This window comes from Pelophylax lessonae (genome assembly GCF_965119305.1).
Source record: "Pelophylax lessonae genome assembly, chromosome: 12".
Taxonomy (NCBI): Eukaryota; Metazoa; Chordata; class Amphibia; order Anura; family Ranidae; genus Pelophylax; species Pelophylax lessonae.
The window spans coordinates 29,645,086-29,706,033 of record NC_138779.1 but is presented as its reverse complement, the minus strand read 5'-3'; the positions used below and the strand labels follow the sequence as shown (position 1 = coordinate 29,706,033).

At 45.7% G+C, this 60,948-nt stretch overlaps 2 protein-coding genes across 3 annotated transcripts; both read left to right on the top strand.

Annotated features, from left to right (window-relative positions):
- The first annotated feature begins 2,823 nt into the window (after positions 1-2,823).
- Positions 2,824-32,180, top strand: THYN1 (thymocyte nuclear protein 1). Its single transcript, XM_082273136.1, has 7 exons — positions 2,824-2,877; positions 6,712-6,890; positions 16,856-16,924; positions 17,172-17,264; positions 19,755-19,850; positions 21,911-22,061; positions 32,089-32,180. Exons 1-7 carry the CDS (start codon positions 2,835-2,837, stop codon positions 32,130-32,132), a joined length of 675 nt encoding a protein of 224 aa, XP_082129262.1. The 5' UTR covers positions 2,824-2,834; the 3' UTR covers positions 32,133-32,180.
- A 4,566-nt stretch (positions 32,181-36,746) lies between these two features.
- TARDBP (TAR DNA binding protein) lies at positions 36,747-54,162 on the top strand. 2 transcript variants are annotated; one of them, XM_082273169.1, is made up of 7 exons: positions 36,747-36,886; positions 39,648-39,897; positions 45,358-45,521; positions 45,614-45,754; positions 47,201-47,260; positions 51,329-51,499; positions 52,524-54,162. In XM_082273169.1, exons 2-7 carry the CDS (start codon positions 39,657-39,659, stop codon positions 53,046-53,048), a joined length of 1,302 nt encoding a protein of 433 aa, XP_082129295.1. In that variant the 5' UTR covers positions 36,747-36,886; positions 39,648-39,656; the 3' UTR covers positions 53,049-54,162. The 2 variants fall into 2 exon arrangements, with proteins under 2 accessions (XP_082129295.1, XP_082129296.1); XM_082273170.1 differs by lacking the exon at positions 47,201-47,260.
- The last annotated feature ends 6,786 nt before the right edge of the window (positions 54,163-60,948 follow it).

Below are 60,948 nucleotides of genomic sequence, written 5' to 3'. Positions count from 1 at the left end.
CATTGGCGTCATTGACCGCAATAATAACCCCCATCATTGGTGTCAGTGACCACAATAATAACCCCCATCATTGGTGTCAGTGACCACAATAACAACCCCCATCATTGGCACCAGTGACCGCAATAATAACCCCCATCATTGGCGTCAGTGACCGCAGTAACAACCCCCATCATTGGCATCAATGACCGTAATATTAACCGCCATCATTGGTGTCAGTGACTGCAATAACAACCCCCATCATTGGTGTCAGTGTCCGCAATAACAACCCCCATCATTGGTGTCAGTGACCGCAATAACAACCCCCATCATTGGCGTCAGTGACCGCAATAACAACCCCCATCATTGGTGTCAGTGACCGCAATAATAACCCCCATCGTTGGCGTCATTGACCGCAATAATAACCCCCCATCATTGGTGTCATTGACCGCAATAATAACCCCCATCATTGGCGTCAGTGACCGCAATAATAACCCCCATGATTGGCGTCAGTGACCGCAATAACAACCCCCATCATTGGTGTCAGTGACCACAATAATAACCCTCATCATTGGCGTCAGTGACCGCAATAACAACCCCCATCATTGGTGTCATTGACCGCAATAATAACCCCCATCATTGGCGTCAGTGACCGCAATAATAACCCCCATCATTGGTGTCAGTGACCGCAATAATAACCCCCATCATTGGCGTCAGTGACCGCAATAACAACCCCCATCATTTGTGTCATTGACCGCAATAATAACCCCCATGATTGGCGTCAGTGACCGCAATAACAACCCCCATCATTGGTGTCAGTGACCACAATAATAACCCTCATCATTGGCGTCAGTGACCGCAATAACAACCCCCATCATTGGCGTCAGTGACCGCAATAACAACCCCCATCATTGGCGTCAGTGACCGTAATAACAGCCCCCATCATTGGTGTCATTGACCGCAATAACAACCCCCATCATTGGTGTCAGTGACTGCAATAATAACCCCCATGATTGGCGTCAGTGACCGCAATAGCAACCCCCATCATTGGCGTCAGTGACCGCAATAACAACCCCCATCATTGGCGTCAGTGACCGCAATAATAACCCCCATCATTTGTGTCATTGACCGCAATAATAACCCCCATGATTGGCGTCAGTGACCGCAATAACAACCCCCATCATTGGTGTCAGTGACCACAATAATAACCCTCATCATTGGCGTCAGTGACCGCAATAACAACCCCCATCATTGGCGTCAGTGACCGCAATAACAACCCCCATCATTGGCGTCAGTGACCGTAATAACAGCCCCCATCATTGGTGTCATTGACCGCAATAATAACCCCCATGATTGGCGTCAGTGACTGCAATAATAACCCCCATGATTGGCGTCAGTGACCGCAATAGCAACCCCCATCATTGGCGTCAGTGACCGCAATAACAACCCCCATCATTGGCGTCAGTGACCGCAATAATAACCCCCATCATTGGCGTCAGTGACCGCAATAATAACCCCCATGATTGGCGTCAGTGACCACAATAATAACCCCCATGATTGGCGTCAGTGACCGAAGAAATAACCCCCATCATTGGTGTCAGTGACCACAACAATAACCCCTATCATTGGTGTCAGTGACCGCAATATCAACCCCCATCATTGGCGTTAGTGACCGCAATAATAACCCCCATCACTGGTGTCAGTGACCACAACAATAACCCCCATCATTGGTGTCAGTGACCACAACAATAACCCCCATCATTGGCATCAGTGACCGCAATAATAACCCCCATCATTGGTGTCAGTGAATGCAATAATAACCCCATCATTGGCGCCAGTGACCGCAATAATAACCCCCATCATTGGCGCCAGTGACCGCAATAATAACCCCCATCATTGGCGTCAGTGACCGCAATAATAACCCCCATCGTTGGCTTCAGTGACTGCAATAATAACCCCCATCATTGGTGTCATTGACCACAATAACAACCCCCATCATTGGCGTCATTGACCGCAATAACAACCCCCATCATTGGCGTCAGTGACCGCAATAATAACCCCCATCGTTGGCATCAGTGACCGCAATAATAACCTCCATCATTGGCGTCAGTGACCGCAATAACACCCCCCATCATTGGCGTCATTGACCGCAATAACAACCCCCATCATTGGCGTCAGTGACCGCAATAATAACCCCCATCGTTGGCATCAGTGACCGCAATAATAACCTCCATCATTGGCGTCAGTGACCGCAATAATAACCCCCCATCATTGGCGTCATTGACCGCAGAAATAACCCTCATCATTGGTGTCAGTGACCACAACAATAACCCCCATCATTGGCGTCAGTGACCGCAACAACACCCCCATCATTGGCGTCAATGACCGCAATATCAATCCCCATCATTGGCGTCAGTGACCGCAACAACACCCCCATCATTGGCGTCAATGACCGCAATATCAATCCCCATTATTGGCGTTAGTAACTGCAATAATAGCCCCCATCATTGGCGTCAGTGACCGCCATAAGGACCCCCAGCATTAGTGCAAGTGACTGCCCTATTAACCTCCATCATTGGTGTCAGGGACCGGAGTAATAGCCCCCAGCACTGCTGTCAGTACCATTACCCCCACCCACAGACACACACGGTCACTGACAGTGAAATGTAATCCCCGTACCCCCCCCCCCCCCTGCATGATCAGTGGTAGTGCACAGTAAGCCCCATCCCCCCTCTACATTGGTGGCTATGGCAGTGACGGTCACACTGGCCCTGGATGGGATTCCTCTGTATATTCGTAGTCACAGCCTGGATTGTACTCTGATCATTCCATGTTTCTATATTTCAGGGGGGTGAACCATGCCGCCGGCTAAGAGGAAGCGGAGAGCCTCACCAGACAAAGGTAAGACCTGAACCCTCCTCTACATGGAAGTTTCTGAATGAGGGTCTCGGTGCCCCTGTGAACGCGGTGTTCTCTGGACACTGCTGATCAGTCGTGGTAAAGAGCCACTGATTTGTCCAATCACAGCTGATCACAATGTAAACACATTTGCAGGTTATTGCCATTCCTTTCCTCACGCTGTCACAGCGTCAGTGAGAGGAGAGAGCCGGTAACCAGCTAGTGTGAAAGGGGACATCTGCACTGATCAGGGCACTGCTCACCAGTGTGCTGATGATTAGTGCAGCCCCAACAGTGCCCATCAATGCCCATCATTTCCGCCTATTAGTGCTCATCAGTGCCCATCATTGCAGCCCCAACAGTGCCTATCAATGCCGCCTATCAGTACCCATCAGCTCCGCCTATTAGTGCTCATCAGTGCCCATCAATGCCTCATCAGTGCAGTCTCATCAGTGCCCATCAGTTCCACCTATTAGTGCTCATCAGTGCCGTCTCATGAATGCCTCATCAGTGCCCACGAGTGCCACCTCATCAGTGCCCATAAATGCCTCCTATCAGGGCTCATCAGTGCAGTCTCATCAGTGCCCATGAGTGCCTGCTATCAGTGCTCATCAGTGCAGTCTCATCAGTGCCCATCAGTTCCGCCTATTAGTGCTCATCAGTGCCACCTCATCAGTGCCCATAAATGCCTATCAGTGCCCATCAATGCCTCCTATCAGTGCTGCCTCATCAGTGCCCATCAGTTCCGCCTATTAGTGCTCATCAGTGCCGCCTCATCAGTGTCCACGAGTGCCGCCTCATCAGTGCCCATAAATGCCTCCTATCAGGGCTCATCAGTGCAGTCTAATCAGTGCCCATGAGTGCCTGCTATCAGTGCTCATCAGTGCAGTCTCATCAGTGCCCATCAGTTCGGCCTATTAGTGCTCATCAGTGCCCATAAATGCCTCCTATCAGTGCCCATCAGTGCAGCCTCATCAATGCCCAACAATGCCTCCTATCAGTGCCGCCTCATCAGTGCCCATCAGTTCCGCCTATTAGTGCTCATCAGTGCCGCCTCATCAATGCCTCATTAGTGGTCATCAGTGCCCACGAGTGCCGCATCATTAGTGCCCATCAATGCCTCCTATCAGTGCCCATCAGTGCAGCCTCATCAATGCCCAACAATGCCTCCTATCAGTGCTGCCTCATCAGTACCCATCAATGCCTCCCCTCAGTGCCCATTAGTGCAGCCTCATCAGTGCAGCCTCATCGGCGCACATCAGTGAAGGAGAAAAATTACCTGTTTGAAAAATGTTATAACCCAAACTAAGAAAAACATTTTTTTCTTCAAAATTTTTGGTCTTTTTTTGTTTGTTTAGGAAAAAAATAAAATTACAGAGGTGATTTAATACCACCAAAAGAAAGCTCTATTTGTGTGAAAAAAAAATGATAAAAAATGTAATTTGGTTACAGTGTAATTGTCATTCAAAGTGGGACAGCGCTGAAAATTGGCCTGGGCAGGAAGGGGGAAAAGTGCCGGTAGGTAAGTGGGTAATCTATACTATACTGTACAGTAAGTCACAAGTGTGTGAGCCCGTACAGCGCACAGGAGCCATTGGTTTTTGCATGTGGAGCTGAGTGTAGGCAGCCTTTGTTAGTCAGTGCAGGCGGAGCGGCTGCACCAACTCACACTGTCTGCAAACAAAACAGCTGTACGGCCTCCGCCCCCCCCCCCCCCCCCATGTGAGTGAACCCCAACAGACGCTTTCCAAAAATTCTGTATGTAGTGTTTTTGGAGATGCGCCATTAAAGAGGTCCGTGTCTGATACTCTGCACTGAAACTCACCTGTTCAGGTACTCTAGCTCTATATATGCTAAGGGTGAAACCTCTGGCCGGAGATGCAAGTCCCCGCCCATTATTAATGGCTGGGACCAGCTAATTGGCTGTATACAATCACAGCCCAGAGCTCTGTGTTGGTAAACAACACAGATCTCTGTACAGAGGGAGCGCTTTATCAGTTTCTCATCCCATCTTATTTGTTAACCCCTTCCCAGCCAGTGTCATTAGTACAGTGCTAGTGTATAGTATTTGGAAAAGAAGGTCCAAGCGCTTATGGATTTTAAATAAATAAATTAAATAAATAAAGCAAATCAAAAGTGTATTGTCACTGTATTAGTGTCACTGGTGATGTCAGTTAGTCAGTTCCCATCAGCATCAGTTAGTGTCAGATTGTTTGCCACACTATCACAGTCCCATTATAAGTCGCTGATCACCACCATTAGTAGTCTAAAAAAAAGTATATACATCATAGTTCTGGTTAGTTAATGGTGACCCTATTCTAAAGATCTTCACTGGACTCACTATTGATCATCTTTTTGTAATTTTTTAATTTTTCATGTGGATATTTTATAATTCACACATTATTATATTTGTTTGTGTTGATTAATATTTTTTCACATAATATGATATATTGATGATATTGGAATCACTATTCCTTCTTTATTAGTGGTGCATTGCGCTTCTGGTGTTGCACATATTATGATAGGTTTCACTTTGTTTTTTAATATATCATAGTGTGTAGATGCTATAACTGTAACGCAAACCAATCAATATATACTTATTGTTATTTTTTTTTTTTTTAAAATGTAGCAGAATCCATTTTGGCCAAAATTTACGAAGAAACTTGATTTTTTTATATTTTGTTTTATTGGATATGTTTTATTGCCAAAAGTAGAAAATTTCGTTTTTTTTTTTTTTTCAACATTTTTGGTCTTTTTTTTCATTTATTTCGGAAAAAAAAACAAAAAACCCAGTGGTGATCAAATCCCTAAACAAAAGCCAAAAGAAAGCTCTATTTGTGTGAAAAAAAAAATAATATAAATTTTGTTTGGGTGTTGTATGACCGCACAATTACCAGGTAAAGTAGCGCAGCGCCGAACAGCAAAAAAAAATGGCCTGTCATGAAGGAGGTAAAACATTCTGGAGCTGAAGTGGGATAAGGCCCCTTTCACACTTATGTGACCTAAAAGTCGCACAATTTTACCGCGATTTGACTGGACTTGAAGCAATGCCTATTAGTGATTGACTGATATCGTTTTTTGTTGCCGATACCGATATTTTGGTTATCGCGTATTGATATCGGCCAATATTTTCGTACATTTAAAACATTTTTTTTTTTTTATTTACAGGTACTCTTGTGGAGGGATCTGGGGGTCTAAAAGACATCTGCATCCCTCATCTGCACTTAAAAGCATTCAAAACGCCAAGTTAGGCTGTTTTGAATGCTGTCATTTTCTTTAATCTGGCGCCGAGTACCCGGAAGTGATGTCGTCCCCTCCCGCTGCTTGTAATGACAGGCGAGCGGCTTCTCAGTCGCATCGGTTCTCATTACAAGACAGCCGACCGTCGGCTATGGACGCCGATACCGGGGTGATGCCTCTAGCTGCAGGCATCACTCCAGTACAAGCACTTTACCGAAATATCGGCAATATCGGTAACCTCAGGGGCCGATTCCAATGTATAGGGGAAAGTGCATATCGGCCCTCGATATATCAGCTTTGCCAATAATCTGTCGATCCTTATACGCTATGTCTCTGGACCTCAAAACACATTAAAATCAGCCCAAAGTAATGCAGGAACTACTTTGAAGTCGTTGTGACTTGAAGTCGCACAGAAATGAACGGTACTCATTGGAAATCATGGAGTACGATTTGTCATGCGACTTTGCAGTCCCAAATCTCAGGACAAGTCGCATAAGTGTGAAAGGGGCCTAAGCTGCATAATTCTGCATTTTTTTCATTGAAGGTTGTCCAGAAATTCCTGCTTTTTACCAAGCCCCCCCTTCTGTGTTCTGATAGATTCCAAGGAGCTGAATGATGAAAAGAAAGATTCAGGTGCAGAGCAAAAGGTGAAAGGGCGAAGGAAGGCGGCAGCGTCTGGGGGCTCCGCCTCTAAAGAGAAGCAGAAAGAAGAATATTGTTGTTGGTTGATGAAATCTGAGCCAGAGAGTCGGATAGAGAAAGGTATGGACATGAAGGTAGGTGATGGAGGAAGGGCTTGTGCACGTGACTGTATGTAAATGTATTAGAACTATTTATTGCACATGAGAATTAAATAGGACCCCAACAATATCCGGCTAAAAAATGCATAATTTCACTATGTTCAAATACCTTTTTTTGCCTCTTTATTTTGCGGTCACCTGATGTAGCCCTGCATGGCTCAGGGTCTGATAGTGGGCAGAGATTTGTTTCAGCATGTGACCAAGCTCTGAACCCAAGCGTTTAATGAAAGAACCTGTCCCCGCCATACCTTTAGAAGTGCATGCTCTGCTCTGCTCACCACTGAGTGGTACAGAACTTCGCTCTGCAATCTGCTGATCAATTGCTTGATTACATGCTATCCGGAACAGATTGCACAGCTAATGTCTACAACAGAGGTCTTCAAACTATGGCCCTCCAGTTGTTCAGGAACTACAATTCCCATCATGCCTCGTCATGTCTGTGGTTGTCAGAGTTTTACAATGCCTCATGGGATGTGTAGTTCCGCAACAGCTGGAGGACCGTAGTTTGAGGATCCCTGGTCTACAACATCCAGTGGGCAGCAGGAATTGACATGCACATGTAAAGGGATGCTGGGTATCCCTCTTTTATAAAATGCTTGGGCTCAGAGCAGAGCAGGGCTCCCTCCGAGGGGCAAACTGGAGCGTTCCCAGTGAGAGTGGCAGCTCTGATCAAGAGGACCGAATGGAGTTACCACTCTGAATAAGGAGGCAGAGACAAATGACCAGGTCAACCAAATATTTTTAGGTATATAGTTATAGAGATTTTGGTTTTAGAGCCCAAAATGTTTACTTTTAGGTAATAGAATTTACTTTAGTAGATGAAATTTACTGGAATTCTTTTGACACCCCCCCCCCCCACCCCCGGTTAAAAAAAAATGATCACTCACACGCTGCAGTTCTGCTTGCAGTACTCTGTCACATTGTGCTGACCTTGGCTCACAGTATTGGAGTCATCACATGGCATTACGTGTAGTATTTTAGTTTTACAGGAAGGACCACCCACCGCTGCTGAAAATGGACCCGTAACATCATAGCACTGACCAGAAGACTGAGCACAAAAATAATTGCTACATAAATAGTTAAAAATTATTTCTCTGTCGCTCATTGACAGACGTAGTCTTCTTGATTCACAAGAACTGGGTTATGTTGTCTCCGCAGGAGTAGGACTAGGCAGAAAAGAAAAAACGTTCTGGCTCCACCCTAGGGGCAGTCCCAGAGGGTATATCCTCCCTCTCTCTGCTACAAGGCATCAGTTTTTTTCTGTCTAGTCAGGAGTAAGGACCTAAGTTCCTTGCTGGGATCTCTGGTCCTGGCAAGATTTTTTTTTTTTAGAAAAAATATTTTTTAGGTAGTTTTTTCCTGTGAGATCTTCAAGCAAATACGCCGGACTGGGCGACACTAGTGGTCACCCCAGCCGGCCTACGAGCGCGCGCAGACCATTGCATTGCGCTTGGTCGGCCGCGACACATTCAAGTAAGTATGCGGGGCCGGGCGACGGGCTGGATGTTGAGATCCAGTGGTCACCCTGGTTTCTGCCTACGAGCGCATGCAGACCAGAGCTCCGCGCTGGGTCGGCCGCGACGGAGTCCCATTGGAGGGACTGACCTTGCGAGTTAAAAGTCTCGCTTGGACGCCAGGAACCAGAGAGTCGAGGCATCCGGAGTGGTCCACAACCCCCCACCCCGGTGGAGAGGGTATTGTGAAGAGAGGGTGCCTGTCGGTTCGGTATGGTGAGTAAACGTTCCCTTTTTTCCTCGTTATGAGGCAGTATGAATTATGGGCCCCTCCATACATGGTCAGTATCTGTCTGACACTAAAAGTCCCCCTTGTAAATACAGCATGTGTTTGGTGGGAAGTGGACTTGGTTTGAGAGCTAACACTCTACCCAGCAGACTGTAGTATTACAGCAGACATAGGAGGTATAATCCTACCTTAATTGTAGTGTACCTCCTGCAGATCGATAAACCGCCATGTAGCAGAGATGCAGGTGGATGTGCTGGGAAAAACGATTTCGGCAGTCCGTTGCCATTTTGCCGTAGACCGGGTGCATGAATGTCCTCAGGTCACGCCGGCCGCCATGTTTTTGGAGTCTATTGTCTCCTGTATGGGGGCGGCCATGTTTGATGAGCCCAGCTACCTCGTGGAGAGCTGGGAACGCAGGAAGGCGTACACAGGGGGCGGAGCCACGTCCTTCTACCCGGGAAAACTAACACAGCTCTTTCCAGTCTGTAAAAGACAAACGCTGACTGCAGTTGGTTGGAAACTTCTCTGCATCGGGTGGTGAGCCTTGAGGGTCCCTCTCTCTCTCTCTCTCTCTCTCTCTCTCTCTCTCTCTCTCTCTCTCTCTGTGGGGATCAAGAAGCAGGTACTCTGAGGGGCGCTATTGCGCTAGGGGGATACACATAAAAAAAAAAAAAGAGGTATTTTTTATTTAAAAAAAAAAAAAAAAAAGTTTTTTGTTTTTTCTGGCAGAGGTGTTCTGAATTAACATGGACCCTGCCACTCATGTATCTCCACCAGATCCCCTCGAGGTGTCTGCAGGATCCTCCAGCACCCCACTGACGGTTGAATCATTGTCAGCTATTATGGAAACTTTTGTGTCCCGGGTGGAAGTGGCTTGTCAGGGACAGGGCGCAAGAAAGCGACCCCCGCCTAACCCCTTATTATCTGAAACTTCGGATTCAGAATCTGAGCCTATTTCTGCAGTTGCAGGTACTTCATCTGGGATTGGTGTCTCGTGTACTGTCTCTTCAGACAGTGAGGAGGATGTTTCGGCATCAGCCATAGCCCGAGAGGAAGCGTTGGTAAACGCACTCATTGTATCTGTTCAAGAAACCTTAAGATTACAGGGTATTCCGTCGGAAATAGCTGAAACTGAAATCCCCTTTGGGACTAAAAAAACGCATCAAAGTAGCGAAGGTTTTTCCATTGCCCAAATGTTTTGGCAATCCAATCAAAGAAGAATGGAGTCTGCCAAAACGCACTTCTGCTATTTCTAAACGCATTAACAGGCGTTATCCGTTTGAGGAAACCCTCATTAAGAAATGGACAGAACCACCTGTGGTGGATTCACCAATTGCTAGATTGAATAAAGCCACGGTTATTCCTTTAGAAGACGCTCCGTCTTTTAAAGATCCAGTGGATCGCAAGATAGAAGCTATGTCTCGCACCATGTTTTCCTTGATTGGATCAGCTTTCAGACCAATAATTGCTATTGGACTGGTTTCGCAGACTGTAACTGAATGGACCAAGTGGTTGCGCCGGGACTTAGAAGAAGTCCCTCAGGCGGTATCAGATTTATTGGAAGTGCGTCCAATTCTGGACTTAAGGGCACTCAATTCCTTTCTCAACATAAGAAAATTCAAGATGGAATCCATTCGCACAGTAGCAGCCTTCCTGCATCCAGGGGATGTCCTAGCGTCCATAGACATCAAGGACGCCTATCTTCACATTCCCATTTTCGCAGGACATCAGCGGTTTCTACGCTTTTCCGTAGAAGAGAACCACTATCAGTTTGTGGCGTTACCTTTCGGTCTCGCCACGGCTCCTCGGGTCTTCACGAAGGTGTTGGCACTACTGCGCCAAAGAGGCATATCGATTCTAGGTTACCTAGACGATCTCCTGCTTCATGCAGAGTCTCCTCAGACCCTGCTACAAAACATAGAAATTACTATAATTTCTTTACAGGAATTCGGGTGGCTGGTGAACCAGCAAAAGTCATTTCTGGTTCCCACCCAGAGGCTCGAATATCTGGGTCTAATTCTAGACACAGTCAGGACAAGAGTTTTCCTTCCGGTAGGGAAACTCCGAAAGATTCAATCAGCAGTCCAGTTGTTACTATCCAACAGCTGGTCTTCTCTTCGAACTTGCATGAGGGTTCTGGGGTTGATGGTGGCTTCCTTCGAAGCAGTCCCATTTGCCCAGTCCCATACCCGAATTCTTCAGCAAGAGATTCTTCTCAGATGGAATCGGAATCCGGAATCCCTGGACAATCGGATCCGATTGAGCAAACAGACCAGAGAGTCTCTGGTCTGGTGGCTTCGGTCTCCGATGCTCAGCCAGGGAAAGTCATTTCTGTCAATATATTGGATGATAGTGACCACGGATGCCAGTCTATCCGGATGGGGAGGAATTTTCGGTCAGTTATCTGTCCAGGGACTTTGGTCCCCGGAAGAATCCAGGTTGCCGATAAATGTATTGGAACTGAGAGCGATCAGACTTTGTCTGATTCACTGGACCGAGCAGCTCCAGGGCAGCCCGGTTCGGATCCAGTCGGACAACGCCACGGCCGTGGCTTATGTCAATCACCAGGGGGGCACCAAGAGTGTCTGAGCGGCCAAGGAAGTGGGGCTTGCATTCTTCGCTGGGCGGAACTATTTGTTCCAGCGATCTCTGCGGTGTTCATTCCGGGGGTGGAAAATTGGCAGGCAGATTATCTCAGCCGTCAGACTCTGGATCAGGGGGAATGGTCCCTCCATCCAGAAGTTTTCCACCAGTTGTGCCTACGTTGGGGCACCCCGGATGTGGATCTGTTGGCATCACGATTCAACAGGAAAGTACAGAGATTCGTGGCTCGCTCCCGCGATCCTCTAGCAGAGACCGCAGACGCACTGATCGCCCCGTGGGGGCAATACCAGCTAATGTATGCCTTCCCTCCTCTCGGGTTACTGCCAAGACTTCTTCGCAGGATAGAGGAGGAAGGAATTCCAGTAATCCTGGTAGCTCTGGACTGGCCTCGCCGAGCTTGGTACGCCGACTTGGTCAGACTGGTGGCGGACGTCCCGTGGAGACTTCCTCTCAGGGAGGACCTACTGTCTCAGGGACCGATCTTCCATCCTGCTTTACGATCGCTGGCTTTAACGGCCTGGCTATTGAGACCCAGGTGCTGAAGGACAAGGGATTGTCAGCTTCAGTTATTTCTACTCTAGTTAAAGCAAGGAAAGCGACTTCCAGAAAGATTTATCATCGCACATGGAAGTCCTACATTGCATGGTGTGAACCTCTGGGGTTCCGTCCATGGTCTTATTCGGTTAGTCGAATATTAGCTTTTCTGCAACAAGGGGTTGAGCAGAAACTGGACTTGAGTACTATCAAGGGTCAGGTCTCAGCATTAGCTATCTTCTTTCAGAAGCCTTTGGCTACTCATTCCTTGGTGCGGAATTTCATCCAGGGGGTGCGACATCTGGCTCCGCCAGTGCGCGCGCCGTTACCACCCTGGGATCTTAATTTAGTATTGTCGGTTCTTCAGAAACCTCCCTTTGAAGATATTAGGGAGATTCCTCTACCTACGTTGTCCCAGAAGGTGGCCTTCTTGGTGGCTATTACTTCTGCACGCAGGGTGTCAGAACTGGCCGCATTATCTTGTCGTTCACCATATCTGGTGGTTCATAGAGATAAGGTGGTTCTTCGTCCGAATCCATCCTTCCTACCAAAAGTGGTTTCAGAATTTCATCTGAATGAAGAAATTGTATTACCTTCCCTGTGTCCTAAGCCCAGTCATCCTCGGGAGTTTGCTTTACACTCCTTGGATGTGGTCCGGGCGATCAGGGTATACTTGAAAACGACAGACTCGTTTCGCAAGACGGATTCACTTTTTGTGATCCCGGATGGACCCAAAAAGGGGTTGCCTGCATCTGCCGCGACCATTTCCAGATGGATCAGACAGACGGTAGTACAGGCTTATTCTATTAAGGGTCGGGAGCCCCCGTTCCCTGTTAAGGCGCACTCCACTCGGGCACTTAGTGCGTCATGGGCCTTTCGCCATCAGGCGTCAGTGGTTCAGGTGTGCAAGGTGGCTACCTGGTCGTCGGTGCATACCTTTACAAAACATTATAAAGTTGATGTAATGGCATCGTCTGATGCCTCGTTTGGCCGCAAGGTTTTGCAGGCCGCCATTTGAGGAGACCAGTGGTCTACCTCGAGGGTTTTTTTCCGTTGGAATTTTTATTTGAGTCTCATTCTTTGTTTATAATGAGCCTTTAAAACTTCTAGTTTGGCACCGGTTGGGCCTTCTAGATTGGATTTTGATTTCTGTCAATCCCACCCCTCATTTGTGGCACTGCTTCTGGATGTCCCAGTTCTTGTGAATCAAGAGGACTACGTCTGTCAATGAGCGACAGAGAAATCGGATTTTTGTAAGATCTTACCGTAAAATCCTTTTCTCTTAGCTCATTGACAGACGTAGTACCCGCCCCTCTATCATTGAGTTGGGTTGGGTTAAATTCTCTGTTGCTGCTTTGTGACAGAACTGATGCCTTGTAGCAGAGAGAGGGAGGATATACCCTCTGGGACTGCCCCTAGGGTGGAGCCAGAACGTTTTTTCTTTTCTGCCTAGTCCTACTCCTGCGGAGACAACATAACCCAGTTCTTGTGAATCAAGAAGACTACGTCTGTCAATGAGCTAAGAGAAAAGGATTTTACGGTAAGATCTTACAAAAATCCGATTTTTTTATGTTTGTAAAAGAGCTACATATTTATAAAAAAGGGGGACTCTTACAACCCCCAAAACATGGTTGATTTTCTTTGGCGATTATTACCCCCCAAAAAAAATGATGCCTCCTAAGGTACAAGCTTTAGCATAGTGCTTTTGCTTTTTCAGTGTCCCCTTTCTATCTTTTACAGTACCTGGTTAATCCTGTCCGGCCCTGACTTCCCCTCTCAGAGCTGACCACATTGATCATGTCTGCTGATCTATAAAAGTGTGGTCAGTTTGTGTGCCTCTGTCATCCCGCTGCCTCTCCTCTCTCCCCCTGCCTGTCAGCTCAGTCTGTGTGTCAGCCATCTCCTCTCCGCCCCTCCCCTCTTACTGCTATAGCCATATTCTTACTAGTGTGAAAATATGTAATCCTCTCTCTTACATAAAGATTTAATGTGCAGTATTTGTAGTTTTTAAAAAAATTATTCTGCAAAATTACTTCTTTACAGTGCAGCTGGGCGCTCGCGTGCCCTCCCGCCGCTCTCTTCCTGGCTTACATCAGAAGGGAAACACAGCCCCTCTCACTGTAGTGCTCCGATCGAGGAGGTAGAGCGCTGGCAAGTCATGTGAGCGCCCAAGGGCGATGTAAAATCAGGTATTTTGCTTAATCATTTTTTTAAAACTACAGATACTGCACATTAAATCTTCATGTAAGAGAGGGGATTACATGTTTTTATCATGAGTGACTTTACAACCACTCTAAATACTATTCTGGACTTGTATGTGGACTGGTGCATCTATTCCTTCTCCTATATAACTTTATAAATAATGTGCCAGTTTACTGTCCTTCAAACTTTAGGGTTTAATAGGGGAGAAGGTGTGGTTGAAAGAAGGTGGGACATAATTCCTGGATAGGCAGAAATGAGAAAAGAACCCCCCAAAAGCATAGGCTTTTTTGTTACATTCTTTGCATACTTTGGGCCCACATAATCCCATTCATTTTTGGGGGTTCTTTTCTCATTCCTTCAAACTTTAGAGGTGCCGGACTGTGGCCAGAGGGAGAAGAAAATGTCCTGGCTTCAGTGGGAAAAATAGCGCCCCATCATTTGTGTCAATGAGAGGAATTGTGCCTGGTCATTGGTGTCAGTGGAAGGAATAATGCCCCATCATTGGCGTAAATGGGAGGAATAGTGCCCCATCATTGGTGTAAATGGGAGGAATAGTGCCCCATCATTGGTGTAAATGGGAGGAATAGTGCCCCATCATTGGTATCAGTGGCAGGAATAGTTTCCCATCATTAGTATCAGTGGATAGCCCTATCATTGGTGTCACTGGGAGAAATAGAGCCCCTTCATTGGTGTCCTCTGGAGGAATTGGTAGGAAGAGGAATGTTGTCCCATTGTTGGTGTCAATGGGAGGAATAGTGCCCCACTGTTGGTGTCAGTGGCAGGAATTATGTCCCACTGTTGGTGTCAGTGGGGGTAATAACGACCAAAGTGCTGGATAAAAGCAAGTAATGAGCTGAATCCTGGGCCGCAGTTTTTCATTTCAGCACCATTCTCCCACTGACACCAATGATGGGGGCACCATTCCTCCCCACTGACACCAATGATGAGGGCACCATTCCTCCCCACTGACACCAATGATGAGGGCACCATTCCTCCCCACTGACACCAATGATGGGGGCACCATTCCTCCCCACTGACACCAATGATGGGGGGCACCATTCCTCCCCACTGACACAAATGATGGGGGGCACCATTCCTCCCCACTGACACCAATGATGGGGGGGCACCATTCCTCCCCACTGACACCAATGATGGGGGGGCACCATTCCTCCCCACTGACACCAATGATGGGGGGGCACCATTCCTCCCCACTGACACCAATGATGGGGGGCACCATTCCTCCCCACTGACACCAATGATGGGGGGCACCATTCCTCCCCACTGACACCAATGATGGGGGGGCACCATTCCTCCCCACTGACACCAATGATGGGGGCACCATTCCTCCCCACTGACACCAATGATGGGGGGCACCATTCCTCCCCACTGACACCAATGATGGGGGGCACCATTCCTCCCCACTGACACCAATGATGGGGCACTATTCCTCCCACTGACACCAATGATGGGGGGCACCATTCCTCCCCACTGACACCAATGACGGGGGCACCATTGCTCCCCACTGACACCAATGATGGGGGGCACCATTGCTCCCCACTGACACCAATGATGGGGGGCACCATTGCTCCCCACTGACACCAATGATGGGGGGCACCATTGCTCCCCACTGACACCAATGATGGGGGGCACCATTGCTCCCCACTGACACCAATGATGGGGGGCACCATTGCTCCCCACTGACACCAATGATGAGGGCACCATTCCTCCCCACTGACACCCATGATGGGGGGCACCATTGCTCCCCACTGACACCAATGACGGGGGCACCATTGCTCCCCACTGACACCAATGACGGGGGCACCATTGCTCCCCACTGACACCAATGACGGGGGCACCATTGCTCCCCACTGACACCAATGACGGGGGCACCATTGCTCCCCACTGACACCAATGACGGGGGCACCATTGCTCCCCACTGACACCAATGATGGGGGCACCATTGCTCCCCACTGACACCAATGATGGGGGGCACCATTGCTCCCCACTGACACCAATGATGAGGGCACCATTCCTCCCCACTGACACCCATGATGGGGGGCACCATTCCTCCCCACTGACACCAATGACGGGGGCACCATTGCTCCCCACTGACACCAATGATGAGGGCACCATTCCTCCCCACTGACACCCATGATGGGGGGGCACCATTCCTCCCCACTGACACCAATGACGGGGGCACCATTGCTCCCCACTGACACCAATGATGGGGGGCACCATTGCTCCCCACTGACACCAATGATGGGGGGCACCATTGCTCCCCACTGACACCAATGATGGGGGGCACCATTGCTCCCCACTGACACCAATGATGGGGGGCACCATTGCTCCCCACTGACACCAATGATGGGGGCACCATTCCTCCCCACTGACACCAATGATGGGGGCACCATTCCTCCCCACTGACACCAATGATGGGGGCACCATTCCTCCCCACTGACACCAATGATGGGGGCACCATTGCTCCCCACTGACGCCAATGATGGGGGCACCATTCCTCCCCACTGACACCAATGATGGGGGCACCATTCCTCCCCACTGACACCCATGATGGGGGGCACCATTCCTCCCCACTGACACCCATGATGGGGGGCACCATTCCTCCCACTGATACCAATGATGGGACACGGTTTACTCCCACTAATGCCAGGATATTTTTTTTTCTCCTACTGGCCACAGTCTGGCCCCCCCCCCCCTTAAAGTTTAAAGGACAGTAAACTGACCCTTTGTTTAAACAGTTTGGAGATCCCTGATCTAATATATCTAGTGCTGGAATAATGGTATAGATCTGTTCCTCCATACTGGGTCATGACTGATAAAACCTTTTTATTGTCTTTCAGTTTGGAATAGAAGATTTGAAGGCCCAACCTGACCAAAGAGCATGCTGGGACGGAGTGCGAAATTATCAGGTCAGAATAAACATGTCAACATTGAGTCTTTTATTACAAGTTCCTAGGGGGAGGGGTCTGTGTTCCTGGGATGAGCGGGTCAGTATGTGCCTCCTGTATAATTATTTGTCTTAGAAAAGTGTCAGATGGACTTTTTGTTGTTGGTAACGCACACTTTTTACGTGAGGCCTAATGGTCGTTCAGAAATAACACAATGGATCTTGCTCATAATTATGAGTACGTCTCTAACAAATTGGTGTCTGCCTAGGCTCGGAATTTCCTGAGACAAATGAAGGTCGGTCAGGAGGCGTTTTTCTATCACAGTAACTGTAAGGAGCCCGGAATCGCTGGGGTTGTGAAGGTGAGGATAAGAAATGACAACACTGCTGTGTTCTGATAACCGATGTACAAGGCCTTGTGTAATATCTGCAGGAATGGGAAGATAGAGGGGATCCCATTGGTGATCAGAGAATAAAATGGTGGCTGTTGCAATTTAATAATGTTGCACACTATTTGTGCAGCCATTGATCAAACACAAATTTTCATGAAAAAATGCATTAAAATGAGTCTTGGTGCACACAAACATAATATAAAAAAAATTTTTTTGGTAAAATATAAAAGATGTTACATCGAGTACCTAGATACCAAATATGTCAAGGTTGTGTGAAAAGGCAACAAACTGCGCTACCTAAAAGTTTTAATTTGTGATGCTTTAAAGTATTTACCTCTCCCCTTGTAAAACAACCCATTCAGTTTAAAATAGAAATGAAAGGCAAAACATGTGTGCGGCAGGTATAAAAAAAATCCCTGTTTTTTTTTTTTTTTGAGTTTAACCAATTCTTGACTGGAAGGATTTGCCTCCTTAATGACTAGGCCATTTTTTGCGATTCAGCACTGCGTTATTTTAACGGGCAATTGTGCAGCGATGTAACTAAATAAATTTGTTGTCCTTTTTTTCCCTACAAATAGATTTGTTTTGGTGGTATTTGATCACCTGTGCGATTTTCTATTTTTTTTTTTTTGCGCTTTAAACAAAAAACAGCATCCGTTCTGGAAAAAACAAACAATATTTTTCACATTCTGCTATATAACATTCCCCCCAAAAAAATGTCAAAATCAAATTTTTTCATCCTTTTAGGCCAATTTGTATTCTGCTACATATTTTTGGTAAAAAAAATCGCAATAAGCGTATTTTGATTGGTTTGCACAAAAGTTATCGCGTCTAAAAACTAGAGGAAAGAGTTATGTCCTTTTTGTTTATTTTATTAGTAATGGCAGCTATTTTTTTTTTTTTTTTTTTTTTTTTTTTGCGGTGGACAGATCGGACTCCTAACTGACATTTTTGACACTTTTGGGTGGACCAGTGACATTACTACAGTAATCAGTGCTAAAAATATGCACTGTTACTGTTCTAATGCCATTGGCAGGGAAGGGGTTAACCTAGGGGTGATCAAAGGGGTAAGTGTGAGTCTAGGGGAGTGTTTTCTAATTGTGGTTGGAGGGACTTGTGAAATGATCAGAGACCTGTGTTCCTATATAGAAGGATCACAGGCGCTTTGTGATCATTTTAGAGAACAACGGTCAGCTGACCGGGGAGTTCTCTCTGTGGGGAGCGATGAAGGGAATCTGTGCCGCTGGTCTTGTGCATCAGCATCCCCGCTGCCTAGTGGGGGTGGCCGCGCGCTCGCCCCGGGATCGCTCCCCGCGGTCCCGACGTACCCCTATGTCTGTTTGCGCAGCCAAGCCAGCCTGCCACTGTAAATCTGCGGTGGGCAGTCGGCCAGCGGTTAAAAAGATGTAAGCTCAAAAAAAAAAATGGAAAAATTAAAAACCTGTAAGCCAAAGGCATAATGGGCTATTATGCATCGCATACTAGCTCATTATGAAATACTTGCCTTAGAATGAAGCCCCCACAGTGCCGCCCACTAAGCAGTGACACAGCCGTCCTGATTTCTGATTGGCCGGAAGTGCGATGACATCACTTCACGGCACAGGGCTCTGAAGGAACAGCACAGGTGGCCGCTCCTTCAGAGCGCATGCCCTGATGACGTCATCGGCTGCATGAAATGCAAATATCTCCTAAATAGTGCAAGTTTAGGAGATATTTACAGTACCTATAGGTAAGCCTTATTATAGGCTTACCTATAGGTACAACTTACAGAGGGGGTTTACAACCTCTTTAATAAATTGAGCTGAAATGTATTTACACACAGCTGAATGACTCTTTTCCCTTTCCTGCCTGCTCTGTTCAGAGGCTTATGGAGTGTCAGAGAGACAGTCTGAAGGTAAACTGCTTCTGCTCTGCTGTGTCTTTTAGAAAACCAACATTTCCCTTTCAATCTAATCTCACAGGCTGACCATTAATAAAGATTTTACTTGCTGAACAGAGATTTTCTATAAATAATAGTTTTGGTAATCCTGTGCTTGCTGTTGATTCGTTTTCCTGTTTTGGATAGTAGAAGAGGCACCCAGTGTGGTATTCTACTCTGCAGATGTGTTGTGTGTTCAGAGATGTCCCTCTCATACTGCTGACCACAGAGGGTTCATTGCTTGGGCTTTTGGCACTAATGATCTAGTGCAGGGATCTTCACACGACGGCCCTCCAGCTGTTGCGGAACTACATATCCCATGAGGCATTGTAAAACTCTGACATTCACAGACATGACTGGGCATGATGGGAATTGTAGTTCCTGAACAACTGGAGGGCCATAGTTTGAAGACCCCTGATCTAGTGTACCTAATAAAGAGGCCTCTGAGTATATTTCTCTATAAATGTGGAGCTACTTTTACATAAACCTGCTTGGGATTTGTGTTCGGCTGAACTTCTAAGAAATGTTCTTCCTAACCGTAGATTGTGAAGGAGGCATACACGGACCACACTCAGTTTGATCCGAAGAATCCTCATTATGATGCTTCTAGCAGCCGGGAAAATCCAAAATGGTCCATGGTGAGTGCAGAGGCGAGGGACATCTTAAAGGGTAACTCCACTTTTGTGGGGAAAAAACAATATAGCGTATACAAATGTTTTGGATCGGACCAGAACCGTCCGAAATTATATCTGTCCCATGCGACACAAATCATATTGTAATTGAATGTTATTAAAAATGCCCTTTCCCTTTCAATCTGCAGCTGTTGTAATTTTCTGAAAATGCAATATGGCCACCTGGAGCTGTTCTGTACACAGAATGTATACTGACCACACCCCAGAAATATAATTTCCTGCTTGTGATTGGCTCGCTGATTTCCCCAGAAGTCTGCACTAAGATACAAGTCAGATTTCTGGCATCCCCTGCAACAAAAATGTCATTTTTGGTGAGATTCTCCCAATAGGAACACGTCTAAAGGGAGGCAGACCCAGCAGATTTCCTCATTAGAGCCCTGCAGTTGCCACATATGATATATAATTATGAAACCACTCCCATTAGATCCACTCAGCACAGAGGAACAAACAATGATTTCTTCAGAATAACAAAAGATAGGAATCTGCAACAAAGTTTGTTAAAATCCCTGCAATGTACAGAGATCACCCAGAGGGGAATGTTTTTTTTTTTTCCTCCACAAAGGTGGAGTTACACTTTAATAGCATCATGGGCCCCTGGGCAAAGTGATGCACTGGGGTCCCCAGCAGCCTGCCCCAATTGACGCACCTACTCTGAAGAATTAAAGTATAAATAGTTGATAGAATTAAACATGTATATAGTAGTGCTTTCAGTAAAATCAATTTGAAAGTATTAGAAAACCTGCCATAAATCAAAGACTAATCAACCTAATAATCCAATATAAAGAATCAGTAGAGCAGAGGACATGGCATCAGAAGGGCAAAGAACAGGTGTCAGTGGGGCAAAGTGTGTGTGTGTGTGTGTGTGGGGGGCAAGAGGGTACAGTACAGTGGGCAGAAAGGTACAGGAGGGCACAGTACAGCAGTCAGGAGGGTGCAGTAATGTATGATTAAGAGATGTCTCCTCAGGCAGAGCAGCACAGGGAAGCTGCTGTCAGATCTTACCTATTCTGCCACTCTGTCACTGGAATGACGTCTCCCCCCTCTACCTAATTTGAAACAATTCGAAAACATGCCATAAATCAAAGACTAATTATTATTATATTATACAGGATTTATATAGCACCAACAGTTTGCGCAGCACTTTACAATGTGAGGGAAGACAATCCAGTTACGATACAATTCAATACAGGAGGAACTAGAGGGCCCTGCTTTTTAGAGCTTACAATCTAGACTAATCAACAAGGCATCAGAAGGGCAGAGTACAGGTGTCAGTGGGGCAAAGGGTGGGGGGGGGGGCAAGAGGGTTTAGTACAGTGGGCAGAAAGTTACAGGGGGGACAGGAGGGTACAGTACAGCAGTCAGGAGGGTGCAGTAATGTATAATTAAGAGATGTCTCCTCAAGCAGAGCAGCACAGGGAAGCTCCTGTCACAGATCTTACCTATTCTGGCACTTTATCACTGGGTTATATCTACAGCTGTGCGAACTGTCAGATCACACTGCGATATGTGATCTGATCTGGGGGTGTCGTTAACTTAGAATTGACACCTCCAGCGTATCGCATTTGGCAGTGTGAGCTGCCTCGTCTGCGGATGCGATGCGGGAACACGCAGTATATTCGCAGTGTTCCCGCATCGCAATAGTGTGAACCGGGACTAAGTCCCGGTTGACACTGAGTGCGGCTTTGAAATTCTGCTACTTCAGTGTGATTTCAAAGCCACCAGACAGACATTTCATGTCTGGCTTTCCGACATCTGTGCGACTTCATGCACAGATGACTATGCAAGTCACATGTGAAATCGCCAAAAATAGTGCAGGAATCTTTTTCAAAATGGTGCAAGTCAGAGTTGCACTAATTTGAACAGTTCCATAGGCACAAATAGGGTGTGACTTGTCATGTGACTTTAAATTTGTCAAATTGCGGATCACGGTGTGAACCGGGGGGGGGGGGCGGGGGGGATATATATGTTTGTATTCCACAGCTGACTCTGATCTGTCCCTTCCCCAGGTGGATGTGCAGTTTGTACGGATGCTGAAACGTTACATCCCATTGGCAGAGCTGAAGCAGCTGCATCAGAAGCACAAGACATCGGACGGCCCTCTGCGAAACATGGCGCTCTTTACCAGAGCACGGCTGTCCGTACAACCCCTCATACAAGGTGCAATGTGCTGCTCAGAGCATGGCTGTCTGTAAAGCCCCTCATACAAGGTGCAATGTGCTGCTCAGAGCATGGCTGTCTGTAAAGCCCCTCATACAAGGTGCAATGTGCTGCTCAGAGCATGGCTGTCTGTAAAGCCCCTCATACAAGGTGCAATGTGCTGCTCAGTGCATGGCTGTGGATCCGTTGTATAAATCTGTACAGGCACTGAGCCTCATATAATCAGAGGCAATCAAAGTTAGTGAACTTGTGCTTGGCTCATGCAGGGTGCACTAGCAGCTTCACTTTAAAGCGGCAATAAACCGCAGCTTGTTAAAAAAAAAAAATACCTGTAAGGCAATTACATAATGTGCTAGTATGCATCGGTTCCGGCACAAAGCTCTGAAGGTCAAGCAAGGTATGCCGGACCTTCAGAACGCATGCGCCAGCCATGCAGGGTGAATATCTCCTAAACGGTGCACATTTAGGAGATATTTATTTTACCTACAGGTAAGCCTTATTCTAGGCTTAATTGTAGGTAAAAATCACAAAGCCGGCTTTACTACCGTTTAATGTCCGTTCCAGCAACTGCCTATACTTGGCCAGCTATTACTTATATCATGGAAGCGAGGGGAGGATCCCTGTGTAAGCTTACATAAGGCTAAGGACTCTCTTCTTGCCCATGTGACAGCAATGGTTGTAATTGGTAATGTACACTGAGCCATGCGTATGCGCAGGGCAGCCATCAAAAACTTTTGGGCCCCTTACACAGCTTTAGGCCTGGGTCCCCCAGAGCCCGTCCAGCTGCCATCCCACTGAATCTGCCCACTGGCCATCCTACCGAATTCTTCAGTGCATCCACTTTTTTTTAACACTCTTACAACCTAATATATGAAAATGAATCCAATCCAGCAAAGAGGCATCCCCATATAATCAGCAAAGTGATGGCCCAATCCAGCAAAGAGACATTCCAATCCAGAAAAGAGAAGGCCCCATATATTCTGCAATGAGACATCCTAATCCAGCACTGAGACATCCCAATCCAGAAAAGAGAAGGCCCCATATATTCTGCAATGAGACATCCCAATCCAGCAAAGAGACAGACCCCTATATTTAGCAAAGAGACATCCCAGTCCAGCAATGAGACCTCCCAATCCAGCAAAGAGACCCATATATTCAGCAAAGAGATATCCCAATCCAGCAATGAGACCTCCCAATCCAGGAAAGAGACAGACCCCTATATTCAGCAAAGAGACATCCCATATATTCTTCAATGAGACATCCCAATCCAGAAAAGAGAAGGCCCCATATATTCTTCAATGAGACATCCCAATCCAGCAAAGATACAGACCCATATATTCAGCAAAGAGACATCCCAATCCAGAAAAGAGAAGGCCCCATACATTCTTCAATGAGACATCCCAATCCAGCAAAGATACAGACCCATATATTCAGCAAAGAGACATCCCAATCCAGCAAAGAGCCAGACCCATATATTCAGCAAAGAGACATCCCAATCCAGGATAAGACATCCCATCAGCTGCATTGGCTCACTCTGTGGCTGCCCTGCTCTAGCAATTGCTAGTTACTACAGCATTAACAACTTGGTCTCATTGGTTGGGGTCTGGGCCCCTTGGTACGTCTGGGCCCCCTACATGTATATGGCCTGTTTCCCCCCCCCCCTCCACACCCCCTGATGGCAGCCCTGTGTATGCGGCTTAGAGTACAGTACGGCACCTGTGCCATGGTGAGGTAACTCCTATGTGCATGCATGGTAGTGACATCATCCTGGCTCTGCCATTAAAGTGGCTGAAAGAAACGAACCTGGAAAGAAGAATGGGTGCAAATGGAAGCGCCAAGCACTTATAGAGAGAGCAGTGCTGGAGGTCTTAATTTGACAGGTAAGTCTGTCATAATTTGCTAGAATGTAATGCATATGAACATAATATGGCCTAAAGCTACAGGAGGCCCTGTTTAAAAAAAAAAAAAAAAAGTTTACTACCACTTTAATTACCAATGGTCAGCCAGCAGTTACTGAGTTTGTGTCATGCTGCCATCTTGTGGATATTGTGTGGAAATACATGAAGAATTCACTTCTTCACTGGGAGCATTGCTCTTACCTAAGCAAAAGGTGACACAGCAAAGGAGATTTTCCTATCCTAGCGTTACAAAAAAGCTGTAATCAAACCCTCTACCTTCTTTTTCTTAACTCCTTCCAAATTCATTTTGGTGGAACTCTACTTTAAGCCCACGTTCACATTGATCCGATTTGACATGTCCTATCGCATGTGTCAAATCAGAGCTAGAGCCAATTACCGGCAATGGAACCGTCCGAATATGTGCGGCGCCGACTTTCCCGCACGCACCGATTCCTAAAAGTAGTTTCTGCACTTCTTTGGCGATTTCAATAGACATCTTCCCCCGAAGTTGGATTTAAAATGCCGGTTTGAAATCGTCCAAGTTCAGCTGATTTCAAATGTGAACCTACACTAAGGGCCAGTTCACACTATGGAAACGCGGTCCAGATGCGTTCCGGATGCTTTTCTGCATGCGTGTTTTTGATGCATTCCAGTGCGTTTTTTGATGGGTTTTTGGTGCGTTTTTGATGCAGTCCGGTGCATTTTTTCCTTCCTTTTTTTTTTTTTTTTAACTCTTTTTATTAAAAAGGATAAAAAACTGACTCTGTAATCAAAACACTCAACATGAGCATAGAAAACAATGAGGTACAATACAGTACAAAAGTATATTTCTATGCTAACAAATATACAGCATTCTACTTCATAACAGTCCTAAAATATAATCTTAGAATTATGAAGGCTGAGAAGAATCGGGTTGAACATATACAGAATATAGAAAACAAGAGGTTGGGAGACCAAGAGAATACAGATGTACCCTGTTACTCTGTATCCCAACAACCAACTAAGGGCACCAAACACGAGTTTGAATAAAAATAGTAGATTTATTTGGCACGTATGCCATAAAAATTGATTTCAAGACAGAAAACAGACACTTGGGTGGTGAACCATGGTGACACTAACTCACAAAAAATGGAATAAAATCAACAATTCCCTGAGCTCGGCGCTCATAATGAATTTGTCGTCGAGCTCCTGGAATTTCTCCTGGGCCACAATTTCTTCCAGTTCATGAACAGATACTATCAGCAGATTAGAGGAACCTCGATGGGGGCGCCGTGGGCCCCGGCCTACGCATGCCTCCATCTTGGCCTTTGGGAGGAGCAGGTTATTTATCCATCCTCAATTTACCTCAGCCACTCACACCTGTGGCTGAGGTACATTGATGATGTCCTGCTTCTCTGGAAGGGTACCCCTGCTGAATTGGATCAATTCATGGACGATCTAAGCCAAAATGACCGCAATATATGGTTAACATATACGGCGAGTACTAATAGTCTCCCTTTCCTCGATCTCCTCATTTCAGTGGATGATGGGGAGATCAAGACTAAAACTTATCGGAAAGACACTGCAGCCAATACACTTTTGGCCGCAGATAGCCACCATCCTAAACATTTGATTAATAGTATCCCAGTGGGGCAGTTTTTACGTCACAAAAGAAACTGTTCGAAAACCAGCAGACTATCAGGAAGAGGCAAAACAACTGCACCAAAGATTCAGGGAGAGGGGATACTCCCATAGTATTATTAAGAAAGCACGGAAAAGAGCAGGACTTAGACCAAGATCCACCCTGCTTGGCGAACAAGAAGCAGGGACCACAGATGTGACGACTGTTGGTGATCGATACCCACGTATTATCACCCAGTACGGCACACAATGGAAGGAGGTTGGGTCAATCCTAACAAAACACTGGCAAGTCCTTACAGTGTCCCCCCTTATTGAAAAACTAGTAGGTCCCAGGCCCCTACTTACAGCCAAAAGGGCTAGAAATCTGAAAGACACACTTTGTCACTCGGAATTTGTCAGGTCACGGAGTAATGAGAATTGGCTAACCTCTTTACCACAACCAAAAGGAATGTTCCCATGTGGCCATTGCCAGATTTGTAAATTGGTAATCAAGTCCAAAACTTTTACTAGTTGTAATGGGCAAAATAGTTTTACTATTAATGATTTCATTAATTGCCAAACAGAAAGAGTCATATATGAAATTATTTGTCCTTGCCAAAAATCATATATTGGCAAAACTAAACGTCAACTTAAAACACGGATTCTTGAACATGTTGCCGATATTAGGAAGAAAATTGACAAAAGGACAGTTCCCCTTCACTTTATAGAGCATCACGATGCCAGTCCCGACGGTCTAAGGGTCAGGGGGATATATGCTCTTAACCGGTTGCCGACCGCCGCACGACTATATACTGCGGCGGTCAGCCCCGGCCAGGCAGAGTGACGTATCGGTACGTCACTCGCCTGTCACTGACTTGCGAGCCTATCGCGGGCGGGCGCGCGCCCGCCGAGGCGCGCGCCCGCCGCGGCTCGTTCACAGGCAAGTCAGTGCGTGTGACCGGCGGACTCGATGTCCGCCAGTCACACTGCGATCGCTCCTGTGAAGGGAGAAAGACAGAGCAGCTTGTGTAAACAAGCTGCCTGTCAGTTCTCCCTGTGTAAAAGTAAAGATCTGACCGTTCTACTATGTAGAACGGTTGATCTTTGCTTTTACACCAATAGGAATGTCCCTACACAGTAGAAAGCACGCCCCTAGGACACACTTAACCCCTCCCTGTCCAATAAAGTTAACCCCTTCCCTGCCAGTGTCATTTTTGCAGTAACAGTGCATATGTATAGCAGTGATTACTGCAGTAATGTCACTGGTAACCCCAAAAGTGTCAAAAATGTCAGTCAAGGGTCCGATCTGTCCGCCGCAATGTCGCAGTACCGAAAAAAAAATCGCAGATCGCCGCCATTACGCGTTAAAAAAAAAAACACCAAAAATGACAAAAATCTTTCTCTTTGTTAGTAAACGCGATAACTTTTGCGCAAACCAATCAAAATACGCTTTTTGCGATTTTTTTTTTTTACCAAACATAGGTAGCATAAAACAAATTGGCCGAAAAATGTTAAAAAATTTTGATTTTTACTTTTTTTTTTGGGGAATTTCATATAAAAAAATGTGAAAAATATTGTTATTTTTGCAAAATTTACGCTCTTTTTTTGTTTATAGCGCGTGATCAAAAAAATCGCACAGGTGATCAAATACCACCAAAAGAAAGCTCTGTTTGTGGGAAAAAAAGGACGTCAAATTCGTTTAGGTACAGCGTCGCACGACCGCGCAATTGTCCGTTAAAGTCACGCAGTAAAAAATCGCAAAAAAACCCCTGGTCCTTTAGCAGCCAAATCCTCCGGGGCTTAAGTGGTTAAATTGCCTGCAAGGAGGGGAGACTTTGACCAGATCCTCCTCCAGAAGGAGAAAATGTGGATCTTTAAGATGGGATCTTTAGTACCAATGGGACTCAATGTTGAATTCAGTCTACAGCCCTTCCTGAACCCCTGAATCCTTTGTCCCTTGTGACTGGTATCGTGATGTTACTAACCTTCTTTCTATCAAACTTCAATTATGGTTGACCATCTCCTTAGCCCCAACCTCCTCCTATGTTCAGGAGTATAAATACTAACCCTCCTGTGCGTAGCCTCCCCTCTTCTAAGGTCTTTCACAAATTGGTAAATTCACCTCAGGACTTAGTCCCTGAGGTACATAAAGGGCCCCTATCCTCAACCTATTAATAATCTAATTATGGTTCTCCATATCAAAGAATGTAGAGACTATCAGTCATTTCTATTTTCCTCTTTTCCCTTTTTGCTTTTCTAATTTAGTTTGCTGTGTAATTTTTAAATCACATGTATTTGTCCATTTATTCTTTTGTTAAAAGAATATAGCCCTGTCTCCATAGTGACATACATGGAGTCAGTGCTATCAACTTTGCTGGCAGAATGGCAAGATGCATTGAAGTATTCTATCTGATTAACTTTTAAGGAACGAGGACATCTTGTGGTGGAATATGGTAATTCATTCCCCTTAAGTCCCGCACCTAATTGAATGATCAATTAATTACTGCCAATTAAGGGCGGTATATATCGGTGCATCTTGATTACATTCAATAGCTCTGAGGAAACCAATCCGTTTGGTGAAACGCGTCAGCGTCCGGCATTGTGTACCAAGCTCCCATGCAACAGGCGACAATTGAGTTCCCAGCATAGGATCCACATCTATCGCTCCCCAGGCTGTTCCCCGTGGAGGCGTCCGGCCGTTTGGCTACACAGGAAGTGACGACCGGGAGGAAATCCTCTGACCCGGAAGTCAACCGCCACGGCCGCTGGCTAAGCCGCATGGAGGGGAAGAACGCCGACGGGTAAGAGCGCCAGTTCTACGGGATCTGGGGGACCGTGCCGCCTAATACCTCTACTCATCTTCCTCCCCCGCTACATGACCAGGACATTGGCTTACCTAGAATGAAAAGGTAAACATATGATCTATTGAGTCTGTGAACCAGGACGGTGAAACTTTTCCTATATCAACTACTCATCTCAGGTACATTGACTGTCCACCCAAAATCTATTTTGAAGTCTTTTCCAATATCAAGGACTGTCCTTACCCTGATGATCTAATTGATAAGTCGCCACTTGTTCACAATATTTAATACCTCCTTAATTTTGGAGAATCATTCACTGCAACCAACGACTTAATTTTGGACAAGCATGTTAAAAATCTATTGAAAGTCATCGGACTGACAACTATTTATATCATCAATACCTTTTCAAGATTATTTACATCATATTTTAGTTCACCAATTGGTGAATTTCAGCCAGGTCTTGTTTAACCCTAGTGTCCATAGGGGTATTATTGAGGTCCTCACATTATACCCTGCGCATTATCCAGCCTACTAGGTATGCTGGCTTACGCAGGGGTATAATGTTCTTGAGTATATGGTATATTCTCACATGCATGGGTGCCTAATTGTTGATTTTATTCCATTTTTTGTGAGTTAGTGTCACCATGGTTCACCACCCAAGTGTCTGTTTTCTGTCTTGAAATCAATTTTTATGGCATACGTGCCAAATAAATCTACTATTTTTATTCAAACTCGTGTTTGGTGCCCTTAGTTGGTTGTTGGGATACAGAGTAACAGGGTACATCTGTATTCTCTTGGTCTCCCAACCTCTTGTTTTCTGTTTTGACAATTTATGCTTGTGCCAACGGTCACCAAACAAACTAATGCAATTCAGTAAATATTTGTTACTCAATATTGGTGAGGTGTTCATTACAATATAGTGAACTTCTCTGAGCCCCTTATAGAACACTATATTTTGTTTTTTCATTTATATACAGAATATAGTCAGTTAAACATGAACAGTTTAGTGTCACTGTTACCCTCTTTTTTCTTAACCTTAAGAGCCAGTTCACACCACATGCAGTCCAGTGCGTTTTTTTTTTTCTGCATCAAAAATGCATGAATAGCAGGTTATATGGTTTTCAAAGCCATAGTTCACACCAATGTGGTCAGTTCCAGTAGAACATGCTGCATTTTTTCTGCACTGGACTGTACTGGAACGCGGTAAAACGCACAAAAAAACACATCTAAACGCACACAAAAAAACTCACTGGAACACACGTCCTTATTTAACCTCCCTGGCGGTATGATTCTTTTGGATTTTAGGTGCTGAAAGCGGTACCATTATTCTGCATGTAATTCTTGTGAATGAGCAGCCCAAACCAACTGTATACATTTATTATATAATGTATGTGTGTGTGTGTGTGTGTGTGTGTATATATATATATATATATATAATGTATACAGTTGGTTTGGGCTGCTCATTCACAAGAATTACGTGTATATATATGTGTGTATATATGTATGTGTGTGTGTATATGTGTATATATATATATATTATATAAAAAGTACAGTAAAATTGCAGGAAAGGGCACTGGGGGGCAATGTAATGTGATTTTTTTTTTATTTTGAATGGTATCAGTGTGTTTGGGTGTTTTTACATTTGAATTTGCCGCCGGTTCCACCCCCCTGTGAACGTCACGTCGCCGGAGACGGAAGCCGGGGCTCGCAGACGATCGGGAGGAAGCTCCACCGCCGCATACCGCCCGCATTCTTCGCTGGATCCCGGAGAAAAGGTAAGTAAAACCTCTACCAGGATCCAGCGATCTTCCTAGCGGTGTGGCTCGTGGTTACCGCTTTTGGCTCTAAAATCTAACCCCGAGTCACGCTTGGGAATACCGCTAGGAAGGTTAAGAAAAAAGAGGGGGAAAAATGCACTAGACTGCATCAAAAATACGCATGCAGAAAAGCATCCAGAACGCATCTGGACGGCGTTTCTATGGTGTGAACTGGCCCTAAATAAGGACTGTTTTTGGTGCATTCCATTTTGATGCGTTTTACAGCGTTCCAGTACAGTCCAGTGCTGAAAAATGCAGCGTGTTCTACTTTTTTTTTTTTTTTCTGGAACAGGAACCACACTGCTTTGAACTATGCCATTGAAAAACCCTATAAGCTACTATCCATGCATTTTTATGCAGAAAAATAAACTGCACTGGACTGCATGTGGTGCAATCTGTCTTTCAGGGCTCATTCACACCACATGCAGTCCAGTGCATTTTTTTCTGCATCAAAAACGCATAGAAAGTAGGTTATATGGTTTCCAATGACATAGTTCACACCAGTGCGTTCCATTTCCAGAAAAAAAAGTAGAGCATGCTGCATTTTTCCTGCACTGGACTGTACTGGAACACACATGTCCTTATTTGGGGTCAGTGGCGGCTGGTGCTCCATCAGTTGGGGGCGGTGGGTGGCAGATGGACCCCTTCCTCCCCGGACCCCCCTCCAATCACTATAGTGGCAGACGGACCCCCCTCCAATCTCTCCAGCGGCAGACGGATCCAGACCCCCCCACTCCAGTTTACTTACCTTGCTCCATGGGACTGGCAAGGCAGCGGCATCCCCCTCAGTCCCCATGTTCCCTCTCGGTGGCTGTCTCCTCACTCCTTGGCCAATAGGCCAAACGGGAAACAGGCCTCAGGACCCGCTTCCTGATTGGCCGAGAGGAGAATAAGTGTGGCAATAGAGAATATTCATTAGCTATTGTCACACAACTGGGTGGTCTCAGGGTGCAGTGCTCTGCGCCCCCAGCCCACCCTTTTTTGAAGCCTTTTAGAGCCTCTGGCTCTAATCACATGCTTCAAAAAAAAAAAAAATCCCCCATTGGAATCCATGCGTCCGGCGCCCTGCATGTAGATTAGGGGGCCGGACACATGGATAGGGGGGTGGCGCCCCTGCGCCCCCAATGGACGGGCCGGCACTGTTTGAGGTAATAAAAAATAGGAGGAAAAAATGCACTGGACTGTACCAAAAACAAGCATGCAGAAAAGCATCTGAAACGCATCTTGACTGCATTTCTATGGTGTAAACTGGCCCTCAAGCCTAACTTTGGGCTAATTTCGTTCTAAAAGGTCACCCGAAAAAAAAAAAAAAGGCTTTCACCCTATAGCTGCCCCTCTTCACCAGAAAATGAATTAGGGCTCTTTCACACAGTGGTGTCCGTCGGACGGACTCCGTTTCTCTCAGCGGGGGATCGATCCGCCGATCCCCCTCTGAGCAGGAGGATGACAGCTGTGTCTCCGTGCTGTGTGCGGAGACACAACTGTCAGGTCCCCATGCATCGGATGAATCGGATGGGAACGGACCGTCGGTCTGTTTTTTCATCTGATCCGCTGGACGGATGTAAAATAGGGTTTCCATCCGTCCAGATTTGACGGATCGGATCGGATGTAAGTGGAAATGTCTCCGCTGACATCTGATGCCCCATAGGGATGCATGGGGGACCGTTCAGATCCGCCAAAAAAAACGGACAGGTGGATCTGAGCGGTCGGCCTGTGTGAAGGGGCCTTAGTGGGGATTCTTTGAACTCGCCTACTTAAAAAGCTGGAAAACAGCTTCTGAAATGACATCAAAAGATAAACGCTCTATAAAACACCAACAATGCATTGAAGTCTTACATTACCTTTGATTCCTTTCATGCCTGCAGCTTTCTATGGATAATGACTCATACATGTTTTTTTTTTTATATTGCAGAAGAGTTTGACTTTGTCTTGAGCCTGGAAGACAAAAATCTCTAGCAGAGAAAACGCAAATTCCTGTCCTGTTTACAGAGAAGAATTATTAGCACTTGTTTCTTTTTTTTTGTACTTTTTAATACATTTGTTATATTTCAATGTGTTTGTCTGCAATGATTCAAAAGTTGTTCTCCTGACACACCTCATTCCTTTAACCATTTGATCTTGAGAACATTTTACCCCCACATTCATGACCAGGGCATCTTTTGCTTTTCAGCACTTCCCTACTTTAATTGGTAATTGTGCAGTAATGCGACACTGTATGCAAATTAAATGTATATCATTTTTTTTTTTTTTTTACACACGGAGCTTTTGCTGGTTTGTGATCACCGCTGGGTTTTTTACCTTTTGCTCTACAAAGGAAAAAAAGAACAAAAATTTTGAAAAAAAAAAACAAAAACCCCCACAACATTTTCTACTTGTTATAAAACCTATTTAATAAAATCGAATTTCCTCAAAAATGTAAGCCAAAATGTATTCTGCTACATGTCTTTGTTTAAATAAAAAAAAAAAATGTCCCAATTAGTGTATATTGATTGGCCTGTGTGAAAGTTATAGCATCTACAAACTATGGTGTGTGTATCGCTATAATATATATATATATATATATATATATATATATATACAGTGTGTGTGTATCTCTATATAATATATATATATATGTGTGTGTATCTATCTCTATAATGTATGTGTGTGTATATATATATATATATATATATATATATATATATATATACACAGTATCTCTCAAAAGTGAGTACACCCCTCACATTTTTGTAAATATTTTATTCTATCTTTTCATGTGACAGCACTGAAGAAATGACACTTTGCTACAATGTAAAGTAGTGAGTGTACAGATTGTATAACAGTGTAAATTTGCTGTCCCCTCAAAAGAACTCAACACACAGCCATTAATGCCTAAACCACTGGCAACAAAAGTGAGTACACCCCTAAGTGGAAATGTCCAAATTGGGCCCAATTAGCCATTTTCCCTCCCCGGTGTCATGTGACTTGTTAGTGTTAGAAGATCTCAGGTGTCAACGGGGGGAGCAGATGTGTTAAATTTGGTGTTATCGCTCTCACTCTTTCAAACTGGTCACTGGAAGTTCAACATGGCACCTCATGGCAAAGAACTCTCCGAGGATCTGAATAAAAAAAGAATTGTTGCTCTACATAAAGATGGCCTAGGCTATAAGAAGATTGCCAAGACCCTGAAACTGAGCTGCAGCACGGTGGCCAAGACCATACAGTGGTTTACCAGGACAGGTTCCACTCAGAACAGGCCTCACCATGGTGGACCGAAGAGGATGAGTACACGTGCTCAGCGTCCTATCCAGAGGTTGTCTTTGGGAAATAGACATATGAGTGCTGACGGAATTGCTGCAGAGGTTGAAGGGGTGGGGGGTCAGCCTGTCAGTGCTCAGGCCATACATCGCACACTGCATCAGATTGCTCTGCATGGCTGTCGTCCCAGAAGGAAGCCTCTTCTAAAGATGATGCACAAGAAAGCCTGCAAACAGTTTGCTGAAGACAAGCAGACTAAGGACATGGATTACTGGAACCATGTCCCGTGGTCTGATGAGACCAACGTCCCACATAGCCTACATTGTTGATGAGACCAAGATAAACGTATTTGGTTCAGATGGTGTCAAGCGTGTGTCGCGGCAACCAGGCGAGGAGTACAAAGACAAGTGTGTCTTGCCTACAGTCAAGCATGGTGGTGGGAGTGTCATGGTCTTGGGATGCATGAGTGCTGCCGGCACTGGGGAGCTACAGATCATTGTGGGAACTATGAATGCCAACATGTACTGTGACATACGGAAGCAGAGCATGATCCCCTCCCTTCAGAGACTGGGCCGCAGGGCAGTATTCCAACATAACGACCCCAAACACACCTCCAAGATCACCTTGTAAAGCAACCCATTTGGTTTAAAATAGATGTAAAATAAAATAAAGTAGAGCAGTGGACGATGTCAGTAGAGCAGTGGACGGTGTCGGTAGGGCAGTGGACGGTGTCGGTAGGGCAGTGGATGGTGTCAGTAGGGCAGTGGATGGTGTCAGTAGGGCAGTGGATGTGTCAGTAGGGCAGTGGATGTGTCAGTAGGGCAGTGGACGGTGTCGGTAGCGCAGTGGACGGTATCGGTAGGGCAGTGGACGGTGTCGGTAGAGCAGTGGACGGTGTCGGTAGAGCAGTGGACGGTGTCGGTAGGGCAGTGGACGGTGTCGGTAGAGCAGTGGACGGTGTCGGTAGAGCAGTGGACGGTGTCGGTAGGGCAGTGGACGGTGTCGGTAGGGCAGTGGACGGTGTCGGTAGAGCAGTGGACGGTGTCGGTAGAGCAGTGGACGGTGTCGGTAGGGCAGTGGACGGTGTCGGTAGGGCAGTGGACGGTGTCGGTAGAGCAGTGGACGGTGTCGGTAGAGCAGTTGGCAATATCGGTAGGGCAGTGGACGGTGTCGGTAGAGCAGTGGACGGTGTCGGTAGGGCAGTGGACGGTGTCGGTAGGGCAGTGGACGGTATCGGTAGAGCAGTGGACGGTATCGGTAGGGCAGTGGACGGTGTCGGTAGAGCAGTGGATGTGTCAGTAGAGCAGTGGACGGTGTCGGTAGAGCAGTGGACGGTGTCGGTAGAGCAGTGGATGTGTCAGTAGAGCAGTGGACGGTATCGGTAGAGCAGTGGACGGTGTCGGTAGGGCAGTGGACGGTATCGGTAGAGCAGTGGACGGTGTCGGTAGAGCAGTGGATGTGTCAGTAGAGCAGTGGACGGTATCGGTAGAGCAGTGGACGGTGTCGGTAGGGCAGTGGACGGTATCGGTAGAGCAGTGGACGGTGTCGGTAGAGCAGTGGATGTGTCAGTAGAGCAGTGGACGGTATCGGTAGAGCAGTGGACGGTGTCGGTAGGGCAGTGGACGGTGTCGGTAGAGCAGTGGATGTGTCAGTAGAGCAGTGGACGGTATCGGTAGAGCAGTGGACGGTGTCGGTAGGGCAGTGGACGGTATCGGTAGAGCAGTGGACGGTGTCGGTAGAGCAGTGGATGTGTCAGTAGAGCAGTGGACGGTATCGGTAGAGCAGTGGACGGTGTCGGTAGGGCAGTGGACGGTATCGGTAGAGCAGTGGACGGTGTCGGTAGAGCAGTGGATGTGTCAGTAGAGCAGTGGACGGTATCGGTAGAGCAGTGGACGGTGTCGGTAGGGCAGTGGACGGTGTCGGTAGAGCAGTGGATGTGTCAGTAGAGCAGTGGACGGTATCGGTAGAGCAGTGGACGGTGTCGGTAGGGCAGTGGACGGTGTCGGTAGAGCAGTGGACGGTGTCGGTAGAGCAGTGGATGTGTCAGTAGAGCAGTGGACGGTGTCGGTAGGGCAGTGGACGGTATCGGTAGAGCAGTGGACGGTGTCGGTAGAGCAGTGGATGTGTCAGTAGAGCAGTGGACGGTATCGGTAGAGCAGTGGACGGTGTCGGTAGGGCAGTGGACGGTGTCGGTAGAGCAGTGGACGGTGTCGGTAGAGCAGTGGATGTGTCAGTAGAGCAGTGGACGGTATCGGTAGGGCAGTGGACGGTGTCGGTAGGGCAGTGGACGGTATCGGTAGAGCAGTGGACGGTGTCGGTAGGGCAGTGGACGGTGTCGGTAGCGCAGTGGACGGTGTCGGTAGAGCAGTGGCCCTCACGTTTGCCCTGGGCTCTAGGTGACTTTGCCCCAGCACTGCTTCAGCTTGTTTAATTAAGCTTTGACAATGAAACCTGGAAGCTGATTGGTCTCTATGCAGAGCTGCACCAGATTTTTAGACCCTCCAGTTTTATTAAATCCCCCCCATTGTATCGTTTACTGTATATTATTACACCCAAAAGCTCACACACACACATGCCTTTCTCTGCAGCCTCAGCTTCACAGGACAGGGAATGAATGGGAAGTGCTCTGTGCTGAGTGGCTTCATGTTCATTCACTAAAATGAAGCGTAGTAGACAGAGTTTACTATGCTTCCGTTATGAATGAACACAAATGACATATTTACTAGCCCCTTCCCCCGCTCTCCATCCTGAAACATCCCTGTAGAAGATGGGGGGAGAGGAGGAAGGGGGGGGGGAGATACCCTGGCAGTAGGAGGAATGGGCACTGCCCATAGTAATCATGGGGCGCCCAGGCACACCCCCTCTGATTATCCTAGTTTTGTACACATTATAGCAGTACATTGCAGTTTTAGTTGTATATGTGAATAGCGCTGCACCTTTATTTTATATTTGTATGAAAGGTTATCCTGTGACCTTCTATGGAACTATTCGTGTTTATGGGTAAATATCGCCTCTAAAAAACGCTATTTGAGAACAATGAGGGGCGAACCATGCTATACAATCTGCGCATGCGCGCCGCCAGCCGCCTCAGACGTAGACCGTACCACTCAATCCTTTCCCGGAGGGGTGCACCGTTTCGCTTCTACTTTCCCCGCTCCGTGTCGGACAGCACATTGCACATTGCCGCACATCACATTCGGATCAGTATTATATTCTCTCCTGGGCTGGTAACAAAGGAAGTACGCAGCGAAGGAGATGGCGGTAAACGTTTTGGTCATAGTCTGTTCCTCCCCCTCTCTCGCGCGGTGGTAGTTGCTCTCGGCAGATGAGGATTGGAGCTGAGGCTACCGGGCGCCATTTTGTGCGGGAGCTGTGTTCGAAGGAGGTGAGAAGCCGGTTCGGTGTGTGGTTCCCGGGCGTGCGGTGTCGGGCCCTCACTAGGGAATTCTCCATTTTCATCTACGCTGGAGCAGGTGTGTGTGTTCGCGGCGCCGGGCGGGAGCGGAGGCCGCGTGGCTGTGGCCTAGTCGGGGGGAGGAGGGGGATTGGAGGCCTGTGGGAGTCAGGGAAGGGTTGCTTAGGCCGTGCTCACAGCAGAGCGGAGAGCTGCCGGGCGCGGTAAAGACCATTCATCGTTTCATAAGGCCCCTTTCTTTGTTTTTTTTTTTTTGTATTGTACCAACTTTATTTGAAGCGTACAAAAGGTACATTTCATTCACAGCAATGTACAGCTGTACTGCTTTACGTTGCCATGCGTTCGTGGTTGCGGTAGGGGGCAGTGTGGTGATGTATCACATGGCTTCTTCCCTCACACCCCCTTTTTTGTTTTGTACTAACTTTATTTGAAGTGTACAAAAGCTATAATTCATTCACAGCAATGTTCAGCTGTTAAGCTTTACGTTGCCATGCGTTACAGGTTGCAGTAGGGGGGAAGGCAATGTGGTGCATCACATGGCTTCTTCCCTCACACCTTTTTTTTTTTATAGACTAACTTTATTTGAAGTGTACAAAAGGTACATTTAATTCACAGCAATGTACAGCTGTTTTGCTTTACGTTGCCATGCGTTACAGGTTGCAGTAGGGGGCAGTGTGGTGTATCACATGGCTTCTTCCCTCACACCCCCTTTTTTTATGTTTTGTACCAACTCTATTTGAAGCATACAAAAGGTATGCTTTATTCACAGCAATGTACAACTGTGCTGCTTTACGTTGCCATGTGCTCCTAGTTGCGCTAGGGGGAAGTGTGGTGTGTGATTCATCACATGGCCCCTCCTGTGTTTTTTTTTTTTTGTACTAACTTTATTTGAAGTGTACAAAACGTACATGTAATTCACAGCAACCTATAGCAGTGCCATGCCATGTACTGGGCTGCTGTACGTTGCCATGTGACTCGGCACGGTGCCATATGTTGCCACACTGAAGATCTTCTTTGAAGTAGAACCAATGCAATTCTTGTCTTTCATTTTGGACAGAGTAAGGGAGAGTTAATGGCTTCAATACTGGGTGCTTTTACCCCCCTTCCTGCCAAGGCCAGCTTTCAGCGCTGTCACACTGAATGACAATTGCACGGTCATGCAACACTGTACCCAAATTTAATTTTTATTTTTTCCACACAAAAGGCTTTCTTTTGGTGGTATTTAATCACAACTGGATTTTTTATTGCTTAAAAAAAAAAAAAAAGAAAAACAAACATTTGAGAAATTTACTTTGTCAATAAGTAATTTTTCTTGTTCACTGATGGGCAGCACTGATGATCAGTGCCACTGCCCTGATTACCTGTGCAGGTCTCCCCTGTAAGATGCCCGCAGATCTTCTCTCCTCACAAGCGGTCAGAGTGAGATGAGGAGAGTTGTCAACCAGCATTTCCTTGTTTATGTGATCGGCTGTGATTGGGCACTGCTGATCACATAGGTAAAGAACTATGTAATTGGCTATTTACCGTGATTGGGGGGTCGTGCCGTGTCCCAGGGACGTGGCTCGCCTGCGATCAGGCTTGCAAGTGCAGTTATGGCGCTTTTCCACTGCATGGAACCGTAACGGTTCGGCATGCTTTTGTGCTTTTCCACTGCTGGTACCGCATGGTATAGGGTTGGAACTGTTTGGTATAGGTTTGCTTTTCCACTGCATGGAACCGTACGGTACGGCTCTGAAAAAACAGTACCTACTTGATTGTGGTTCCAACAGGTACCAAACTGGTACCATATCCCACAATCCTTTGCATGCAGTCACTACTGGCCACTGATTGGTCAGAGAATCCCACCCACCCCGTTGTTATCCCACCCACTTAACTTTAGTACTACTTTAGTGGAAAAGCAAACCTATACCGAACCGTTCCGACACTATACCATGCGGTACCAGCAGTGGAAAAGCAAACCGGGCCGAGTAGAGCCGAGCCGGTACTTGCAGTGGAAAAGTGCCATTAGACTGGGACAATGTCCTTCCCACGAGAGGATCCCATCTGCCGTCATTTGTCTATATGGCGGGGGGTAGTTAATAATCCCTGTCTGGTTTTATCTGCCATCTGTGTCCCGTAGGGGAGATTTCCTTTAACTTCCTGTCCCATTGCAAACATAAGAAACGAGGCAATCCCTGTTTTTGCCACCAAAACGTTTGCCCCCATTGGAAGATTCCCATCTAGTCATGTTCTTGTGACAGCCCAAAATTAGGAACTTTATTTCACTTTCTGTGGGAAAGGTAACTGGGACAAAGAGAGGGTGAATCTCCCTATTGGGGACACAGACATCAATAAAAACCTGACCAGGGATCTAATCCCTCTATCAAAAATTTAAACAAATTGCCTTTATTTCTAATGTAACTCAAATGTTGAAATGCAACAAGATAGGAAAACAAAATCCATCATGGAGCGTGCGTGACACTGGAATGGCCATGGTGGGTGTACGGAGCTGTAATCTTCCGAATTTGCAGTTTGTGTCCCCACTGTTGGCACAGGAAGTGAAGGAAAATTTCTCCATGGTGCAGTGGTGGTCCACTTTTTAGAAATGTGGATAAGAACCCCTGTCATGTTAATATATATATATATATATATATATATATATATATATATATATATATATATATATATATATATATATATATATATATATATATAATCTGGCCCAGTGCCGCCTGCTCCTCATTTCTTATCCTGGTGTCACTGGGCTTGGAGAGGTGAAAATCTTTTTCAACACGGTTACAGGTAGCAATAAAACTGAACTGTTCTTTTATTCCCTTTAGTTTGCAGCCATGGAAATGGAATATATTCGCGTGGCTGAGGATGAAAATGAAGAACCAATGGAAATTCCCTCTGAAGATGACGGCACCGTCCTCCTATCAACAGTTACAGCACAGTTTCCTGGCGCATGTGGCCTTAGATATCGGAATCCAGTGAATCAGTGTATGCGTGGAGTCAGATTAGTGGAAGGAATCCTTCATGCACCAGAGACCGGATGGGGAAATCTCGTTTATGTTGTCAATTACCCCAAAGGTGAGTGCTAAGTAAAGTGATCAGTATTTGCTGGATGTCACTTTAGGCAGCTGCACACCCCAGTGCTGTCCTGTAAAACAAACACAAAGAAAGGGCGCACCAGCCTAGCGCATTATCCTCAGCAAGCTTTTTAATAAAATAGTTTAAAATCAGCTACTCACAAGCATGCATGATAGGTCAGCATATAGATTCCAACGAACAGCATCAAAATAGAAAAGTCCGAATGTCACATGTAAACGGAAGACTGACTCGTTTCGAGGCCTTGCCTCTTCCTCAGAGCCTGGGGGCCATGTCCAAGACCATGGCTTAAATAGAATGGTCAGGCCTCACATGACCCTCCAACCTGTGGGAGGGGTACCGCCCCAGTGCTGTCCTACCTGCCCTTATAGGAAAAGCTCAGTGAACGCCTGGGTTTGAATCTGCATTTTAGCAAAAGCTGGTCTTGTACAAGGACTCAGTGGTGAGAACTTCACCAAATTTGATTCCAGCCTCTGCATTAGGCTTCATACACAGGGCATTTGCCCAGCCCTTCTAAACTCCTTGCCTCCTGGCAGCAATGTTTTGGCAGAAGAATTGCTCGATGGATGTAAATGTATTTAGGGAGGAAGACAGATCTTGTGTGCCTGCTAAGACACAAATAGGTCCTCCAGTTAGAGCAAACACCTCCTAGGGACACACTTAACACTTTGATCACCCCTGATAACCCCTTCCCTGCCGGTCATTAGTGCAGTAACAGTGTGTTTTTTTTTTTTATCACTGTAATGTCACGGGTCCCCAAAAGTGTCAGTTAGCTGTCCGATATGTCCGCCACAATGTCGAAGTCTCATTAACCACTTAAGCCCCCGAAAATTTTACCCCCTTCCTGACCAGGGCCTATTTTGCGATTCGGCACTGCGTGACTTTAACGGACAATTGCGCGGTCGTGCGATGCCGTACCTAAACTAATTTGACGTCCTTTTTTTTTTTTTTTTTCCACAAACAGAGCTTTCTTTTGGTGGTATTTGATCACCTGTGCAAAGAATTTATTTATTTTTTTGATCATGCGCTATAAACAAAAGAGCGACAATTTTGCAAAATAATATTTTTCAAAAAAATTTTTATATGAAATTCTCCCCAAAAAATGTAAAAATCAAAATTTTTTAACATTTGTGGCCAATTTGTTTTCTGCTACATATGTTTGATAAAAAATCACAATAAGCGTATTTTGATTGGTTTGCACAAAAGTTATTGCGTTTACTAAGGGAAAGATTTGTCTTTTTTTTTTTTTTTTGCGGGACTGCGACATTGCGGCGGACAGATCGGACCCTTGACTGACATTTTTGACACTTTTGGGGGTACCAGTGACATTACTACAGTAATCAGTGCTATACATATGCACTGTTACTGTAAAAATTACACTGGCAGGGAAGAGGTTAACTTTATTGGGGAAGGAGGGGTTAAGTGTGTCCCTAGGGGCGTGCTTCTAACTGTGATTGGATGTGGTTTTACATGTAACAGCACAGATCAACGGTCCTACATAGCAGGACCTTATGATCTGTGTTACACAGGGGAAAATGACAGGCGGCTTTGTTTACATTACATAGAATGTGTCGGCAGATAAGAACCATTTGGCCCATCTAGTCTGCCCAATATATCTGAATCCTATGAAGTCTCTGGCCCTATCTTATATGAAGGATAGCCTTATGCCTACCCCATGCATGCTTAAACTCCTTCAGTGTATTTGCAGCTACCACTTCTGCAGGAAGGTTATTCCATGCATCCACTACTCTCTACCCGCCTGCCTTTCTCCCTTCACAGCGCACAATCGCACGGAGGTGTCCGTGAACGAGCCGTGCGGGGGGCGCGTGCTCGCCCCCTATTGGCTTACAGGCTATTGACGTACCCATACGTCACTTTGCCTGGCCGGGGCTGACCGCCACAGTATGTTTGCTTGCGGTGGTCGGCAACCGGTTAAGGATTGCTGCCATTACTAGTTAAAAAAAAAGCTATAAAAATATTGCATCGTTTGTGGACGCAAACCAATAAATATAAACCTTTTGGGATTTTTTTTTTTTTTTTTAACAAAAATATGTAGCAGAATACATTCTGGCTTAAATTGATGAAGAAAATTTTTTTTTTTTGGCTGTGTTTTTAGAGCAGAAAGTAGTGCGTGTTTTTTTTTTTTTTTTTTCAAAATTGTCCCTTTCGTTTGCACAAAAAAAACGCAGAGGTGATCAAATACCACCAAAAGAGCTTTATTTGTGCAAAGACTTTCATTTCATTTGGGTACAGCATCGCACGACCGCGCAATTGTCAGCGTAACGCAGTGCCGTATCGGAAAAAAATGGTCTGGTCATTAACCACTTTAATACCGGGCACTTCCCGCCCAGGCCAATTTTCCCCTTTTAGCGCTGTTGCATTTTGAATGACAATTGCGCGGTCATGCAACACTGTACCTACACCAAATTTATGTCATTTTCCCCCCACAAATAGAGCTTTCTTTTGGTGGTATTTGATCACCTCTGGGTTTTTTCCTTTTTGCTAAACAAATAAAAAAAAGACCGAAAAGTTTAAAAAAAAAAAAAGTTTTTTTTTTTGTTTTTATGTTATACAATTTTGTAAATACGTTTTTTCCTGCACTGATGGGGAGGCACTGATGGGGAGGCACTGATGGGCGGCACTGATGGGCACTGATGGGCGGCACCGGTGGGCAATAATGGGCACTGGTGGGCGACACTTAAGGATGGCAATGATGGGCACTTGTGGGCAGCACTGATAGGGAGGGCACTGGTGGGCAGCACTGATGGGGTGGGCAATGGGGGGCTCCCTGAGCCCTGATTGCCATCCCTGGTGGCCATAGTGGGCATCCCTGGGGTCATAGTGGGCATCCCTGGTGGATCTAGTGGCATCCCCCCCCCCCCCCCCCCCGAGGGTCTGCACTGGTAATCAATGATCTGATTACCAGTGCCGACCCCCCCCCCCCCCCTGTCAGGGGAGCCGCCGATCGGCGCTCCTTTACTCGTGCCTGTCAGGCACGAACTAAGGAAAGCCGATCAACGGCTGTTCCTATTTACTATGTGACCAGCCGTGATTGGACACGGCTGATCACATGGTAAAGAGCCTCCGTCAGAGGCTCTTTACCGAGATCGGAGATGCAGGGTGTCAGACTGACACCTCGCATCACAGATCGCCGCTCTGCGCTCCCCCGGGGGGCGCCCAGACCTGTGTTATCCTGCCGCCGTCATATGACGTCCGGTCAGGATAACTCAACCACATTCCCGCCATCATTTCCCTATAGGGCGGGCGGGGAGTGGTTAAGGGTGTAAAACCTTCCAGTACAGAAGTGTTTAAGCTTTTTCAACTTTATCCCTGACCAGTCTGTGTGTTCCTTGGCCTTCATGATGCTGTTTGTTCACTAAGGTTCTCTACCAAACCACTGAGGGCTTCACAGAACAGCTGTATTTTTACTGAGACTAAATTACACACTGGTGGACTCTATTTACTAATAAGGTGACTTCTGAAGGCAATTGGTTCCGCTAGATTTGTGAGGGATATCGGAGTAAATGGAGGCTGAATACAAATGCACGCTGCACTTTTCACATATTTAATTGTAAATAATTTGGAAAGCAATTTATCATTTTCCTTCCACTTGACAACACTTTGGTCTATCACACAGAATCCCAATAAAACACATTTTTATATTTTTGGTTGTAACTTGACAAATGTGGAGCATTTCAAGGGGTATAATACTAGCAAGGTGCTGTAGTTTCCATAAATGATGCTACTAAAATTGGTGTGCTGTAAAGAGCCTCCAGCAATGTTTGTTCACCCCTGAGGAGCAGTAAATCGATAGGCCGTCAGCAGAAAAAAATGCTGAGTGCCGCTGAGCATGTGCAGAGCAGGGTGAGACAGCGTGTTACTGGTTTTTAAACTGTATATGCACTTTATTTTATTTTTATTTTTTTTCCAATAGCTATACCTGCAAAAAGGGGCCGGCCTAAAGTGATCTAGCAGGACTTAATTTTCTGACTAAAGTTCCACTTTAAATCCAACCAGCCTGTGTCTATATGCTTTAAATGGGAGGCAGGGCCTACATCGATCAACATGAGATGGCCCACACACTGTTTTAGTTGGTGGGCATGGAAAGAGGGAGTGTGCTGTCAGTCACGTGACCTACGCCGCTACGATCAGAGCTCCCCCCCCCTTTTTATTTTTTTATAGCCTCTTTTGGCGGGAACACAGGCTTTATAAAGTATTTGTAAACCCTCACCTTACAAAGCAATTCATGCAGTTTAAAATGGAAATGAAAGGCAAAACATTTGTAGTAATATTATTCCCTCTGTTCTCATCTGCATAGAGCTCAGGGAGGAAAAACAGCAGTACACTGAGCTTCCCAGTGAATGGCTGTGTGGGAGAGAGGGCATGTCGAGGACAATTCTAATCATTGTAGACCAGGCTCAATTCCCAGCACAGCAGTAGTACTGACCACACTGCCTTCATGCCTAGTGGGGTCAGTTTTAATAGGAAAATGGAGGGACTGGCAGGAGCACAAGGGATTCCACACAAAGGAAGCAATACAAAGAACTGGATACTTTTTTTTTTTTTTTTTTTCTTTTTTTATCATGCGCTATAAACAAAGAGCGTCAATTTTGCAAAAATAGCAATATTTTTCACATTTTTTTAATATGAAATCCCCCCCCCCCCCCCAAAAAAATGTAAAAATCAAAATTTTTTTAACATTTTCGGTCAATTTGTTTTATGCTGCATATGTTTGGTAAAAAAAATCGCAAAAAGCGTATTTTGATTGGTTTGCGCAAAAGTTATCGCGTTTACTAACAAAGGGAAAGATTTTTGTTGTTTTTTTTTTTTTTTTAACGCGTAATGGTGGCGATCTGCGATTTTTATTTATTTATTTTTTCTTTTTCTTTCTCAGTACTGCGACATTGCGGCAGACAGATCGGACCCTTGACTGACATTTTTGACACTTTTGGGGTTACCAGTGACATTTCTGCAGTAATCAGTGCTATACATATGCACTGTTACTGTAAAAATACACTGGCAGTGAAGGGGTTAACTTTATTTGAGAGGGAGGGGCTGTGTGTGTCCCTAGGGGCGTGATTCTAACTGTGATTGGCTGTGGCTTGAGCTGTAGAAACAGTGATCAACGGTCCTACATAGTAGAACCGTATGATCAGTGTTCCTACACAGGGGAGAATGACAGGCGGCTTGTTTACACTAGCCGCCTGACTTTCTCCCTCTCCCCCGACGATCGCTGAGTGACCGGCGGGGTCCGTGACCACGGCGCGCGCTCGCTCCCCAGAGCCTAACAGGCTAGTGACGTACCCATACGTCACTCTGCCTGTGAGGGGCTGACCGCCGCAGTATATGTACTTGCGGCGGTCGGCAAGTGGTTAAGGTGTATTTATGCCATTTTTAGTATAATATTTAAAAAAAACATTTTTTTTTTTTCTTTGCTTACAGACAACAAGAGGAAGATGGATGAAACCGATGCCTCTTCAGCTGTTAAAATAAAGCGTGCTGTTACAAAAACATCTGATCTCATTGTGTTGGGACTTCCGTGGAAAACGACAGAGCAGGACCTGAAAGAATATTTCAGTACATTTGGAGAAGTAATCATGGTTCAGGTATATATATATTTTTTTATTCTCTTCTGATGAGCACCCAAAAAACAAACTGTTAAAAGTACCAGTTGTTAAATTGTACTTCTCCTTTGTAGGTTAAAAAAGATGCCAAAACAGGCCATTCAAAAGGCTTTGGATTTGTTCGCTTTGCAGACTATGAAACACAGGTGAAAGTGATGTCACAGCGGCACATGATAGACGGCAGATGGTGTGATTGCAAACTGCCTAATTCAAAGGTAAGATGTCCTATGTGCAGGGTCTTGCTTGCTTAGACCTCTTTAAAAGCTAAACTATTTTTTTCTCTTTAAATGCACGTTTGCAGGTAAAAGGTAAATTTATTCTTTTCTTGGTGCGCTGTTCTGCAGGCTCCTAAGAAAACATTAATAAATGGACTTTCCCCAATCATCTTCCAGGACAGCTCACTTGATCACTTGAGATGATTGGCTCCGCCTTCAACAGGAAACAGAAACCAAAAAGATTAAATAGCCCCCCCCTTTACCTTCCCTCTTCAGTTATGTTTCCGAACCATCCAGGATTACACTGGGTCAGGTTTGTTTTTTTTTTTGTTTGGTTCTGGCGATTGTGGTCTCAGAACCCCTCTCTGGTGGATAAGACTGGGTGTGCCTGTGTTCTAGGAGCCGTTCTCGTGTGTGTGTGTGTGTGTGTGTGTGGTGTTTTTTAGTACAGATCATGCCTCCTGTGGGTAAGGAATCCCCTGTGGTGGAAGAATCAGGGGCCTAGTTAGATGGACCTAGATGGCGGTGCAGTTTCTTGCAAGCCATGTGTACTAATAGGGCCGTGGGTAGGACAGCGCTTGTGGGTCCAGTCTGTCCCAGATTGCTCCGGACCGGAAGTGCGTTGATGCATTTCATGTACACTATCTGTGCACTTTCAGTTTAAAGGATCCCTGCACCCACTTCTGGTGAATGGTCTTTTATAGAGAGGTGTGGCTTGCTAACTGTTTCTGGCCCAGTGAGGGGAATTATATGGTGGTTCCGGAAAGTGGCTACATGCAGGGTTGCTATTTAGACGTTTGGGAGATGCCCAATTTAGCATCTGGATGTTACCAGAGGTGTTAGGAAATCTCTTCCGCTCCTAATTTTATACAGGGGTTCCAAGAAGAGCCTTTCTGCTTCCAAAAGTTCCATTGCTAGGTGGATTATAGCTCTGTCTAGTCTGCAAGCATTTAGGTCAGCTGCCACCTGCTAGGGTTAGAGCACACTCCACAAGATCATTAGACACATCATGGCTGAAAGAGTAAGTGCTTCTTGGGAAGACATTGCATGAGCGGTAGTATGGTCTTCAGCCCATGCTTTCATAAAGCACTACTGAGTGGAGATGTTATCCAGCCAAGATCTATCCTTTGGAAGTAAGGTTTTGCATGCTGTCCCCCCTCCCCTCCCCCAAGTTAGGATTTCTTGTTGATCTCCTCAAGTGAGCTGTCCTGGAAGATTAGGGAAAACCTTGGTTAGTAACCGGTAAAAGTATTTCCAGGAATCTTCCAGGACAGCGGATATATTCCCACCCGGTTTGTTTTGTATTATTCACTGAGAGTTTTTGGGTTTGTGGAATTAGTGTTTTTTTCCCCTTGTGCACGTTGGTGGAGGATTTTACTTCTTACAACTGAAGAGGGGATGGTAAGGGGGGTTATTTTAATCTTTTTGGTTTGTTTCCTGTTGAAGGCAGAGCCATACTTCTCTCAAATGGGCTATCCTGGAAGATTCCTGGAAATACCGTTACCGGTAAGACTAACCTAGGTTTTTTTTTTGCCTGCAAATAAAATGCATTTTACTTTTTTGCCTCAGGAGCCTGCAGACCATTGCACCCATGATCAGCAGACTCCTAATACAGCTGTCTGTGCCTCCTGCATTGGCAGACAGTTACTAAATTACGGGGAGTGCTCACCAGCGCCCTTGCAGCTCATTGAGCACTACAAACCTTTTTGTACTTGTAGCACATTCAATCGCAGATAGCGGTTTGGAAAGATCTACCTTTTTCAATTTTAAAGTGATTGTAGTCTCCCCTTTTTGTATGTGGGTTTTTTTCCTCCAAAATAAACATGTCACCTGCTCTGTGCAGTGTAATTGCTACAAGGTGGCCCACAACCTCTTCTTGGGTCCTCTGCTGCTTGTGTTCCTGGCTCCTTCTCTTTGTGCCCCCATAGCAAGCTGCTTGTTGCCTGCGTCCATAGGTAGGGCACCTCGGCCTTGCTCCCTCGTCACAGGGTTGGACTGACAGCAGTGGTAGCCAATGAGAGGGGAGAGAGCCGCTACAGGTGTGCACAGTAATATAGAAATATTACCAGCAGCGCATGTCTCAGAAAAATAATAAAAAAAAAAAAAAAAAAATGGGGGGGGGGGGGGAAGAATAATTAGCCTGTTGACCAAGCCAATTTAAAGATAAGCAGTGGTTACTGAGCGTGAAAGGTTGCAATGCGCATATGAATTATGCTGTATCCCATATCTATCACATGTATCGTATACAGTGCATCCCCAAGTAGATATAAAGTGCACATAAACCAGTACATATAAACCAACGCATTCAGTGCTCATAAGACCATGCAGCAATATCTTATGCCAAAAAATTATATATGTGTGTGTGTGTGTGTATTATAGGATATATGTGGAGCATAAAGGTAATGGTGGTATGTCAATTATAAAAAAAAAAAAATGTCCAATGAAGTCCAAAGTTATAGTGCTGTGATTGCATCCGAAAGAACCCCCAGAAAACTCCTCTATATCATGGAATAGTGGGTGGATCTTCCAATGTGTGCAATGGTGGTGTCACCCTCCGTGCACGTGAAGTATGGTGTAAAAAATTCTAACTCACCGGAAGGTGTTGACCCCCAATACCATACGGTAAGTGGGTCAATATGGCTTAAGGGTAGGTATCCAGCGGGGGGTCCCATCGGTCCGCGCCCGGGTGGTCCTGAATGTTCCTAGCAGTGAGTATGTTAAGGTAAAAATGGATGGGAGTCCATTTTACACGCTGGTGGCATCCCTGTATCAGGGAGATTTTCTTGCCTCCATCGACCTCAAAGATGCTTGCCTTCACATTCCAATATGTGCCGGTCACCAGCGCTTCCTCTGCTTTGCCATGGGAGAGGAGCATTCTCAGATTGTGGCGTTAACCTTTGGTCTCGCCTCTGCTCCTCGGGTCTTCACAAAAAGTGTTAGCCCCACTGCTAGCATTGTTACGCCAACGGGGGATCGTGGTACTGAGCTATTTGGGGGACCTCCTTCTGCGAGCGGAGTCCCCTCCTGCTCTGGTGGAAAACGCCATACGAACTCTGAAGGCATTAGGCTGGATTCTGAATTTTCAGAAGTCTGCTCTGGTTCCGTACACAAAGCTGGACTATCTGGGTCTGACTTTGGACTCGGCCTTAGCCAGAGTGTTCCTTCCTCTGGACAAACTCCAGAAATTGCAGGCTGCAATTCGTCTCCTGTCCAGCAGATGGTCATCCCTCTGGACTTGCATGTGGCTGCTGGGCATGATCGTCTACCTTCGAGGCAGTTCTGTTTGCACAGTTCGAACGAAGGAATGACTGATATGGGGGCTTTGTTGACCGGTGCTTCAGGTGGGTAAATCCTTCCTCCCCTTGTATTGGACAGTGGTTATCACAGATGCCAGCTTGTATGGCTGGGGAGGCATCGTCCTTCTGTTCAGGATGTCTGGACACTGCAAGATTCCAGACTACCGATAAATGTCTTGGAACTCCGAGCAGTCAGACTGTGTCTGGACCATTGGATGGATCATCTTCAGGGATGCGCAGTGCGCATTCAGTCGGACAATGCCACGGCCGTAGATTATGTCAATTACCAGGGGGGTACAAGAATGCCTCGTTTCCACTGAGCGGGTCGGTACGGTACGCTAATTTGAGTGTTTCCATTATGAAAGTGGCCCATACAACCGAACCAAACCGCACCATTCCTGGTCCTGCTTCAGATGTAGGGCCATAGGAAATGGTACGGTACGGTTAGGGCGGAGCTACTGGCGTCACACGATGGATTCCACTGATTGGCGGACAGGAAAACTTCAATGCTCACATCAAATGAAAGAGCAAAACAAACACCTCATTTGGTGTAAACCCCGCATGGTCCCTGGTGGCCCGACTTGCAGTGGAATCGCTCACCTGAATAGAATAGACCAAACCCTTCCAAACTGTACCGACCCGAACCGTTCCGCTCAGTAGAAACGAGGCAGAAGTGTCCTGGCGACTCTGAAGGTAGCCGGCATTCTAAGGTGGGCAGAACAGTTTGTTCCAACCCTCTCCGCCGTACACCTTCCAGGAGTGGAAAACTGGCAGGCGGATTACCTCAGTCAGCAGGGGGAAGGAGTGGTCCCTCTTTTATCCCGAGGTGTTTCATCAGTTGTCTACTATGAGGCATCTCCGAGGTGGACCTGTTTGCGTCTCGGCTCAACAGGTGCAGAGGTTTGTGGCTCGGTCGCGGCATCATCTGGTGGACGCCACAGACCCGCTGTTGGCCCTATTGGGTACGTAGCGTCTGATTTACGCCTTTCCTCCTCTCAAGCTTCTATGCAGGATCAAGGCAGAAGGGATTCCAGTCATCTTGGTGGCCCCGGACTGGCCTCGCTGGGCTTGGTACACCGATCTGGTCACTGACATTCCTTGGAAGCTTCCTTTCAGGGTGGATCTGCTGTCCCAAGGACCAATCTTCCATACTGCTTTGCTGTCGCTGGCTTTGATGGCTTGGCTGTTGAATGCCAGGTGCTGAAGGATAGAGGTTTATCGGAGTTGGTGATTCCAACACTGTTAAAAGCTAGGAAATCTACTTCTAGGAAGATCTACCATCGTACGTGGAAGTCATACATAGCATGGTGTGAGTCTCTTGAGGTTCATCGTTGCTTGCGGTATCTCGGAGCTTGACCCTCCTTCAATGGGGGGTTGAGCAAAACTGACCTTAAGTGCTATCAAGGGTCAGGTGTTGGCCTTAGCAGTCTTCTTTCAATGGCCCTTGGCCACATACTCCCTGGTGTATAATTTTTCTTCAGGGAGCTAGGCACTTGGCCCCTCCAGTGTGGTCTCCGTTGCCGCCTTGGGACCTCAATTTAGTGCTCAGTCCTCCAGAAGCCTTCTTTGGAGAGTCTTCAGAAGATTCCACTGCTTACGCTGTCCCGGAAGGTGGCCTTGGTGGCTAACGCCTCTGCGGGCAGGGTGTCGGAAATGACGGTGCTCTCCTGTAGTTCACCTTACTTGGTGGTTCAGAGATGAGGTGGTTCTTCGTCCGTCCCTGTCCGTCGTTCCTTCCAAAGTTTGTCTGATTTTCATTTGAATGAAGACGTTGTGTTGCCTTCCCTGTGTCCCAGGCCACAACACCTGAAGGAAATTGCCTTGTATGCCTTGGGTGTGGTTCGGGCAATAAGGGTGTACCTGGCAGCTAGTCTTCTTTTTATTTTTATTTTTTTTAAATACCAGTAATGGCGTCTTATAGCATCGGATATGAATTGACCCTTTGTGGGAACCAGTGACACAAATACAGTGATCATTACTAAAAATATGCACTGTCGTTCTAATGACACTGACTGGGAAGGAGTTAAACTGTTAGGGCATTTAAAGGGTTAACTGTGTGCCTAGCCAGTGTTTGTGTACTGTTCTGCTTTCACTAGGGGAAGAGGCGCATTCTAATCTCTGCTTTGCAAAGAAACAAGACCATCCCTTTAATTTAGAATTGGTTAATTTTGAGGTGACCCTAGTGATTAGATCAGACACATAAGCAGGTAAAGTTTGTTTATGAAGTGTAATTTTACATCTTGTGTATTTATTTGTTCCTCCTCCCCTACATTAACAGCAAAGCCCAGATGAGCCGATGCGCAGCCGAAAAGTCTTTGTTGGCCGCTGTACGGAGGACATGAGTGCTGAAGAGCTTCGCCAGTTCTTCGCTCAGTATGGTGAAGTTGTAGATGTGTTCATCCCGAAGCCTTTCAGAGCATTCGCTTTTGTGACGTTTGCAGATGACCAGGTAAGTTCTTTGCAATGTCTTAAGCCCGGTACACATGAAGTTTATTTTCTCTTATGTTCAACCCAGCAAGAAATAACTGACCGACCGCTGTACCAGCACAAGTAATAGTGTGGCGATCTGACCCCCAAAAAATGTAACATTTTAAGGGTGCTTGAGGACTCGTGCAAGAACCAATACATTACCTCTGGCAGCTCGCAGGTTGTGTGGATTTTTCACAAATGGGGAATGGCCATAGATTAAAATTCAGCTGGTCTGTGCTGAACCAGCCAAAATTTCAATCTCTGGCCAGCCTAAAGATAAGTATTATACGCCTACCTGCTCTGCGCAATGGTTTTTGCACAGAGCAACCCCTGAACCTTCTTCTGGCACCCCTTGCAGGCATTCTTTGCTGAGTTCTCTCCTAGGAAGCGGCATGCTATGTGGGCACTCCGTGCTCGATCCTGAACCAGACTGTCTACTCAGGCACTCGTCTGGGCCAATGGCTCCTGCTGCTCTCAGCGAAGCCTGTGAGCGGTGAAGAGCTGCTTTGATGGGCACAGCGCTGGATCGAGGTCTGACTCAGGCAAGTATTTGGGGAAGGCTACTTTTAAGGGTATATGGTTTTTTTTATTTTGGGTTTTTTTTTTTTTTTTTCTTGTTCCCTGATGACAGGATGCACCTGTGAAACATGGATACCTGACTCAAATAAAAACGCAACAGTGGTTGCGTGTTTAATGCTATTTTCAATGGGGATGTGTGGTTTTTTTTAAACACAAAATGCAGCCAGCTGGACTTTTAACACTGACCGGTGTGGAGAGTTCCATAGGATATAAAGGGATGCATTTTTCATCCATGTGTTTGGATTTTTTTTTTTTCTGTAAAACTGATCAGTGTTGACAGGGCCTTAAAACTAAAATTAGTATAGTTAAACAGTGTTGCGTGTTACTTTCTAGTACTGTGATTTCTTGGAGACTGCATAATTTGTGTCGGTGACACAAAGCCGATGGATTTTTGGTAAATAACCGTTGATGGTTTTATCTTCCAGGTGGCACAATCTCTGTGTGGAGAAGACCTCATCATCAAAGGGGTCAGCGTTCATGTTTCAACTGCAGAACCCAAACACAACAACAACCGAGCGCCCTTGGATAGGGGTGGAAGATTCCCAGGGCCAAACTTTGGGAATCAGGGCTACCCCAACAATAGGCCAAACAGCAGTGCCCTTGGTAACAACCAACCAAACAATATGGGGGGTGGTGGTGGAATGAACTTTGGGGCCTTTAGCATCAACCCAGCTATGATGGCGGCTGCTCAGGCAGCTCTTCAAAGTAGTTGGGGCATGATGGGTATGCTGGCTAGCCAGCAAAACCAGCCTGGTGGCCCACAGGGCAATAGTCAGGGCCAGGGGAATCAGCCCAGGGACCAGACACAAGGTTTCGGGACAGGTAGTAACTCCTATGGCTCAAATTCTGGTGCTATAGGCTGGGGCTCACCTAATGCTGGTTCTGGTACTGGATTCAATGGGGGCTTCAGCTCAAGTATGGATTCAAAGTCATCGGGGTGGGGTATGTAGAAATAATGGGTAGATGAGGTGTTTTGGGTGACTGGGGTGAACAAACATTTCCTAATTTTGTGGTAAGTATAACGTAAAATGATCGTTACCTGAAGGTTTTCTTCAAGTGTGCAGCTGTGCCTGCTTTGTAAAGAAAGATGACTGATAGATACTGTGTGCGTGAACTTCAACGCTGCATGTTGAAGAAAACCTACTGGCATTACCTGATGTATAACTTTATTTTTTTTTATTTCCATTATGTAAATGAACGATTCTGAATATGTTTAGGACAGTCTTCCCTTATTGTGTTCACTGCTTCGTCAACTGATCTCTGCTCCTCACTTTTGTCTACCCGGGACCTGGCACATGCAAGCAGCGCTCTTTAATAAGCCACGCTGGATCTCTTCCCCCTACATGCATTACCCAGCAAGAACGCCTCCTCTGCGGCCTTTCTTTAGAACGGTGGGTGAGCCATTTTTAATCCGCTACTTTATTTTCATGGAAGTCGTGCCAGCGCTTCTGAACGCACGGCTGTGAGGTGGAACCAGAAGGCTTGCTTGAACTGTGGGTGTTACCAAGGAATGAGAGGCTTGGGTATGAGCGAGAACCGAGAGCGCGTGCGCAAACCTGGTGGTGCATTATGGGAATATATATTTTTTTAACATGAAGGTGACGATGTGTCTCTGGATCCATTGACCTTGGTGATTGTGTGCAGAGAGCAGTGGGAGCCAGTAACGTACGAATGTTTCTTGCATTCAGAGGACTTGTCCATTTTGGAAGACTGAGGCCTTTCCTGCCTAAAAGATTATTGTTTGAAATCAGTTTGTGTAAAAAAAAATTCCCCCTTCCCTTCCCTTTCCTGAAAACGTCTATTGCTGTGAATGCTGTATGAAGTGTGCATTCTTTTCTGTTCACTGACAATGTGAGTCTCTGTGAACTGCATTTGATGCTGGTGGGGTGGGTGGTGAACGCTCTGGAGTGGCATGAAATGCTCCTGTTTTTCAAGAGTGTTGGGACTGTTTTGGTTTGTACGTTATACCCAGAATGCCGTTTGCTGCAGATATGTGTTCTGTGTTTGGATGCTTTTTACAAGACTTGTCAATGTAGGATTCTTAAATAAAATGGTTTAAATAAAGTCCGTGTCTTGTATTTTTTTTTTTTTTTTTTTTTTCCCCCAGCTGAACTGTTTTTTTCTATTAAACAAACTTGGCTGTCTTGTACTTTATGGAACAGGAGTCTGGGAAAATGGGGTAGACATTCCAAAAAATTGGCCGTCCTGGGAACCCTTCAAAATTTAAAGGGGTTGTAAAGTCAAGTGTGTGTGTGTGTGTGTGTGTGTGTGTGTGTGTGTGTGTGTGTGTGTGTTTTTTTTTTTTTTCCTATGGCGACTGTTGTCGTGGCCTCTGTTGAAAGAGGCATAACGTATGTAGTATAAAGCTGTGACCAGGCCGATAAATAGGAGCTGTTGTCTGTTGGGCTTGGGGCGGTCTGCGTACCTATTTTTGCAACACTCGCTTTATGCATAGTGGGGACCCTAATTGTAATGTGGGGCACTTATTGCTTCCCCAGCTTCCAAAATAATAGTTGAGCCTTTACTCTTAATTGTTCTGGAGGAGTGATGCCAGAAGGAGGGGGGGGGGGGATTTTAGGGTCTCCAGAAAGTGATTTAAAATCTGGGTTTAACCACTTCAATACAGTGCACTTTCACCCCCTTCCTGCCCAGACCGTTTTTCGGCTTTCAGCGCTCACACTTTGAATGACAATTACTCAGGCATGCAACATTGTACCCATAAAACATTTGTCCTTTTTTTTTTTTTCACACAAACAGTTTTCTTTTGGTAGTATTTAATGACTACTGGGTTTATTTTTTGTGCTATAAATAAGACTGGAAATATTGTGAAAACATGCATTTTTTTCTTTCTGTCATAAAATTTTGCAAATTAGTAATTTTTTCTTCACACACAAATTTTGAAAATGAAGATTTGTGTTTAAATTGCATTAACATGTTATTTCTCTCACACAGCATATGTATACTTGCAACTACACCCCAAAACACATTCTACTACTACTATGCCTCTTGAGTATGTTGATATCACATGTGAGACTTTTTCACAGCCTGGCCACAGAGGCTCAACATCCAAGGAGCACTGTCAGTCATTCTAGGAGCATCAATTACACCTAATTTCCTGACAACCTATCACACTTTTGAAGGCCCTGGAGCACCAGGACAATGGAACCCCCCCCCCCCCCCCCATAAAATGACCCTATTTTTGAAAAGCAAACATCCCAACATATAATTTTTAAGGCATAATGAGTTGTAAACGTCTTTTGAAAAAAAAAAAAAAAAAGTTTTTGGAAAGAAAATGAAAAATGTTTTTTTTTTTAACATGCACATAGCATGTACACAGCAAAAATTGCACCCCAAAATACATTCTGCTATTCCTCCTGAGTATGGCGATAACCACATGTGAGACTTTTTCTCAGCCTGGCCACATGCAGAGGCCTAACATCAAAGTAGCACTTTTAGTTGTCCATTTATCCACTTAAGACCGGGCCCATTTTTGACACTTGGTGTTTACAAGCTAAAATCTTTTTTTTTTTTTGCTAGAAAACGACTTGGAACCCCCAAACATATTGTATATTTTCTCGCAGAGACCCTAGAGAATAAAATGAAGATCGCTGCAATATTTTTCGTGGCGCTACCTCACATGTGTGGTTTGAACTCTGTTAACATATGTGGGCGGGACTTGCGTATGCGTTCGCCTCTGCGCGTGAGCTAACGGGGGACAGGGCGCTTTAATTTTTTTTCCCTATTTATTTTATTTTTTTTAAAAAAAGTTTGATTTTTATTCCTATTACAAGGAATGTAAACATCCCTTGTATTAGAAATGGGCATAACAGGACCTCTTTATTGTGAGATCTGGGGTCAAAAAGACCAACTACACAAAAAAAAAAAATGTCCCTTTTTTAAAATCAGTTGCTAGGTAATGATGTATGACGTTGCTCCGGTCCTGCACGACCATAGAGTTGAGTGAGGGGGCCATCTTGCCCTCATTTGACTTCCTGTCTCTGAGGATCTGGGACCGGATAGTTTTCCCTGCTGTCGCTGGGTCCGGTAAGCTGGGAAAATGTCTAGGATGCGGCAGGAGGGGGGGGCGCACCTCTTCCCCTGCACCATAAGGGTGATCCCGTGACGAAACCCCTGCTGGGACCACCCTTATCTAAAAGCTGACCGCCTGCCGTTAAAAATACCAGTTTATGGCAGTTATCTAACGGAAACTTGGGTTCGACCCCCCCCTCGCATGACTGGCTGGCCAATATTCAAGGGTATCCGGTGTACTGGAAGGACAGGGTAGGAAAAAGAGGGGGAGGGGTATGTCTCTATGTCAAGAATAAAGTAAGGGTGATGGAGAGGAGTGATATTACGAAAGGGATGAGTATGGAGTTAGAATCCGTGTGGGTAGAACTCCACAGGGAAGAAGAAAAGTAATTGTGGGGGTTTGTTATAGGCCACCCAACCAAAGGGAGGAGGTAGAGCTGGAATTTACATCACTGTTGGGTAAAGTGGCAAAACTGGGATCAGTCATCATATTGGGGGACTTCAATTATCCTGACATTGACTGGGAAGAGGGGACTACACACTCGCAGAAGGCCCATCTATTCATGGAAACCTTACAGGACAACTATGTCTTAGTTGGTGGATTCTCCTACTAGAGAAAATGCAGTCCTGGATCTATTGTTCACTAATGACCCAGACCTAATCTCGGAGGTAGGAGTCCAGGACAACCTGGGCTCTAACGATCACAGGATAATCACATTTAGCGTAAATAACAATATAACAAGGAAGTGGGGAAACTTAAGAACCCTAAACTTCAGAAGGGTGAACTTTCCCAAATTGTGCTCTATGATGGAAAGGGTAAACTGGGACCAAACCCTACGAACACTGACCACAGAGGAAAAATGGGAATGCTTTAGGAACATATTAAACAAATGCATCTTGCAGTGTATTCCTATGGGAAATAAATTTAGAAGAGACAAGGCCAAACCTGGCTGGCTAAACTGTAATGTTAAAAAAACTTATTAAGGGTAAAAAAAATGGCCTTCAAGAAATCTAAATCAGAGGGCCCAGTATCGGCTTTCAAGCAATACAAGGAGGCAAATAAGAAAAGTAAATACGAAATCAAAATGGCTAAAATCAACTTTGAGAGACAAATAGCGGAGGATAGTAAAAATAACCCAAAGAAATTCTTTAAATATATAAACGGCAAAAAAAACTAGGGCAGAACATATTGCACACATAATTAACGATGATGTGAGGATAGTTACAGCGGACACTGAAAAGGCAACGGTGCTGAACGCCTTTTTCTCGTTAGTCTTTACTCAGGAAAAGGAGGGGTACACTGACTACGACTATATGGTTAGTAATATACAGGACTTGCCGCTATGGCTAACAGAGGGTGAAATTAGGGAAAGGCTGGATAAAATTAACAATAATAAATCACCAGGCCTGGATGGCGTACATCAGAGAGTACTCAAAGAACTTAGTAAGGTTATATCTAGACCAGTGTTTCTCAACTCCGGTCCTCAGGGCACACTAACAGGCCAGATTTTAAGTATTACCTTGGGGAGATGCAGACTAGAATACTGCAATCACTGAGCAGCAAATGATATCACCTGTGATGTTTTTCAGTTATCTTGCAAACCTGGCCTGTTAGTGTGCCTTCAGGACCGGAGTTGAGAAACACTGATTTAGACCACTGTTCCTGATCTTTGCTGACAGTATTATGACAGGAAATGTTTCAGGGGATTGGAGGAAAGCTAACGTGATACCGATATTCAAAAAAGGGCAGAGGCATGTCCCGGGAAAGTATAGGCCTGTCAGTCTGACATCGATAGTATGTAAACTTCTGGAGGGGATGATAAGGGACTATATTGTAAAGTTTGCTAAAGACAACATCATCATCAGCAGTAATCTGCATGGGTTTACAAATGGGCGCTCTTGTCAAACCAATCTCTTTACATTCTACGAGGAGGTAAGCTTGATAGGGGGAGACCAGTGGATGTGGTGTACCTGGATTTCGCTAAGGTGTTTGATACAGTTCCCCACAAGCGCTTAATTTATAAAATAAGGTCTGCAGGCATCGACCGCAAGGTCTGCTCTTGGATACGGAACTGGCTAAAAGGGCGTGTCCAAAGGGTGTTAATAAACTGCGCATACTCAGACTGGTCTGAGGTGGTAAGTGGGGTCCTCCAAGGCTCAGTCCTGGGACCAACCTTGTTCAATTTTTTCATAAACCACATTGAGCACGGGATCAGTAGCTCTATATCAGTTTTTGCAGGAGATACAAAATTGAGCAGGGCAATAACTGCACAGCATGAAGCAGATATCCTACAGAATAACCTGGACAAAATAACAGAGTGGGCAACGACATGGCAAATGAGGTTTAATGTGGAGAAGTGTAAGGTTTTGCACTTGGGGACTAAAAACATAAAAGCACAATACACTTTAAGTTGGAACCTTTGGCTGAATCAAAAATGGAGAAAGATCTGGGAGTCCGGGTAGAGGATAGACTAAGCAATAGCATGCAATGTCAAGCGGCAGCTGCCAAAGCCAGCAGAATGTTAGCATGCATAATGAAAGGGATATATTTCAAGCTTCCACTTTATAAAACTCTGATCCGACCACATCTGGAGTATTCTGTCCAGTTCTGGTCGCCGGTCCTCAGGAGGGATGTGTTGGAGCTGGAGAGAGTCCAGAGAAGGGCAACTAAACTAATTAGGGGATTGGCGGACCTTAAATATGAAGAGCGTCTGCAATCGCTTGATTTATTCTCCCTGAAGAAGAGACGCCTGAGAGGGGACATGATAGCAATTTATAAATATCTCAATGGTAATCTTTAGCATATTCAGTCGAAAGAATTACATGAGGACTAGAGGGCATACAATGCGATTAGAGGAGAGGCGTTTTAACCTCAGGCAACGTGGGGGGTTCTTTACTGTTAGGGCTACAAGGTTGTGGAATTCTCTACCACAAGAGTTGGTTTCTGAGGGTAGTATGGTGGCTTTCAAAAGACTTAGACGTACATCTCAAGAATCAGAACATTCAGGGGTATGAGAGATGATTACGGCCACACACACCTACACAGGTTGAACTAGATGGACTATTGTCTTTAATCAACCTCACCTACTATGAAACTATAACCCCAGTATTTAGCTTTAAACTGCAAACGTATATAGTCATTAGGCGGTTGGTAAGTGGTTGCATGTATTTAGCAAAAATTGCACCCCAAAATACATTCTGCTACTCCTCCTAAGTATGGTGATACCACATGCGAGAGATTTTTACACAGCCTGACCACATAAAGAGGTCCAACATTCAAGTAGCACCGTCAGGCATTCTGACAACATAAATTACACATCTAATTTCCTGACAACCTATCATTTTTGAAGGCCCCTCATATTTCTAACACATTGCATGTACATACCAAGAATTACACTCTATTAAGGAATATAATAATAGATGCATTCTATTAGAGAAAGTGTAAAAAAAAGTATTACCTGTGGTTTTAGTAGTGCAGTTGTCCACAGAGAGGAGCATCCGTCCAGGCTGCAGGCATGGACATGTTTAGCAACTACAATAGTAATTTTCCAGGCAGCAATATCCTCTATAGTCAATAATGGGATATTGTCAGCACAGCCACAGCATTTGTCCAAAGGAATTGTCCAGGCAGAGACATGGTCATCACAGAAATAATATTGGCTCCGGTACACTGTTACCTGCAGACACTTATTGCACCACTCTCCAGCCCTTCATTAACATATTGCCTCTTGCTACAGCTAATTTCATGCGACAGTCAGAGGCATGATGGTAGTAAGTCAGCTGAGGGCCTCGGTCAGGTAAGACCTGGGGACAAGGGTAGAGGCTTCTCCCACCCAATCTCTTTGAAGCCTCCGGACTCCAGACCCTATCCGGAATTTGCGAAACCCAGAGAGAACCAAAAAATTGGTTTTCTCCATCCGTAAAAAAACATTCTGAAGCTCCTCACATATGTGAGACCCCTGTGTACTACAGTAGCAGGGCAACAGATCAGTTCAAGCAATAGGCAGAATCATAGTCGGTAAAACAGGCCAGGGTCAGTTCACGTGCAAGCGGCAGGCAGAAGCGTAGTTGATAAAACAGGCCAGGGTAAGTTCACAGGGAAGCAATCCAAACAGTAGGAAGATGCGTAGTTGATCAAACAGGCCAGGGTCAGTTCACGGTGAAGTAGTCCAAGCAGTAAGCACAAGCGTAGTTGATAAAACAGGCCAGGGTCAGTTAATGGGGAAGCAGTCCAAACGGTAGGCAGAAGAGTAATCAGTAAAACAGGCCAGGGTCAGTTCACGTGAAAGCAGTCCAAACAGTAGGCAGAGGCATAGTGGAAAAACAGGCCAGGGTCAGTTTATGTGGAAGGCAATGGCATGGTTATATGAGGAAACATGGAAAATGGTCAGCACAGATGAAAATGGGGAAATTATTAAAATATGGGCTAGTATTGTATGGATGTATCATACTGTCTGAAGCATTCTCCAATGCACAGGCCAGGTTGGGAGGGACAGTCCGGACAATGATAGCTGGTATCTTTACGAAATCCTCTTTTGCTGCATACACGCCTTCTTTTTTGGCCTGCTTCAGATGGTGGAATGTTTTCTGGGAAGTGGCGCTCATGAAGTTGGCTAACAGCATCAGAGCGAAGGTTTTCTGGGGGGGTCCTTGTTGGTAGATGAGGGATGTGATAGTTTGTTAATTTTAGGAAGGAGATGGGACTTTCAGTGGATTTGATGTAGATAACATATGCATTATAAAAGGCTAATTTAAATAAATAAATTGTGGCTTACTTGTACCAGAAACTGGACTTTCTTGTTGCCAAGTAGGGCTGAAGTA

Excerpts from the sequence above, each read along its gene's own strand:
- THYN1 (XM_082273136.1), top strand. The coding sequence starts at position 2,835 with ATGCCGCCGGCTAAGAGGAAGCGGAGAGCCTCACCAGACAAAG. Across the intron at positions 16,925-17,171 it reads ACGGAGTGCGAAATTATCAG|GCTCGGAATTTCCTGAGACA; the intron begins GTCAGAATAAAC and ends GTGTCTGCCTAG. Across the intron at positions 19,851-21,910 it reads AAAATCCAAAATGGTCCATG|GTGGATGTGCAGTTTGTACG; the intron begins GTGAGTGCAGAG and ends TCCCTTCCCCAG.
- TARDBP (XM_082273169.1), top strand. The coding sequence starts at position 39,657 with ATGGAAATGGAATATATTCGCGTGGCTGAGGATGAAAATGAAGAACCA. Across the intron at positions 45,522-45,613 it reads GAGAAGTAATCATGGTTCAG|GTTAAAAAAGATGCCAAAAC; the intron begins GTATATATATAT and ends TCTCCTTTGTAG. Across the intron at positions 51,500-52,523 it reads TGACGTTTGCAGATGACCAG|GTGGCACAATCTCTGTGTGG; the intron begins GTAAGTTCTTTG and ends TTTATCTTCCAG.